This window comes from Chiloscyllium punctatum, chromosome 47 (assembly GCF_047496795.1).
Source record: "Chiloscyllium punctatum isolate Juve2018m chromosome 47, sChiPun1.3, whole genome shotgun sequence".
In the NCBI taxonomy this organism is placed as follows: Eukaryota; Metazoa; Chordata; class Chondrichthyes; order Orectolobiformes; family Hemiscylliidae; genus Chiloscyllium; species Chiloscyllium punctatum.
This window is the reverse complement of record NC_092785.1, coordinates 4286467-4358555: the sequence shown is the minus strand read 5'-3', so window position 1 is coordinate 4358555 and position 72089 is coordinate 4286467. Positions and strand designations below refer to the sequence as shown.

The 72089-nt window shown below is 44.9% G+C and overlaps 1 protein-coding gene across 1 annotated transcript; it reads left to right on the top strand.

The window, feature by feature from the left end:
- The first annotated feature begins 33096 nt into the window (after nt 1–33096).
- Nucleotides 33097–69015, top strand: LOC140468507 (ciliary neurotrophic factor-like). The gene is made up of 2 exons (XM_072564585.1): nt 33097–34056; nt 67854–69015. The coding sequence occupies exons 1-2, from the start codon at nt 33919–33921 to the stop codon at nt 68331–68333; spliced, it is 618 nt and encodes a 205-aa protein (XP_072420686.1). The 5' UTR covers nt 33097–33918; the 3' UTR covers nt 68334–69015.
- Nucleotides 69016–72089: the final 3074 nt, after the last annotated feature.

The following is a 72089-nucleotide window of genomic DNA, read 5'->3' as shown; positions in this document are numbered from 1 at the left end:
GTGTGTGAATGTTAGTGTGTGTATGTGGGTCTGTGTGTGAGTGTGTGTGTGTCTGGGTGAGAGTGTGTGTGAGTATGTCTGTGAGTGAATGTGTGTGTGAGTGTGTGTGCGTGTGTGAGTGTGTGTGAGGTTGTGTGTGAGTGTGTGTGTGTGTGTGTGAGTGTGTGTGAGGTTGTGTGTGAGTGTGTGTGTGTGAGTGTGTGTGAGGTTGTGTGTGAGTGTGTGTGTGTGTATGTGGGTCTGTGTGTGAGTGTGTGTGTGTCTGGGTGAGAGTGTGTGTGAGTATGTCTGTGAGTGAATGTGTGTGTGAGTGTGTGTGCGTGTGTGTCTGTGTGGGTGAGTGTGTGTGAGTGTGTGCGTGTGTGTGTCTGTGTGTGAGGGTGTGTCTGTGTATGTGAGTATGTGAGTGTGCGTGAGTATGTGTGTAAGTATGTGTGTGTCTGTGTGTCTGAGGGTGTGTGTCGGTGTGTGTGTCTATGTGAGTGCATGAGTGAGTGTGTGTGTGTATGAGAGTGTGAGTGTGTGTGAGGTTGTGTGTGTGAATGTGAGTGTGTGTGTGTCTGTGTGTGTGTGCCTGTGTGTGTTAGTGTGTGTGCATGTGTGTGTATGTATGTTTGTGTGTGTTAGTGAGTGTGTGTGACTGTGTGTGAGTGAGTGTGTGTGCCTGCATGTGTGTGTGTCTGCGTGTGTGTGTCTGAGTGTGATTGAGTGTGTAAGTGCATGTGTGTATGAGGGTGTGAGTGTGTGCGTGTCTGTGTGCCTGTGTGAGTGAGTGAGTGTGTGTCTGAGTGTGATTGTGTGTGTGTGTGTGTGTGTGAGTGCGTGTGTGTGTGAGTGTGTGTGTTAGTGTGTGTGAATAAGTGTGTGTGAGAATGTGTGAGTGTGTGTTAGTGTGAGTGTGTGTGTGTAAGTGTGTGTGTGTGTCTGTGTGTGTTAGTGTGTGTGACTGTGTGACTGTGTGTGTATCTGTGTTCATGTGTGTGTGTGAATGTGTTAGTGTGTGTGTGTTTGTGTGTATTTGTGTGTGAGTGTGAGTGTATGTGAGTGGGTGTGTGTGAGAGTGAGTGAATGTGTCTCGGTGTGTGTGAGGGCGTGTGTGAGTGTCTGTGTGTGTTAGTGTGTGTGAGTGTGTGTGTGAGTGAGTGTGTTTGTGTGAGGGTGTGTGTGTGAGCAAGTGAATGTGTGTATGTGTGTGTGAGGGTGTGTATGAGTTTGTGAGGGTGTGTGTGAGTGTGTGTCTATGTGTGTGAGTGAGTGTGTGTGTTAGTGTCTGTGAGTGTGTGTGTGTGCCTGTGTGTGTTAGTGTGTGTGCATGTGTGTGTATGTATGTTTGTGTGTGAGTGTGTGTGACTGTGAGTGAGTGTGTGTGTCTGCATGTGTGTGTGCCTGCGTGTGTGTGTCTGAGTGTGATTGAGTGTGTGTGTGAGTGCATGTGTGTGTGAGGGTGTGAGTGTGTGTGTGCCTGTGTGAGTGAGTGTGTGTCTGAGTGTGATTGAGTGTGTGTGTGAGTGAGTGTGTGTGTGAATGTGTATGTGTCTGTGTGTGTTAGTGTGTGTGACTGTGTGTGTATCTGTGTTCATGTGTGTGTGTGAATGTGTTAGTGTGTGTGTGTTTGTGTGTATTTGTGTGTATGTGAGTGAGTGTGTGAGTGAGTGAGTGAATGTGTGTCGGTGTGTGTGATGGCGTGTGTGAGTGTGTGTGTATTAGTGTGTGTGAGTGTGTGTGTGAGTGAGTGTGTGTGTCTGTGTGTGTTAGGGTGTGTGAGTGTGTGCATGTTAGTGTGTGTGTGAGTGAGTGTGTGCGTGTGTGTATGTGTGTGTTTGTGTGAGTGTCTGTGTGTGTGTGAGTGTGTGTATGTGTCTATGTGTGTGTGAGTGTGTGTGTGTGAGGGTGTGTGTGAGATATCATAGAATCCCAGAGGGATATCATAGAATCACTGAGGCAAATCATAGAATCCCTGAGGAATATCATGCAATCCCTGAGAGATACCACAGAATCCCTGAGACATATCATGCAATCCTTGAATGATATCATAGAATCCCTGAGAGTTATCATAAAATCCCTGAGTGATATCACATGATACCTGACACATATCATACATTCCCTGTGAGACACAATAAAATCTCTGAGGAATATCATACAATCCCTGATAGATATCATAGAATCCCTGAGTCATATAATAGAATTCCTGAGTGATATCATAGATTCCCTGAGAGATATCATAGAATTCCTGGGAGATATCATACAATCCCTGAGAGATATTATAGAATCCCTGAGAGATATCATACAATCCCTGAGAGATATGATAGAATCCCTGAGAGATATCATACAATCCCTGAGAGATATCATAGAATCCCTGAGAGATATCATAGATTCCCTGAGAAATATCACAGAATCCCTGTGAGATATCATACAATCCCTGAGAGATATCATACAATCCCTGAGAGATATCATACAATCCCTGAGAGATATCATAGAATCCCTGAGAGATATCATACAATCCTTGAGTGATATAATAGAATCCCTGAGAGACATCATAGATTCCCTGAGAGATATCATACTATCTCTGAGAGACATCGTACAATCCCTGTCAGATATCATACAATCCCTGAGAGATATCTAGATGCCCTGAGAGATATAATGCAATCCCTGAGAGATTTCATGCAATCCCTGCAAGATATCATAAAATCCCTGAGTGAAATCACATGATCCCTGAGAGATATCATACATTCCCCGAGAGACACAATAAAATCCCTGAGGAATATCACAGAATCCCTGAGAGATAACATACAATCCCTGAGAGATATCATGCAATATCTTAGAGACGTCATACAATCCATTAGATATATATAGTATCCCTGAGGGACATAATACAATCCCAGAGAGATATCACAGAAGCCCTGAGGGATATCATGCAATTTCTGAGAGATATCATACTATCCTTGAGAGGTATCATATAATGCCCGAGAGATAACATACAATCACTGAGCGATATCATAGATTCCTTGAGAGATATCACAGAATCCTGGAGAGATATCATACAATTCCGGAGAGAAAGCAAACAATCCCTTACGGATATCATAGATTCATGGAGAGATATCACACATTCCCTGGGAGATATGATACAATCCCTGAGAGATATCATACAATTCCTGAGATGTATCATACAATCCCTGAGAGATATCACACAATTCCTGAGAGAAATCCCAGAATCCTGGAGAGATATCATAGAATCCGGAAGAGGTAGCATACAATCCCTGAGGGATATCATAGATTCCGTGAGAGATACCATACAATCCTGAGAGGTAGCATACCATCCCTGAGAGATATCGTAGATTCATGGAGAGATATCACACAATCCCTGAGAGATATCAAAGAATGCCTGAGAGACATCATAGATTTCCTGAGAGATATCACAGAATCCCTGAGAGTATTTATAGAATCCCTGAGAGATATCATACAATCCCTGAGAGATATCATACGATCTCTGAGAGACATCATACAATCCCTGTTAGATATCTTACAATCCCTGAGAGATATCATAGATTCCCTGAGAGGTAGAAAGCAACCCCTGAGAGATTTCATACAAACCCTGAGAGATATCATACAATCCCTTAGATATAATTACAGAATCCCTGAGAGATATCATACCTTTCCTGAGACATATCATAGAATCCCTGAGAGATATCATAGAATCCCTGAGAGATATCATACAATCACTGAGAGATATCACAGATTCCCGGAGAGATATCACATGATCCCTGAGGGATATCATACATTCCCTGAGACATATCATAACATCCCTGAGAGATATCATACAATCCCTTAGAGAAATCATAGATTCCCTGAGAGATATCACAGAATCCCTGAGAGATATCATACAATTCCTGAGAGATATCATAGAATTCCTGAGAGATATCATACAATCGCTGAGACATATCATAGAATCCCTGAAAGATATCACAGAATCCCTGAGAGGTGTCATACAATCCCTGAGAGATATCATACAACCCCTGAGAGTTATCATAGAATCCCTGAGGGATATCATAGTATCACTGAGAGATATCATACAACTCCTGAGAGATATCATAGAATTCCTGAGAGATATCATACAATCCCTGAGACATATCATAGAATCCCTGAGAGATATCATACAATCCCTGAGAGATAACACAGAATCCCTGAGAGATATCACAGAATCCCTGAGAGATATCAAAGAATCCCTGAGAGTTATCATAGATTCCCTGAGAGATACCACAGAATCCCTGAAACATATCATAGATTCCCTGAGAGATATCATACAATCCGTGAGAGATATCATAGAATCCCAGAGAGATATCATACAATCCCTGAGAGATTTAATACAATCCCTGAGAGATATCATACAATCCCTAAGAGATATCATACGATCCCTGAGAGATGTCATAGAATCCCTGAGAGATATCATAGAATACCTGAAAAATATCATACAATCCCTGAGAGAGATCATAGATTCCCTGAGAGATATCATAGAATCCCTGAGAGATATCATACAATCCCAGCGAGATATCATACAATCCCTGAGAGATTTAATACAATCCCTGAGAGATATCATACAATCCCTAAGAGATATCATACGATCCCTGAGAGATGTCATAGAATCCCTGAGAGATATCATAGAATACCTGAAAAATATCATACAATCCCTGAGAGAGATCATAGATTCCCTGAGAGATATCATAGAATCCCTGAGAGATATCATACAATCCCAGCGAGATATCATACAATCCCTGAGAGATTTAATACAATCCCTGAGAGATATCATACAATCCCTAAGAGATATCATACGATCCCTGAGAGATGTCATAGAATCCCTGAGAGATATCATATAATCCCTGAGAGATATCATAGAATACCTGAGAGATATCATACAATTCCTGAGAGAGATCATAGATTCCCTGAGAGATATCATAGAATCCCTGAGAGATATCATACAATCCTAGTGAGATATCATACAATCCCTGAGAGATTTCATACAATCCCTGAGAGATATCATACAATCCCTGAGAGATGTCATACAATCCCTGAGAGATATCATAGATTCCCTTAGAGATATCATAGAATCCCTGAGAGATATCATACAATCCCTGAGAGATATCATGGAATCCATGAGAGATATCATATAATCCCTGAGAGATATCATACAATCCCTGAGAGATATCATAGAATCCCTGAGAGATATCACAGAATCCCTGAGACATATCATACAATCCTTGAGAGATATCATACAATCCCTGAGAGATGTCATACAATCCCTGAGAGATATCATACAATCCCTGAGAGATATCACAGAATCCCTGAGGCACATCATGGAATCCCCGAGTGATATCATACAAACCATGAGTGATATCGTAGATTCCCTGAGAGATATCATAGAATCCCTGGGAGGTATCATACAATCCCTGGGAGATATCATACAATCCTTGAGTGATATCATAGAATCCCTGAGAGATATCATAGAATCCATGATAGATATCATACAATCCCTGAGAGATATCATACAATCCCAAAGGGATATCCTACAACCCCTGAGAGATATCATAGAATCCCTGAGAGATATCATACAATCCCTGAGAGATATCATAGAATGCGTGAGAGATATCACACAATCCCTGAAAGATATCATAGAATCCCAAAGGGATGTCATGCACCCCCTGGGAGATATCACAGCATACCTGAGAGATATCATACAATCCCTGAGAAATATCATAGAATTCCTGAGAGATATCATAGAATTCCTGAGAGATATTGCAGAATCCCGGAGAGTATTCATAGAATTCCTGGGAGATATCATAGAATCCCTAAGAGATATCACACAAGCCCTGAGAGATATCATACTATCTCTGAGAGACATCATACAATCCCTGTCAGATATCATGCAATCCCTGAGAGTTTATCATAGATCCCCTGAGAGATAGCACACAATCCCTGAGAGATTTCATACAATTCCTGAGAGATATCACAGATTCCCTGAGAGATATCACATGATCCCTGAGGGATATCATACATTCCCTGAGACATATCATAACATCCCTGAGAGATATCATACAATCCCTTAGAGAAATCATAGATTCCCTGAGAGATATCACAGAATCCCTGAGAGATATCATACAATTCCTGAGAGATATCATAGAATTCCTGAGAGATATCATACAATCCCTGAGACATATCATAGAATCCCTGAAAGATATCACAGAATCCCTGAGAGGTATCATACAATCCCTGAGAGATATCATACAATCCCTGAGAGTTATCATAGAATCCCTGAGGGATATCATAGTATCACTGAGAGATATCATACAATTCCTGAGAGATATCATAGAATTCTTGAGAGATATCATACAATCCCTGAGAGATATCATAGAATCCCTGAGAGATATCATACAATTCCTGAGAGATATCATAGAATCCCAGAGAGTATTCAAACAATCCCTGAGAGATTTAATACAATCCCTGAGAGACTTAATACAATCCCTGAGAGATATCATACAATCCCAGTGAGATATCATACAATCCCTGAGAGATTTAATACAATCCCTGAGAGATATCATAAAATCCCTAAGAGATATCAAACGATCCCTGAGAGATGTCATAGAATCCCTGAGAGATATCATATAATCCCTGAGAGATATCATAGAATACCTGAAAAATATCATACAATCCCTGAGAGATGTCATACAATCCCTGAGAGATATTATAGATTCCCTGAGAGATATCATAGAATCCCTGAGAGATATCATACAATCCTAGTGGGATATCATACAATCCCTGAGAGATTTCATACAATCCCTGAGAGATATCATACAATCCCTGAGAGATGTCATAGAATACCTGAGAGATATCATAGATTCCCTTAGAGATATCATAGAATCCCTGAGAGATATCGTACAATCCCTGAGAGATATCATGGAATCCATGAGACATATCATATAATCCCTGAGAGATATCATACAATTCAAAAGGGATATCATATAATCCCTGAGAGATATCATACAATCCCTGAGAGATATCATAGAATCCCTGAGAGATATCACAGAATCCCTGAGAGATATCATACAATCCTTGAGAGATATCATACAATCCCTGAGAGATATCATACAATCCCTGAGAGATATCACAGAATCCCTGAGGCACATCATGGAATCCCTGAGTGATATCATACAAACCCTGAGTGATATCGTAGATTCCCTGAGAGATATCATAGAATCCCTGGGAGGTATCATACAATCCCTGGGAGATATCATACAATCCCTGAGTGATATCATAGAATCCCTGAGCGATATCATAGAATCCATGATAGATATCAATACAATCCCAAAGGGATATCATACAACCCCTGAGAGATATCATAGAATCCCTGAGAGATATCATACAATCCCTGAGAGATATCATAGAATCCGTGAGAGATATCATAGAATCCCTGAGAGATATCATAGATTCCCTGAGAGATATCATAAAATGCGTGAGAGATATCACACAACCCCTGAAAGATATCATAGAATCCCAAAGGGATGTCATGCAACCCCTGGGAGATATCACAGAATACCTGAGAGATATCATACAATCCCTGAGAGATATCATAGAATTCCTGAGAGATATTGCAGAATCCCGGAGAGTATTCATAGAATTCCTGGGAGATATCATAGAATCCCTAAGAGATATCACACAAGCCCTGAGAGATATCATACTATCTCTGAGAGACATCATACAATCCCTGTCAGATATCATGCAATCCCTGAGAGTTTATCATAGATCCCCTGAGAGATAGCACACAATCCCTGAGAGATTTCATACAATTCCTGAGAGATATCATACAATCCCAGAGAGATTTCATAGAATCCGTGAGAGATATCATACAATCCCTGAAAGATATTACAGAATCCCAAAGGGATCTCATACAACCCCTGGGATATATTATAGAACCCCTGAGAGATACAATAGAATCCCTGAGAGATATCATAGAATCCCTGAGACATATCATAGAATCCCTGAGAGATATCATAGAATCCCTGAGAGATATCATACAATCCCTGAGAGATAACACAGAATCCCTGAGAGATATCACAGAATCCCTAAGAGATATCAAAGAATCCCTGAGTGTTATCATAGATTCCCTGAGAGATACCACAGAATCCCTGAGACATATCATAGATTCCCTGAGAGATATCATACAATCCGTGAGAGATATCATAGAATCCCAGAGAGATATCATACAATTCCTGAGAGATACCATACAATCCCTGAGAGATTTAATACAATCCCTGAGAGATATCATAGAATCCCTGAGAGATATCATACAATCCCAGCGAGATACCATACAATCCCTGAGAGATTTAATACAATCCCTGAGAGATATCATACAATCCCTAAGAGATATCATACAATCCCTGAGAGATGTCATAGAATCCCTGAGAGATATCATATAATCCCTGAGAGATATCATAGAATACCTGAGAGATATCATACAATCCCTGAGAGATGTCATACAATCCCTGAGAGAGATCATAGATTCCCTGAGAGATATCATAGAATCCCTGAGAGATATCATACAATCCTAGTGAGATATCATACAATCCCTGAGAGATTTCATACAATCCCTGAGAGATATCATACTATCCCAACGAGATATCATACAATCCCAGAGAGATATCATACAATCCCTGAGAGATGTCATACAATCCCTGAGAGAGATCATAGATTCCCTGAGAGATATCATAGAATCCCTGAGAGATATCATACAATCCCTGAGAGATATCATACTATCCCAACGAGATATCATACAATCCCTGAGAGATATCATACAATCCCTGAGAGATGTCATAGAATCCCTGAGAGATATCATAGATTCCCTTAGAGATATCATAGAATCCCTGAGAGATATCATACAATCCCTGAGAGATATCATGGAATCCATGAGAGATATCATATAATCTCTGAGAGATATCATACAATCCAAAAGGGATATCATACAATCCCTGAGAGATATCATACAATCCCTGAGAGATATCATAGAATCCCTGAGAGATATCACAGAATCCCTGAGAGATATCATACAATCCTTGAGAGATATCATACAATCCCTGAGAGATATCACAGAATCCTTGAGAGGTATCATACAATCCTTGAGAGATATCATAGAATCCCAAAGGGATATCATACAATCCCTGAGCGATATCATAGAATCCCTGAGAGATATCACAGAATCCCTGAGAGATATCATACAATCCTTGAGAGATATCATAGAATCCCTGAGAGATATCATACAATCTGTGGGAGATACCATACAATCCTTGAGTGATATAATAGAATCCCTGAGAGATATCATAGAATCCATGATAGATATCATACAATCCCTGAGAGATATCATACAATCCCAAAGGGATATCATACAACCCCTGAGAGATATCATAGAATCCGTGAGAGATATCATAGAATCCCTGAGAGATATCATATAATCCCAGCGAGATATCATACAATCCCTGAGAGATATCATGGAATGCGTGAGAGATATCACACAATCCCTGAAAGATATCATAGAATCCCAAAGGGATGTCATGCAACCCCTGGGAGATATCACAGAATACCAGAGAGATATCATACAATCCCTGAGAGATATCATAGAATCCCTGAGAGATATCATGGAATTCCTGAGAGATATCATACAATCCCTGAGAAATATCATAGAATCCCTGAGAGATATCATAGAATTCCTGAGAGATATTACAGAATCCCGCAGAGTATTCATAGAATTCCTGGGAGATATCATAGAATCCCTAAGAGATATCACACAAGCCCTGAGAGATATCATACTATCTCTGAGAGACATCATACAATCCCTGTCAGATATCATGCAATCCCTGAGAGTTTATCATAGATTCCCTGAGAGATAGCACACAATCCCTGAGAGATTTCATACAATTCCTGAGAGATATCACAGATTCCCTGAGGCACATCATGGAATCCCTGAGTGATATCATACAAACCCTGAGTGATATCGTAGATTCCCTGAGAGATATCATAGAATCCCTGGGAGGTATCATACAATCCCTGGGAGATATCATACAATCCTTGAGTGATATCATAGAATCCATGATAGATATCATACAATCCCTGAGAGATATTGTACAATCCCAAAGGGATATCATACAATCCCAAAGGGATATCATACAACCCCTGAGAGATATCATAGAATCCCTGAGAGATATCATAGAATCCCTGACAGATATCATACAATCCCTGAGAGATATCATAAAATGCGTGAGAGATATCACACAACCCCTGAAAGATATCATAGAATCCCAAAGGGATGTCATGCAACCCCTGGGAGATATCACAGAATACCTGAGAGATATCATACAATCACTGAGAAATATCATAGAATCCCTGAGAGATATCATAGAATTCCTGAGAGATATTACAGAATCCCGGAGAGTATTCATAGAATTCCTGGGAGATATCATAGAATCCCTAAGAGATATCACACAAGCCCTGAGAGATATCATACTATCTCTGAGAGACATCATACAATCCCTGTCAGATATCATGCAATCCCTGAGAGTTTATCATAGATCCCCTGAGAGATAGCACACAATCCCTGAGAGATTTCATACAATCCCTGGGAGATATCATACAATCCCAGAGAGATTTCAGAGAATCCGTGAGAGATATCATACAATCCCTGAAAGATATCACAGAATCCCAAAGGGATCTCATACAACCCCTGGGAGATATCATAGAACCCCTGAGAGATACAATAGAATCCCTGAGAGATATCATAGAATCCCAGAGGGATATCATACAATCCCTGAGAGATATAATAGAATTCCTGAGAGATATCACAGAATACCTGAGATTATTCATAGAATTCCTGAGAGATATCATACAATCCCTGAGAGATATCATAGATTCCTGAGAGATGTCACAGAATCCCTGAGCGTATTCATAGAATTCTTGAGAGATATCATACATTCCCTGAGAGATGCAATAAAGTCCCTGAGGAATATCATACAATCCCTGAGAGATATCATAGAATCCCTGAACGATATCATACAATCCCTGAGAGATTACATACAATCCCTGAGTGGTATCATACAATCCCTGAGAGATGTCATACAATAACTTAGAGACATCATACAATCCATTAGATATATATGGTATCCCTGAGGGACATAATACAATCCCAGAGAGATATCACAGAAGCCCTGAGGGATATCATGCAATTTCTGAGAGATATCATACTATCCTTGAGAGGTATCATATAATGCCCGAGAGATAACATACAATCCTGCGAGATATCATACAATCCCTGAGAGATATCATACAAACCCTGAGAGATATCACAGAATCCCTGAGAGATATCACAGAATCCCTGAGAGATATCATACAAACCCTGAGAGATATCACAGAATCCCTGAGAGATATCATAGATTCTCTGAGAGATATCATGCAATCCCTGAGAGATATCAAAGAATCCCTGAGAGATATCACAGAATCTCTGAGAGCTTTCATAGAATCCCTGAGAGATATCACAGAATCCCTGAGAGTTATCACAGAAACCCTGACAGATATCATAGATTCCCTGAGAGTTATCACAGAGTCCCTGAGAGGTATCATAGATTTCCTGAGAGATACCACAGAATCCCTGAGAGATATTATAGATTCTCTGAGAGATATCCTGCAATCCCTGAGAGATATCATAGAATTCCTGAGAGATATCACATAATCCCTGAGAGATATCATAGAATCCCTGAGAGATATCATAGATTCCCTGAGAGTTATCACAGAATCCCTGAGAGATATTACAGAATCCCTGAGAGATATCAAAGAATCCCTGAGAGATATCACAGAATCTCTGAGAGATATCATAGAATCCCTGAGAGATATCACAGAATCCCTGAGAGTTATCACAAAATCCCTGAGAGATATCATAGATTCCCTGAGAGTTATCACAAAATCCCTGAGAGATATCAAAGAATCCCTGAGAGATATCAAAGAATCCCTGAGAGATATCATAGATCCCCTGAGAGATATCACAGAATCCCTGAGAGACATTACAGATTCCCTGAGAGTTATAAGGGAATCCCTTAGAGATATCACAAAATCCCTGAGAGATATCATAGATTCCCTGAGAGATATCATGCATGGTAAGTTGCTCCATAGTGCCCTGGGATGTGCAGGTTAGGGTGGGATTGGCCATGGGAAATTGTCCCATAGTGCCCAGGGATGTGCAGGTTAGGGTGGGATTGGCCATGGGAAATTGTCCCATAGTGCCCTGGGATGTGCAGGTTAGGGTGGATTGGCCATGGGAAATTGTCCCATAGTGCCCAGGGATGTGCAGGTTAGGGTGGATTGGCCATGGGAAATTGTCCCATAGTGCCCTGGGATGTGCAGGTTAGGTTGGGATTGGCCATGGGAAATTGTCCCATAGTGCCCTGGGATGTGCAGGTTAGGGTGGATTGGCCATGGGAAATTGTCCCATAGTGCCCTGGGATGTGCAGGTTAGGGTGGGATTGGCCATGGGAAATTGTCCCATAGTGCCCTGGGATGTGCAGGATAAGGTGGATTGGCCATGGGAAATTGTCCCATAGTGCCCTGGGATGTGCAGGTTAAGGTGGATTGGCCATGGGAAATTGTCCCATAGTGCCCAGGGATGTGCAGGTGAGGGTGGATTGGCCATGGGAACATGTCCCATAGTGCCCTGGGATGTGCAGGTTAAGGTGGATTGGCCATGGGAAATTGTCCCATAGTGCCCAGGGATGTGCAGGTGAGGGTGGATTGGCCATGGGAACTTGTCCCATAGTGCCCTGGGATGTGCAGGTTAAGGTGGATTGGCCATGGGAACTTGTCCCATAGTGCCCTGGGATGTGCAGGTTAAGGTGGATTGGCCATGGGAACTTGTCCCATAGTGCCCTGGGATGTGCAGGTTAAGGTGGATTGGCCATGGGAAATTGTCCCATAGTGCCCAGGGATGTGCAGGTTAAGGTGGATTGGCCATGGGAAATTGTCCCATAGTGCCCAGGGATGTGCAGGTGAGGGTGGATTGGCCATGGGAACTTGTCCCATAGTGCCCTGGGATGTGCAGGTTAAGGTGGATTGGCCATGGGAAATTGTCCCATAGTGTCCAGGAATGTGCAGGTGAGGGTGGATTGGCCATGGGAAATTGTCCCATAGTGCCCTGGGATGTGCAGGTTAAGGTGGATTGGCCATGGGAAATTGTCCCATAGTGCCCAGGGATGTGCAGGTGAGGGTGGATTGGCCATGGGAACTTGTCCCATAGTGCCCTGGGATGTGCAGGTTAAGGTGGATTGGCCATGGGAAATTGTCCCATAGTGTCCAGGAATGTGCAGGTGAGGGTGGATTGCCCATGGGAACTTGTCCCATAGTGCCCAAGGATGTGCAGGTTAAGGTGGATTGGCCATGAGAACTTGTCCCATAGTGCCCTGGGATGTGCAGGTTAAGGTGGATTGGCCATGGGAACTTGTCCCATAGTGCCCTGGGATGTGCAGGTTAAGGTGGATTGGCCATGGGAAATTGTCCCATAGTGCCCAGGGATGTGCAGGTGAGGGTGGATTGGCCATGGGAAATTGTCCCATAGCGCCCAGGGATGTGCAGATTAGGGTGGATTGGCCATGGGAAATTGTCCCATAGTGCCTAGGGATGTGCAGGTTAGGGTGGGATTGGCCATGGGAAATTGTCCCATAGTGCCCTGGGATGTGCAGGTTAGGGTGGGATTGGCCATGGGAAATTGTCCCACAGTGCCCAGGGATGTGCAGGTTAGGGTGGATTGGCCATGGGGAAATTGTCCCATAGTGCCCAGGGATGTGTAGGTTAGGGTGGATTGGCCATGGGAAATTGTCCCATAGTGCCTAGGGATGTGCAGGTCAGGGTGGATTGGTCATGGGAAATTGTCCCATAGTGCCCAGGGATGTGCAGGTTAGGGTGGATTGGTCATGGGAAATTGTCCCATAGTGTCCAGGGATGTGCAGGTTAGGGTGGATTGGTCATGGGCAATTGTCCCATAGTGCCCAGGGATGTGCAGGTTAGGGTGGATTGGTCATGGGAAATTGTCCCATAGTGCCCAGGGATGTGCAGGTTAGGGTGGATTGGTCATGGGAAATTGTCCCATAGTGCCTAACAAGTCCACATCGACCCGCCGAAGCGCAACCCACCCATTCCCCTACATTTACCCCTTTACCTAACACTACGGGCAATTTCCCATGGCCAATTCACCTGACCTGCACATCTTTGGACTGTGGGAGGAAACCGGTGCACCCGGAGGAATCCCACACAGACACGGGGAGAATGTGCAAACTCCACACAGTCAGTCGCCTGAGGCGGGAATTGAACCTGGGTCTCTGGCGCTGTGAGGCAGCAGTGCTAACCACTGTGCCACCATGCCGCCCACATGGTGCATGTGAACCTGATGTGCAGATTAGGGTGGATTGGCCATGGGAACTTGTCCCATAGTGTCCCAGGGATGTGCAGGTTAGGGTGGATTGGCCATGGGAAATTGTCCCATGGTGCCCAGGGACGTGCAGGTTAGGATGGATTGACCATGGGAAATTGTCCCATAGTGCTCAGGGATGTGCAGGTTAGGGTGGATTGGTCATGGGCAATTGTCCCATAGTGCCTAGGGATGTGCAGGTTAAGGTGGATTGGCCATGGGAAATTGTCCCATAGTGTCCAGGGATGTGCAGGTTAGGGTGGGATTGGCCATGGGAAATTGTCCCATAGTGCCCAGGGATGTGCAGGTTAGGGTGGATTGGTCATGGGCAATTGTCCCATAGTGCCCAGGGATGTGCAGGTTAGGGTGGATTGACCATGGGAAATTGTCCCATAGTGCCCAGGGATGGGCAGGTTAGGGTGGATTGACCATGGGCAATTGTCCCATAGTGCCCAGGGATGTGCAGGTTAGGGTGGATTGACCATGGGAAATTGTCCCATAGTGCCCAGGGATGGGCAGGTTAGGGTGGATTGACCATGGGCAATTGTCCCATAGTGCCTAGGGATGTGCAGGTTAGGGTGGATTGGTCATGGGAAATTGTCCCATAGTGCCCAGGGATGTGCAGGTTAGGGTGGATTGGTCATGGGCAATTGTCCCATAGTGCTCAGGGATGTGCAGGTTAGGGTGGATTGACCATGGGAAATTGTCCCATAGTGCCCAGGGATGGGCAGGTTAGGGTGGATTGACCATGGGCAATTGTCCCATAGTGCCCAGGGATGTGCAGGTTAGGGTGGATTGACCATGGGGAATTGTCCCATAGTGCCCAGGGATGTGTAGGTTCGGGTGGATTGGTCATGGGAAATTGTCCCATCGTATCCAGGGACGTGTAGGTTCGGGACACTCTGTACTGGGACTCTGAGACTGAGACACTCTGTACTGACCCTCTGTCTCTGGGATCCTCTGTACTGAACCTCTGACACTGGGACACAGAGTGTCCCAGAGTCAGAGGGTCAGTACAGAGTGACCCAGTGTCAGAGGGTTAGTACAGAGTGTCCCAGAGACAGAGGGTCAGTACGGAGTGTCCCAGTGTCAGAGGGTCAGTACAGTGTGAGCCAGTGTCAGAGGTTTAGTACAGAGTGTCCCAGTGACAGAGGGTCAGTGCAGAGTGACCCAGTGACAGAGGGTCAGTACAGAGTGTCCCAGTGACAGAGGGTCAGTGCAGAGTGACCCAGTGTCAGAGGGTCAGTACAGAGTGTCCCAGTGACAGAGGGTCAGTGCAGAGTGACCCAGTGACAGAGGGTCAGTACAGAGTGTCCCAGTGTCAGAGGGTCAGTGCAGAGTGACCCAGTGTCAGAGGGTCAGTACAGAGTGTCTCAGTGACAGAGGGTCAGTGCAGAGTGTCCCAGTGTCAGAGGGTCAGTACAGAGTGTCCCAGTGACAGAGGGTCAGTACAGAGTGTCCCAGAGTCAGAGGGTCAGTACAGAGTGTCCCAGTTTCAGAGGGTCAGTACAGAGTGCCCCAGTGTCAGAGGGTCAGTACAGAGTGACCCAGAGACAGAGGGTCAGTACAGAGTGTCCCAGAGTCAGAGGGTCAGTACAGAGTGTCCCAGTGTCAGAGGGTCAGTACAGAGTGACCCAGTGTCAGAGGGTCAGTACAGAGTGACCCAGTGACAGAGGGTCAGTACAGAGTGACCCAGTGTCAGAGGGTCAGTACAGAGTGACCCAGTGACAGAGGGTCAGTACAGAGTGACCCAGTGTCAGAGGGTCAGTACAGAGTGACCCAGTGACAGAGGGTCAGTACAGAGTGACCCAGAGTCAGAGGGTCAGTACAGAGTGTCCAAGTGTCAGAGGGTCAGTACAGAGTGACCCAGAGTCAGAGGGTCAGTACAGAGTGACCCAGAGTCAGAGGGTCAGTACAGAGTGTCCCAGAGTCAGAGGGTCAGTACAGAGTGTCCCACAGACAGAGGGTCAGTACAGAGTGTCCCAGAGTCAGAGGGTCAGTACAGAGTGACCCAGAGTCAGAGGGTCAGTACAGAGTGTCCCAGAGTCAGAGGGTCAGTACAGAGTGTCCCACAGACAGAGGGTCAGTACAGAGTGTCCCAGAGTCAGAGGGTCAGTACAGAGTGACCCAGAGTCAGAGGGTCAGTACAGAGTGTCCCAGAGTCAGAGGGTCAGTACAGAGTGAGCCAGTGTCAGAGTGTCAGTACACAGTGTCCCAGAGACAGAGGGTCAATACAGAGTGCCCCAGTGTCAGAGGGTCAGTACAGAGTGACCCAGTGTCAGAGGGTCAGCACAGAGTGTCCCAGTGTCAGAGGGTCAGTACAGAGTGTCCCAGTGTCAGAGGGTCAGTACAGAGTGCCCCAGTGTCAGAGGGTCAGTACAGAGTGACCCAGTGACAGAGGGTCAGTACAGAGTGACCCAGTGACAGAGGGTCAGTACAGAGTGACCCAGTGACAGAGGGTCAGTACAGAGTGACCCAGTGTCAGAGGGTCAGTACAGAGTGTCCCAGTGTCAGAGGGTCAGTACAGAGTGTCCCAGAGTCAGAGGGTCAATACAGAGTGACCCAGTGTCAGAGGGTCAGTACAGAGTGTCCCAGTGTCAGAGGGTCAGTACAGAGTGTCCCAGTGTCAGAGGGTCAGTACACAGTGCCCCAGTGACAGAGGGTCAGTACAGAGTGTCCCAGTGTCAGAGGGTCAGTACAGTGTGTCCCAGTGACAGAGGGTCAGTACAGAGTGTCCCAGTGTCAGAGGGTCAGTACAGTGTGTCCCAGTGACAGAGGGTCAGTACAGAGTGTCCCACAGACAGAGGGTCAGTACAGAGTGTCCCAGTGTCAGAGGGTCAGTACAGAGTGTCCCAGTGACAGAGGGTCAGTACAGAGTGTCCCAGTGTCAGTGGGCCAGTACAGAGTGACCCAGTGTCAGAGGGTCAGTGCAGAGTGTCCCAGAGACAGAGGGTCAGTACAGAGTGTCCCAGTGTCAGAGGGTCAGTACAGTGTGTCCCAGTGACAGAGGGTCCGTACAGAGTGTCCCACAGACAGAGGGTCAGTACAGAGTGTCCCAGTGTCAGAGGGTCAGTACAGAGTGTCCCAGTGTCAGAGGGTCAGTACAGAGTGTCCCAGAGACAGAGGGTCAGTACAGAGTGTCCCAGTGTCAGAGGGTCAGTACAGTGTGTCCCAGTGACAGAGGGTCAGTACAGAGTGTCCCACAGACAGAGGGTCAGTACAGAGTGTCCCAGTGTCAGAGGGTCAGTACAGAATGTCAGAGGGTCAGTACAGAGTGACCCAGTGACAGAGGGTCAGTACAGAGTGTCCCAGTATCAGAGGGTCAGTACAGAGTGACCCAGTGACAGAGGGTCAGTACAGAGTGTCCCAGTGTCAGAGGGTCAATACAGTGTGTCCCAGTGATAGAGGGTCAGTACAGAGTGACCCAGTGACAGAGGGTCAGTACAGAGTGTCCCAGTATCAGAAGGTCAGTACAGAGTGTCCCAGAGTCAGAGGGTCAGTACAGAGTGTCCCAGTGTCAGAGGGTCAGTACAGAGTGTCCCAATGACAGAGAGTCTGTACAGAGTGTCCCAATGACAGAGGGTCAGTACAGATTGTCCCAGTGTCAGAGGGTCAGTACAGAGTGTCCCAGTGTCAGAGGGTCTGTGCAGAGTGTCCCAGAGACAGAGGTTCTGTACAGTGTCCCAGAGACAGAGGTTCTGTACAGTGTCCCAGTGTCAGAGGGTCAGTACAGAGTGTCCCAGAGACAGAGGGTCAGTACAGAGTCTCCCAGAGACAGAGGGTCAGTACAGAGTGTCCCAATGACAGAGGGTCAGTACAGAGTGTCCCAGAGACAGAGGTTCTGTACAGTGTCCCAGAGACAGAGGGTCAGTGCAGAGTGTCCCAGAGACAGAGGGTCTGTGCAGAGTGTCCCAGAGACAGAGGGTGTTTGCAGAGTGCTGAAGTGTCAGACAGGCACAGGATCAGTTGGGATCGCTCCAATATCAGGGACTTTTTCCTTTTGTGGATTGCGAGACCCTCGTAATTTGTTTACATTTATGTCACAGACGTTTGACGTGACCTGTATCAGACAAGTGTGGATGTTCCTGCACCACCTTGTCTCAGCCATCACCCCCTTTGCATCCTACCCCATCACTGCCTCCTTCTCTTCCGGTGGGGTTTTTGTATCTTCCCTTCGAACACGTCAACGGTATTTATCTCCACCACAGCCTGGAAATTCAAGTTTCACTTTCTGACGCTCTCTGAAGGCAGAAACATTTCGTCAAATCCCCTCGGATTTCCGTTCCCAACTTTTGCAATAATGCTCCAGTTCAGCCCTGCAGTGGGGAATATCACCATGACGATACCGTCTGGCCTGCGTCATTGCCTTGAATAATTCATACGGTTTTGTGTCAATGTCAACTTGCTTACCAGCTTCAACAACAGAACCCATCTGAAGAAACATCACACGAGAGGCGAGGATTCTGCTCTGTTTCTCTCCCCCAGTCAGCAGCAAGGTTTGCTATCAACACAGATTAGTCTCATAACAATTGTACACAGTGACTCCCAGTGGGATACAGAGACAGGAACTGTACACAGTGACTCGCAGTGGGATACAGAGACCGGAACTGTACACAGTGACTCCCAGTGTGATACAGAGACCGGAACTGTACACAGTGACTCCCAGTGTGATACAGAGACCGGAACTGTACACAGTGTCTCCCAGTGTGATACAGAGACTGGAACTGTAAGCAGTGACTTCCAGTGTGATACAGAGACCGGAACTGTACACAGTGATTCCCAGTGCGAAACAGAGACTGGAACTGTATGCAGTGACTCCCAGTGTGATACAGAGACTGGAACTGTACACAGTGTCTCCCAGTGTGATACAGAGACCGGAACTGTACACAGTGACTCCCAGTGTGATACAGAGACAGGGACTGTACACAGTGACTCCCAGTGTGATACAGAGACCGGAACTGTACACAGTGTCTCCCAGTGTGATACAGAGACCGGAACTGTACACAGTGACTCCCAGTGTGATACAGAGACTGGAACTGTACACAGTGTCTCCCAGTGTTATACAGAGACTGGAACTGTAAGCAGAGACTTCCAGTGTGATACAGAGACCGGAACTGTACACAGTGATTCCCAGTGCGATACAGAGACTGGAACTGTATGCAGTGACTCCCAGTGTGATACAGAGACTGGAACTGTACACAGTGATTCCCAGTGTGATACAGAGACCGGAACTGTACGCAGTGACTCCCAGTGTGATACAGAGACCGGAACTGTACACAGTGAGTCCCAGTGTGATACCGAGACCGGAACTGTACGCAGTGACTCCCAGTGCGATACAGAGACCGAAACTGTACACAGTGACTCCCAGTGTGATACAGAGACCGGAACTGTACGCAGTGTCTCCCAGTACGATACAGAGACCGGAACTGTACACAGTAGTCTCCCAGTGTGATACAGAGACCGGAACTGTACACAGTGACTCCCAGTGTGATACAGAGACTGGAACTGTACACAGTGTCTCCCAGTGTTATACAGAGACTGGAACTGTAAGCAGAGACTTCCAGTGTGATACAGAGACCGGAACTGTACACAGTGATTCCCAGTGCGATACAGAGACTGGAACTGTATGCAGTGACTCCCAGTGTGATACAGAGACTGGAACTGTACACAGTGATTCCCAGTGTGATACAGAGACCGGAACTGTACGCAGTGACTCCCAGTGTGATACAGAGACCGGAACTGTACGCAGTGTCTCCCAGTACGATACAGAGACTGGAACTGGACACAGTGAGTCCCAGTGTGATACAGAGACCGGGACTGTACACAGTGAGTCCCAGTGCGATACAGAGACCGGAACTGTACACAGTGACTCCCAGTGTGATACAGAGACCGGAACTGTACACAGTGACTCCCAGTGTGATACAGAGACTGGAACTGTACGCAGTGACTCCCAGTGTGATACAGAGACCGGAACTGTACACAATGACTCCCAGTGCGATACAGAGAGTGGAACTGTACACAGTGACTCCCAGTGTGATACAGAGACCGGAACTGTACACAGTGACTCCCAGTGTGATACAGAGACCGGAACTGTACACAGTGACTCCCAGTGTGATACAGAGACTGGAACTGTACGCAGTGACTCCCAGTGTGATACAGAGACCGGAACTGTACACAATGACTCCCAGTGCGATACAGAGAGTGGAACTGTACACAGTGATTCCCAGTGTGATACAGAGACTGGAACTGTACACAGTGACTCCCAGTGTGATACAGAGACCGGAACTGTACACAGTGACTCCCAGTGTGATACAGAGACTGGAACTGTACACAGTGACTCCCAGTGTGATACAGAGACTGGAACTGTACGCAGTGACTCCCAGTGTGATACAGAGGCCGGAACTGTACACAGTGACTCCCAGTGTGATACAGAGACCGGAACTGTACACAGTGACTCCCAGTGTGATACAGAGACAGGAACTGTACACAGTGACTCCCAGTGTGATACAGAGACCGGAACTGTACACAGTGACTCCCAGTGTGATACAGAGACTGGAACTGTACGCAGTGACTCCCAGTGTGATACAGAGACTGGAACTGTACACAGTGATTCCCAGTGTGATACAGAGACAGGAACTGTACGCAGTGACTCCCAGTGTGATACAGAGACCGGAACTTTACACAGTGACTCCCAGTGTGACAGAGAGACCGGAACTGGACACAGTGACTCCCAATGTGATACAGAGACCGGAACTGTACACAGTGACTCCCAGTGCGATACAGAGACCGGAACTTTACACAGTGACTCCCAGTGTGACACAGAGACCGGAACTGTACACAGTGACTCCCAGTGCGATACAGAGACCGGAACTGTACACAGTGACTCCCAGTGTGATACAGAGACCGGAACTGTACACAGTGAGTCCCAGTGTGATACAGAGGCCGGAACTGTACACAGTGACTCCCAGTGTGATACAGAGACAGGAACTGTACACAGTGACTCCCAGTGCGATACAGAGACCGGAACTGTACACAGTGACTCCCAGTGCGATACAGAGACCGGAACTGTACACAGTGACTCCCAGTGTGATACAGAGACCGGAACTGCACACAGTGACTCCCAGTGCGATACAGAGACCGGAACTGTACACTGTGACTCCCAGTGTGATACAGAGACAGGAACTGTACACAGTGACTTCCAGTGCGATACAGAGACCGGAACTGTACACAGTGTCTCCCAGTGGGATACAGAGACTGGAACTGTACAGAGTGACTCCCAGTGTGATACAGAGACTGGAACTGTACACAGTGACTCCCAGTGTGATACAGAGACTGGAACTGTACACAGTGACTCCCAGTGTGATACAGAGACCGGAACTGTACACAGTGACTCCCAGTGTGATACAGAGACTGGAACTGTACACAGTGACTCTCAGTGTGATACAGAGACTGGAACTGTACACAGTGAGTCCCAGTGTGATACAGAGACCGGAACTGTACACAGTGACTCCCAGTGTGATACAGAGACCGGAACTGTACACAGTGACTCCCAGTGTGATACAGAGACTGGAACTGTACAGAGTGACTCCCAGTGTGATACAGAGACCGGAACTGTACACAGTGTCTCCCAGTGCGATACAGAGACCGGAACTGTACACAGTGTCTCCCAGTGTGATACAGAGACCGGAACTGTACACAGTGACTCCCAGTGTGATACAGAGACCGGAACTGTACACAGTGACTCCCAGTGTGATACAGAGACCGGAACTGTACACAGTGTCTCCCAGTGTGATACAGAGACCGGAACTGTACACTGTGACTCCCAGTGTGATACAGACACTGGAACTGTACACAGTGAGTCCCAGTGTGATACAGAGACAGGGACTGTACACAGTGAGTCCCAGTGTGATAGAGTGACCAGAACTGTACACAGTGACGCCCAGTGTGATACAGAGACCGGAACTGTACACAGTGACTCCCAGTGTGATACAGAGACTGGAACTGTACGCAGTGACTCCCAGTGTGATACAGAGACTGGAACTGTACGCAGTGACTCCCAGTGTGATACAGAGACTGGAACTGTACACAGTGATTCCCAGTGTGATACAGAGACAGGAACTGTACGCAGTGACTCCCAGTGTGATACAGAGACTGGAACTGTACACAGTGATTCCCAGTGTGATACAGAGACAGGAACTGTACACAGTGACTCCCAGTGTGATACAGAGACTGGAACTGTACGCAGTGACTCCCAGTGTGATACAGAGACTGGAACTGTACACAGTGATTCCCAGTGTGATACAGAGACAGGAACTGTACACAGTGACTCCCAGTGTGATACAGAGACCAGAACTGGACACAGTGACTCCCAATGTGATACAGAGACCGGAACTGTACACAGTGACTCCCAGTGCGATACAGAGACCGGAACTTTACACAGTGACTCCCAGTGTGACAGAGAGACCGGAACTGGACACAGTGACTCCCAATGTGATACAGAGACCGGAACTGTACACAGTGACTCCCAGTGCGATACAGAGACCGGAACTTTACACAGTGACTCCCAGTGTGACACAGAGACCGGAACTGTACACAGTGACTCCCAGTGCGATACAGAGACCGGAACTGTACACAGTGACTCCCAGTGTGATACAGAGACCGGAACTGTACACAGTGAGTCCCAGTGTGATACAGAGGCCGGAACTGTACACAGTGACTCCCAGTGTGATACAGAGACAGGAACTGTACACAGTGACTCCCAGTGCGATACAGAGACCGGAACTGTACACAGTGACTCCCAGTGCGATACAGAGACCGGAACTGTACACAGTGACTCCCAGTGTGATACAGAGACCGGAACTGCACACAGTGACTCCCAGTGCGATACAGAGCCCGGAACTGTACACTGTGACTCCCAGTGTGATACAGAGACCGGAACTGTACACAGTGACTCCCAGTGTGATACAGAGACCGGAACTGCACACAGTGACTCCCAGTGCGATACAGAGCCCGGAACTGTACACTGTGACTCCCAGTGTGATACAGAGACAGGAACTGTACACAGTGACTTCCAGTGTGATACAGAGACCGGAACTGTACACAGTGACTCCCAGTGTGATACAGAGACTGGAACTGTACAGAGTGACTCCCAGTGTGATACAGAGACCGGAACTGTACACAGTGACTCCCAGTGTGATACAGAGACTGGAACTGTACACAGTGACTCCCAGTGTGATACAGAGACTGGAACTGTACACAGTGACTCCCAGTGTGATACAGAGACTGGAACTGTACACAGTGACTCTCAGTGTGATACAGAGACTGGAACTGTACACAGTGAGTCCCAGTGTGATACAGAGACCGGAACTGTACACAGTGACTCCCAGTGTGATACAGAGACCGGAACTGTACACAGTGACTCCCAGTGTGATACAGAGACTGGAACTGTACAGAGTGACTCCGAGTGTGATACAGAGACCGGAACTGTACACAGTGTCTCCCAGTGCGATACAGAGACCGGAACTGTACACAGTGTCTCCCAGTGTGATACAGAGACCGGAACTGTACACAGTGACTCCCAGTGTGATACAGAGACCGGAACTGTACACAGTGACTCCCAGTGTGATACAGAGACCGGAACTGTACACAGTGTCTCCCAGTGTGATACAGAGACCGGAACTGTACACTGTGACTCCCAGTGTGATACAGACACTGGAACTGTACACAGTGAGTCCCAGTGTGATACAGAGACAGGGACTGTACACAGTGAGTCCCAGTGTGATAGAGTGACCAGAACTGTACACAGTGACGCCCAGTGTGATACAGAGACCGGAACTGTACACAGTGACTCCCAGTGTGATACAGAGTCCGGAACTGTACACAGTGACTCCCAGTGTGATACAGAGACCGGAACTGTACGCAGTGACTCCCAGTGCGATACAGAGACTGGAACTGTATGCAGTGACTCCCAGTGTGATACAGAGTCCGGACCTGTACACAGTGACTCCCAGTGTGATACAGAGACCGGAACTGTACACAGTGACTCCCAGTGTGATACAGAGTCCGGAACTGTACACAGTGACTCCCAGTGTGATACAGAGACTGGAACTGTACGCAGTGTCTCCCAGTACGATACAGAGACTGGAACTGGACACAATGAGTCCCAGTGCGATACAGAGACCGGAACTGTACACAGTGACTCCCAGTGTGATACAGAGACAGGAACTGTACACAGTGACTCCCAGTGTGATACAGAGACCGGAACTGTACACAGTGACTCCCAGTGTGATACAGAGACCGGAACTGTACACAGTGACTCCCAGCGTGACACAGAGACCGGAACTGTACACAGTGACTCCCAGTGTGATACGGAGACCGGAACTGTACACAGTGACTCCCAGTGTGATACAGAGACCGGGACTGTACACAGTGAGTCCCAGTGCGATACAGAGACCGGAACTGTACACAGTGACTCCCAGTGTGATACAGAGACAGGAACTGTACACAGTGACTACCAGTGTGATACAGAGACCGGAACTGTACACAGTGACACCCAGTGTGATACAGAGACTGGAACTGTACACAGTGACTCCCAGTGTGATACAGAGACCGGAACTGTACACAGTGACTCCCAGTGTGATACAGAGACTGGAACTGTACGCAGTGACTCCCAGTGTGATACAGAGACCGGAACTGTACACAATGACTCCCAGTGTGAAACAGAGACTGGAACTGTACACAGTGACTCCCAGTGTGATACCGAGACCGGAACTGTACACAGTGACTCCCAGTGTGATACAGAGACTGAAACTGTACGCAGTGATTCCCAGTGTGATACAGAGACAGGAACTGTACACAGTGAGTCCCAGTGTGATACAGAGACTGGAACTGTACACAGTGACTCCCAGTGTGATACAGAGACAGGAACTGTACGCAGTGACTCCCAGTGTGATACAGAGACTGGAACTGTACACAGTGATTCCCAGTGTGATACAGAGACAGGAACTGTACACAGTGACTCCCAGTGTGATACCGAGACTGGAACTGTACGCAGTGACTCCCAGTGTGATACAGAGACTGGAACTGTACACAGTGATTCCCAGTGTGATACAGAGACAGGAACTGTACACAGTGACTCCCAGTGTGATACAGAGACCGGAACTGGACACAGTGACTCCCAATGTGATACAGAGACCGGAACTGTACACAGTGACTCCCAGTGTGATACAGAGACCGGAACTTTACACAGCGACTCCCAGTGTGACAGAGAGACCGGAACTGTACACAGTGACTCCCAGTGCGATACAGAGACCGGAACTGTACACAGTGACTCCCAGTGTGATACAGAGACCGGAACTGTACACAGTGACTCCCAGTGTGATACAGAGACCGGAACTGTACACAGTGTCTCCCAGTGCGATACAGAGACCGGATCTGTACACAGTGTCTCCCAGTGTGATACAGAGACTGGAACTGTACGCAGTGACTCCCAGTGTGATACAGAGACCGGAACTGTACACAGTGACTCCCAGTGTGATACAGAGACCGGAACTGTACACAGTGTCTCCCAGTGTGATACAGAGACCGGAACTGTACGCAGTGACTCCCAGTGTGATACAGAGACAGGAACTGTACGCAGTGACTCCCAGTGTGATACAGAGACAGGAACTGTACACAGTGAGTCCCAGTGAGATACAGAGACAGGAACTGTACACAGTGACTCCCAGTGTGATACAGAGACAGGAACTGTACACAGTGACTCCCAGTGTGATAGAGAGACAGGAACTGTACACAGTGACTCCCAGTGTGATACAGAGACCGGAACTGTACACAGTGTCTCCCAGTGTGATACAGAGACCGGAACTGTACACAGTGACTCCCAGTGTGATACAGAGACTGGAACTGTACACAGTGTCTCCCAGTGTTATACAGAGACTGGAACTGTACGCAGTGACTCCCAGTGTGATACAGAGACCGGAACTGTACACAGTGACTCCCAGTGCGATACAGAGACTGGAACTGTATGCAGTGACTCCCAGTGTGATACAGAGACTGGAACTGTACGCAGTGACTCCCAGTGCGATACAGAGACTGGAACTGTATGCAGTGACTCCCAGTGTGATACAGAGACAGGAACTGTACACAGTGACTCCCAGTGTGATACAGAGACCGGAACTGTACACAGTGACTCCCAGTGCGATACAGAGACCGGAACTGTACACAGTGACTCCCAGTGTGATACAGAGACCGGAACTGTACACAGTGACTCCCAGTGTGATGCAGAGACCGGGACTGTACACAGTGACTCCCAGTGTGATACAGAGACCGGAACTGTACACAGTGACTCCCAGTGTGATACAGAGACCGGAACTGTACGCAGTGACTCCCAGTGTGATACAGAGACCGGAACTGTACACAATGACTCCCAGTGCGATACAGAGAGTGGAACTGTACACAGTGACTCCCAGTGTGATACAGAGACAGGAACTGTACACGGTGACTCCCAGTGTGATACAGAGACCGGAACTGTACACAGTGACTTCCAGTGTGATACACAGACCGGAACTGTACACAGTGACTCCCAGTGTGATACAGAGACAGGAACTGTACATGGTAACTCCCAGTGTGATACAGAGACTGGAACTGTACGCAGTGACTCCCAGTGTGATACAGAGACTGGAACTGTACACAGTGATTCCCAGTGTGATACAGAGACCGGAACTGTACACAGTGACTCCCAGTGTGATACAGAGACCAGAACTGTACACAGTGACTCCCAGTGTGATACAGAGACTGGAACTGTACACAGTGACTCCCAGTGCGATACAGAGACCGGAAGTTTACACAGTGACTCCCAGTGTGACAGAGAGACCGGAACTGTACACAGTGACTCCCAGTGCGATACAGAGACCGGAACTGTACACAGTGACTCCCAGTGTGATACAGAGACCGGAACTGTACACAGTGACTCCCAGTGTGATACAGAGACCGGAACTGTACACAGTGTCTCCCAGTGCGATACAGAGACCGGAACTGTACACAGTGTCTCCCAGTGTGATACAGAGACTGGAACTGTACACAGTGACTCCCAGTGTGATACAGAGACCGGAACTGTACACAGTGACTCCCAGTGTGATACAGAGACCGGAACTGTACACAGTGTCTCCCAGTGAGATACAGAGACCGGAACTGTACACAGTGACTCCCAGTGTGATACAGAGACAGGAACTGTACGCAGTGACTCCCAGTGTGATACAGAGACAGGAACTGTACACAGTGACTCCCAGTGAGATACAGAGACAGGAACTGTACACAGTGACTCCCAGTGTGATACAGAGACAGGAACTGTACACAGTGACTCCCAGTGTGATAGAGAGACAGGAACTGTACACAGTGACTCCCAGTGTGATACAGAGACCGGAACTGTACACAGTGTCTCCCAGTGTGATACAGAGACTGGAACTGTACACAGTGACTCCCAGTGTGATACAGAGACCGGAACTGTACACAGTGACTCCCAGTGTGATACAGAGACCGGGACTGTACACAGTGACTCCCAGTGTGATACAGAGACCGGAACTGTACACAGTGTCTCCCAGTGTGATACAGAGACCGGAACTGTACACAGTGACTCCCAGTGTGATACAGAGACTGGAACTGTACACAGTGTCTCCCAGTGTTATACAGAGACTGGAACCGTACGCAGTGACTCCCAGTGTGATACAGAGACTGGAACTGTACACAGTGACTCCCAGTGCGATACAGAGACTGGAACTGTATGCAGTGACTCCCAGTGTGATACAGAGACTGGAACTGTACGCAGTGACTCCCAGTGCGATACAGAGACTGGAACTGTATGCAGTGACTCCCAGTGCGATACAGAGACTGGAACTGTATGCAGTGACTCCCAGTGTGATACAGAGACAGGAACTGTACACAGTGACTCCCAGTGTGATACAGAGACCGGAACTGGACACAGTGACTCCCAATGTGATACAGAGACCGGAACTGTACACAGTGACTCCCAGTGTGATACAGAGACCGGAACTTTACACAGCGACTCCCAGTGTGACAGAGAGACCGGAACTGTACACAGTGACTCCCAGTGCGATACAGAGACCGGAACTGTACACAGTGACTCCCAGTGTGATACAGAGACCGGAACTGTACACAGTGACTCCCAGTGTGATACAGAGACCGGAACTGTACACAGTGTCTCCCAGTGCGATACAGAGACCGGAACTGTACACAGTGACTCCCAGTGCGATACAGAGACTGGAACTGTATGCAGTGACTCCCAGTGTGATACAGAGACAGGAACTGTACACAGTGACTCCCAGTGTGATACAGAGACCGGAACTGGACACAGTGACTCCCAATGTGATACAGAGACCGGAACTGTACACAGTGACTCCCAGTGTGATACAGAGACCGGAACTTTACACAGCGACTCCCAGTGTGACAGAGAGACCGGAACTGTACACAGTGACTCCCAGTGCGATACAGAGACCGGAACTGTACACAGTGACTCCCAGTGTGATACAGAGACCGGAACTGTACACAGTGACTCCCAGTGTGATACAGAGACCGGAACTGTACACAGTGTCTCCCAGTGTGATACAGAGACCGGAACTGTACACAGTGACTCCCAGTGTGATACAGAGACCGGAACTGTACACAGTGACTCCCAGTGTGATACAGAGACCGGAACTGTACACAGTGACTCCCAGTGCGATACAGAGACCGGAACTGTACACAGTGACTCCCAGTGTGATACAGAGACCGGAACTGTACACAGTGACTCCCAGTGTGATACAGAGACCGGAACTGTACACAGTGTCTCCCAGTGCGATACAGAGACCGGATCTGTACACATGGTCTCCCAGTGTGATACAGAGACCGGAACTGTACACAGTGACTCCCAGTGTGATACAGAGACCGGAACTGTACACAGTGACTCCCAGTGTGATACAGAGACCGGAACTGTACACAGTGTCTCCCAGTGTGATACAGAGACCGGAACTGTACGCAGTGACTCCCAGTGTGATACAGAGACAGGAACTGTACGCAGTGACTCCCAGTGTGATACAGAGACAGGAACTGTACACAGTGAGTCCCAGTGAGATACAGAGACAGGAACTGTACACAGTGACTCCCAGTGTGATACAGAGACAGGAACTGTACACAGTGACTCCCAGTGTGATAGAGAGACAGGAACTGTACACAGTGACTCCCAGTGTGATACAGAGACCGGAACTGTACACAGTGTCTCCCAGTGTGATACAGAGACCGGAACTGTACACAGTGACTCCCAGTGTGATACAGAGACTGGAACTGTACACAGTGTCTCCCAGTGTTATACAGAGACTGGAACTGTACGCAGTGACTCCCAGTGTGATACAGAGACCGGAACTGTACACAGTGACTCCCAGTGCGATACAGAGACTGGAACTGTATGCAGTGACTCCCAGTGTGATACAGAGACAGGAACTGTACACAGTGACTCCCAGTGTGATACAGAGACCGGAACTGGACACAGTGACTCCCAATGTGACACAGAGACCGGAACTGTACACAGTGACTCCCAGTGCGATACAGAGACTGGAACTGTATGCAGTGACTCCCAGTGTGATACAGAGACTGGAACTGTACGCAGTGACTCCCAGTGCGATACAGAGACTGGAACTGTATGCAGTGACTCCCAGTGTGATACAGAGACAGGAACTGTACACAGTGACTCCCAGTGTGATACAGAGACCGGAACTGTACACAGTGACTCCCAGTGCGATACAGAGACCGGAACTGTACACAGTGACTCCCAGTGTGATACAGAGACCGGAACTGTACACAGTGACTCCCAGTGTGATGCAGAGACCGGGACTGTACACAGTGACTCCCAGTGTGATACAGAGACCCGGAACTGTACACAGTGACTCCCAGTGTGATACAGAGACCGGAACTGTACGCAGTGACTCCCAGTGTGATACAGAGACCGGAACTGTACACAATGACTCCCAGTGCGATACAGAGAGTGGAACTGTACACAGTGACTCCCAGTGTGATACAGAGACAGGAACTGTACACGGTGACTCCCAGTGTGATACAGAGACCGGAACTGTACACAGTGACTTCCAGTGTGATACAGAGACCGGAACTGTACACAGTGACTCCCAGTGTGATACAGAGACAGGAACTGTACACGGTAACTCCCAGTGTGATACAGAGACTGGAACTGTACGCAGTGACTCCCAGTGTGATACAGAGACTGGAACTGTACACAGTGATTCCCAGTGTGATACAGAGACAGGAACTGTACACAGTGACTCCCAGTGTGATACAGAGACCGGAACTGTACACAGTGAGTCCCAGTGTGATACAGAGACCGGAACTGTACACAGTGACTCCCAGTGTGATACAGAGACTGGAACTGTACACAGTGACTCCCAGTGCGATACAGAGACCGGAACTGTACACAGTGACTCCCAGTGCGATACAGAGACCGGAACTGTACACAGTGACTCCCAGTGCGATACAGAGACCGGAACTGTACACAGTGACTCCCAGTGTGATACAGAGACCGGAACTGTACACAGTGTCTCCCAGTGCGATACAGAGACCGGAACTGTACACAGTGTCTCCCAGTGTGATACAGAGACCGGAACTGTACACAGTGACTCCCAGTGTGATACAGAGACCGGAACTGTACACAGTGACTCCCAGTGTGATACAGAGACCAGAACTGTACACAGTGACTCCCAGTGTGATACAGAGACAGGAACTGTACACAGTGATTCCCAGTGTGATACAGAGACAGGAACTGTACACAGTGACTCCCAGTGTGATACAGAGACCGGAACTGTACACAGTGACTCCCAGTGTGATACAGAGACTGGAACTGTACGCAGTGACTCCCAGTGTGATACAGAGGCCGGAACTGTACACAGTGACTCCCAGTGTGATACAGAGACCGGAACTGTACGCAGTGACTCCCAGTGTGATACAGAGACAGGAACTGTACACAGTGACTCCCAGTGTGATACAGAGACTGGAACTGTACGCAGTGACTCCCAGTGTGATACAGAGACTGGAACTGTACGCAGTGACTCCCAGTGTGATACAGAGACTGGAACTGTACACAGTCACTCCCAGTGTGACACAGAGACCGGAACTGTACACAGTGACTCCCAGTGTGATACAGAGACCGGAACTGTACACAGTGACTCCCCGTGTGATACAGAGACCGGAACTGTACACAGTGATTCCCAGTGTGATACAGAGACAGGAACTGTACACAGTGACTCCCAGGGTGATACAGAGACCGGAACTGGACACAGTGACTCCCAGTGAGATACAGAGACAGGAACTGTACACAGTGACTCCCAGTGTGATACAGAGACCAGAACTGTACGCAGTGACTCCCAGTGCGATACAGAGACCGGAACTCTACACAGTGAGTCCCAGTGTGATACAGAGACCGGAACTGTACACAGTGAGTCCCAGTGTGGTATTGTGTTGCATATAGGTTAGGGTGGATTGGCCACAGGAAATTGTCCCATCGTGCCCAGGGATGTGTAGGTTAGGGTGGATTGGCCATGGGAAATTGTCCCATAGTGTCCCAGGGATGTGCAGGTTAGGGTGGATTGGCCATGGGAAATTGTTCCTTGGTGCCCAGGGATGTGTAGGTTACGGTGGATTGGCCATGGGAAATTGTCCCATAGTGTCCCAGGGATGTGCAGGTTAGGGTGGGATTGGCCATGGGAAATTGTCCCATAGTGTCCCAGGGATGTGCAGGTTAGGGTGGATTGGCCATGGGAAATTGTCCCATAGTGCCCAGGGATGTGCAGGTTTGGGTGGATTGGCCATAGGAAATTGTCCCATAGTGCCCAGGGATGTGTAGGTTAGGGTGGGATTGGCCATGGGAAATTGTCCCATAGTGTCCAGGGTTGTGCAGGTTCGGGTGGGATTGGCCATGGGAAATTGTCCCATAGTGTCCCGGGATGTGCAGGTTCGGGTGGGATTGGCCATGGGAAATTGTCCCATAGTGCCCAGGGATGTGCAGGTTCGGGTGGGATTGGCCATGGGAAATTGTCCCATAGTGTCCCAGGGATGTGCAGGTTAGGGTGGATTGGCCATGGGAAATTGTCCCATAGTGTCCCAGGGATGTGCAGGTTAGGGTGGGATTGGCCATGGGGAATTGTCCCATAGTGCCCAGGGATGTGCAGGTTAGGGTGGGATTGGCCATGGGGAAATTGTTCGCGTCAGGGTTTGGGTCCGGGGTGGATGCTCTTCGGAGGAGTTATTGTGGATTCGATGGGCCGAATGGTCTGTGCCATGCTGTGGGGGAATGCTGTGATGGTCTGCGTTGGTTCACTTGGGACTGAACACTGAGTGGAGACTTCTATCACCCCGTGTTGTGAGATGGAAGTTTGGCAACAGTATCGATCGGAACCTGCAGCTTTTGGGGGTTAAAAACAATTTGGATCTTTCTCTGGGTTGAATGGGGATCCAATCCAGCTTCAGGGCTCCGTGCTCCGGGACTTGCAGATGGCTGGATGATATCATCGGTGGGGGGTGGGAATTAATGGAATTCAAAGCATCAGCGCAAGAATGTGTTCTGTGGCTGGTGAAAAGTGAAAGGGCTGCTTCCCACTTTCATTCACTAAGTTTCTCGCATGCAAACTTTCCAAAAGCAATCACTTATTCAACCTCCCTGCACTTATAAACAGAGACAGGGCACACACACGCACACACACACACACACACACACACAGACAGCTCGGCAAGACAAACACATACACAATTACAACACACACAGAAATACATACAGAGATAGACACAGTTAGAAAACACACAGACACATAGGTATACAGAGAGACGCAGACATACACATACAGGCACTTAGGTCCCCACAGATACACACACACAGTTATAGCGTACAGAGAAACACACACACACACAAGACACACAGATACACACACTGTTACAGAACACAGAGAAACAGACACACAGTTACAGCATACAGAGAAACACACAAGGCACACAGATACCCACACACAATTACAGCATACAGAGAAACACACAAGACACACAGATACCCACACACAATTACAGCATACAGAGAAACACACAAGACACACAGCTATCCACACATAGTTACAGCATACAGAGAAACACACACACACAAGAAACGCACATTCCCACACACAGTTACAGCATACAGAGAAACACACACAAACAAGACACACAGATACACACACAGTTACAGCATACAGAGAAACACACACAAACAAGACACACAGATACACACACAGTTACAGCATACAAGAAAGAGACACACACATAGGTACACAGCCGCCCACCCACCCACACACACACACAAAGATTTCCAGCTCTCCCCACCCCAGGGGATATCAGCAAGACGTTTCTGAGAGAGGAGCATGGCAATGGCAATGGGAACTCGGCCGTTGCTGGGGACAGCCCGGGTTCGTAGGAACATGCTGAGCGAAGATTTAACGAAGTGCATTCAGCTGGCTAAGAACCTGCGGCCCAAGGCCGAATACACACTCAAGTTATACGTGAGTATTCACAACTTTATTCACCGAGCACACACACTCCATTTCTCAACAGCAGTGCCGGGAACAAGTTGATCAAATTTCATTCAGATTTGGGAATGTTATTTCAACCTCTGTGTAATATTGACAGTGAGTGTGGGAAAATACGGAAACCCCCTGTTTGATATTGACAGTGAGTGTGGGAATACACTTAAATTCCCCTGTGTAATATTGACAGTGAGTGTGGGAATATACTTAAACCCCCCTGTGTAATATTGACAGTGAGTGTGGGAAAATACTTAAACCCCCCTGTGTAATATTGACAGTGAGTGTGGGAATACACTTAAACTCCCCTGTGTAATATTGACAGTGAGTGTGGGAAGACACTTAAAATCCCCTGTGTAATATTGACAGTGAGTGTGTGAATACACTTCAACTCCCCTGTGAAATATTGACAGTGAGTGTGGGAATGTAGTTAACCTCCCCTGTGTAATATTGACAGTGAGTGTGGGAATACACTTAAACCCCCTTGTGTAATATTGACAGTGAGTGCGGAAATATCCTTAAACCCCTCTGTGTAATATTGACCGTGAGTTTGGGAATATTCTTAAACTCCCCTGTGTAATATTGACACTGAGTGTGGGTATACACTTAAAAACCCTGTGTAATATTGACAGTGAGTGTGGAAATATACTTAAACCCCCTGTGTAATATGGAAAGTGAGTGCGGAAATATCCTTAAACCCCCCTGTGTAATATTGACAGTGTGTGTGGGAATATACTTAAACTCCCTTGTGCAATATTGACAGTGAGTGCGGGAATATACTTAAACTCCCCTGAATAACATTAAGAGTTACTGTGGGAATATACTTAAACACCCGTGTGTAATATTGACAGTGAGTGTGGGAATATACTTAAACTCCCGTGTGTCATATTGACAGTGAGTGAGGGAATACACTTAAACCCCCTGTATAATATTGACAGTGAGTGTGCGAATATATTTAAACTCCCGTGTGTCATGTACACAGTGAGTGCGGGAAGATACTTAAATCACCCAGTGTAATATTGACAGTGAGTGTGGGAATACACTTCAACTCCCCTGTGTAATATTGACAGTGAGTGCGGGAATATACTTAAACTCCCGAGTGCAATATTGACAGCGATTGCGGGAATACACTTAAAACCCCCTGTGTAATATTGACTGTGAGTGCGGGAATACACTTAAAACCCCCTGTGTAATATTGACTGTGAGTGCGGGAATATACTTAAACTCCCCTGTGTAATATTGAGAGTGAGTGTGGGAAAATACTTAAACTCCCCTGTTTAATATTGAGAGTGAGTGTGGGAATATACTTAATCTCTCCGGTGGAATATTGAAAGTTAGTGTGGGAATACACTTAAACTCCCCTGTGCGATATTGACAGTGAGTGTTGGAATATACTTAAACTCCCCAGTGTAATATTGACAGTGAGTGTGGGAATATCCTTAAACTCTCCTGTGTAATATTGACAGTGAGTGTGGCAATATACTTAAACTCCCCTGTGTGATATTGACAGTGAGTGTGGGAAAATACTTAAACACCCCTGTGTAATATTGACAGTGAGTGTGGAAATACACTTCAACTCCCCGGTGTAATATTGACAGTGAGTGTGGGAAAATACTTAAACACCCCTGTGTAATATTGACAGTGAGTGTGGAAATACATTTCAACTCCCCTGTGTAATATTGACAGTGAGTGCGGGAATATACTTAAACTCCCTAGTGCAATATTGACAGTGAGTGCGGGATTATACTTAAACTCCCTTGTGCAATATTGACAGTGAGTGCGGGAATACACTTAAAACCCCCTGTGTAATATTGACTGTGAGTGCGGGAATATACTTAAACTCCCCTGTGTAATATTGAGAGTGAGTGTGGGAATATACTTAATCTCTCCGGTGGAATATTGAAAGTTAGTGTGGGAATACACTTAAACACCCCTGTATAATATTGACAGTGAGTGTGGGAATATACTTAAACTCCCCTGTGTAATATTGACAGTGAGTGCGGGAATATACTTAAACTCCCCTGTGTAATATTGACAGTGAGTGTGGAAATATACTTAAACCCCCTGTGTAATATGGACAGTGAGTGCGGAAATATCCTTAAACCCCTCTGTGTAATATTGACAGTGAGTGTGGGAATATACATAAACTCCCCTGCGTAATATTGACAGTGAGTACGGGAATATACTTAAACCCCCTTGAATAATATTAAGAGTTACTGTGGGAATATACTGAAACTCCCGTGTGTAATATTGACAGTGAGTGTGGGAATATACTTAAACCCCCCTGTATAATATTGACAGTGTGTGTGCGAATATATTTAAACTCCCGTGTGTCATGTACACAGTGAGTGCGGGAGGATACTTAAACCCCCCAGTGTAATATTGACAGTGAGTGTGGGAATACACTTAAACTCCCCTGTGTAATATTGAGAGTGATTGTGGGAATATACTTAAACTCACCTGTGTAATATTGACATTTCGTATGGGAATACACTTAAACTCCACTGTGTAATATTGAGAGTGAGTGTGGGAATATACTTAAACTCCCCTGTGCAATTTTGACAGTGATTGGGGGAATATACTTAAACTCCCCTGTGTAATATTGACAGTGAGTGTGGGAATATACTTAAACTCCCCTGTGTAATGTAGACAGAGAGTGTGGGAATACACGTAAACCCCCCTGTGTAATATAGACAGTGATGTGGGAATATACTTAAACCCCCCAATGTAATATTGACAGTGAGAGTGGGAATATACTTAAACTCCCTTGTGCAATATTGACAGTGAGTGTGCGAATATACTTAAACTCCCGTGTGTAATATTGAGAGTGAGTGTGCGAATATACTTAAACTCCCCTGTGTAATATTGACAGTGAATGTGGGATTATACATAAACTCCCTTGTGCAATATTGACAGTGAGTGCGGGAATATACTTAAACTCCCCTGTGTAATATTGACAGTGAGTGTGTGAATATAGTTAACCTCCACTGTGTAATATTGACAGTGAGTGTGGGAATACACTTAAACCCCCCTGTGGAATATTGACAGTAATTGTGGGAATATACTTAAACTCTCCTGTGTAATATTGACAGTGAGTGCGGGAATACACTTAAACCCTCCTGTGTAATATAGACAGTGAGTGTGGGAATATACTTAAACTCCCCAGTGTAATATAGACAATGAATGCGGGCATACACTTAACCCCCCTGTATAATATTGACAGTGAGTGTGGGAATAATCTTAAACTCCCCTGTGTAATATTGACAGTGAGTGTGGGAATTTACTTAAACTCCCCTGTGTAGTATTGACAGTGAGTGTGGGAATACACTTAAACTCCCCTGAATAATATTGACAGTGAGTGTGGGAATATGCATAAACTCCCCTGTGTAATATTGACAGTGAGTGCGGGAATATACGTAAACTCCCTTGTGCAATATTGACAGTGAGTGTGGGAATATACTTAAACTCCCCTGTGTCATATTGACAGTGAGTGTGTGAATACACTTCAACTCCCCTGTGTAATAGAGACAGTGAGTGTGGGAATATAGTTAACCTCCACTGTGTAATATTGACAGTGAGTGTGGGAATACAGTTAAACCCCCCTGTGTAATATTGACAGTGAGTGTGGTAATACACTTAAACTCCCCGGTGTAATATTGACAGTGAGTGTGGGAATATACTTAAACTCCCCTGTGTCATATTGACAGTGAGTGTGGGAATACACTTCAACTCCCCTGTGTAATAGAGACAGTGAGTGTGGGAATATAGTTAACCTCCCCTGTGTAATATTGACAGTGAGTGTGGTAATACACTTAAACTCCCCGGTGTAATATTGACAGAGAATGTGGGATTATACTTAAACTCCCTTGTGCAATATTGACGGTGAGTGTGGGAATATACTGAAACTCCCCTGTGTAATATTGACAGTGAGTGTGGGAATATACATAAACTCCCCTGCGTAATATAGACAGTGAGTGCGGAAATATCCTTAAACCCCTCTGTGTAATGTTGACAGTGAGTGTGGGAATATACATAAACTCCCCTGCGTAATATTGACAGTGAGTGTGGGAATATACATAAACTCCCCTGCGTAATATTGACAGTGAGTGTGGGAATATACATAAACTCCCCTGCGTAATATTGACACTGAGTGTGGGTATACACTTAAACCCCCTGTGTAATATTGACAGTGAATGTGGGAATATACTTAAACCCACTTGTGTAATATTGACAGTGAGTGTGGAAATATACTTAAACCCACTTGTGTAATATTGACAGTGAGTGCGGGAATATACTTAAACCCACTTGTGTAATATTGACAGTGAGTGCGGGAATATACTTAAACTCCCCTGAATAATATTAAGAGTTACTGTGGGAATATACTTAAACTCCCGTGTGTAATATTGACAGTGAGTGTGGGAATATACTTAATCTCCCCTGTGTAATATTGACAGGGAGTGTGGGAAGAAACTTAAACCCCCCTATGTAATATTGACAGTGAGTGCAGGAATATACTTAAACTCCCTTGTGCAATATTGACAGTGAGTGCGGGAATATACTTAAACTCCCCTGTGTAATATTGACAGTGAGTGTGGGAGTATACTTGAACACCCCTGTTTAATATTGAGAGTGAGTGAGGGAATATACTTAAACTCCCCTGTGTAATATTGACAGTGAGTGTGGGAATATACTAAAACTCCCCGGTGTAATATTGAGAGTGAGTGTGGGAATATACTAAAACTCCCCTGTGTAATATTGACAGTGAGTGTGGGAATATACTTAAACTCCCCGGTGTAATATTGAGAGTGAGTGTGTGAATATACTAAAACTCCCCTGTGTAATATTGACAGTGAGTGTGTGAATATACTAAAACTCCCCTGTGTAATATTGACAGTGAGTGTGGGAATATACTTAAACTACCCTGTGTAATATTGAGAGTGAGTGTGGGAATATACTTCAACTCCCCTGTGTAATATTGAGATTCAGTGTGGAAATAATCTTAAACTTCCCTGTGTAATATTGAGAGTGAGTGTGGGAATATACTTAAACTCTCCTGAATAATATTAAGGGTGAGTGTGGGAATATACTTAAACTCCCCTGAATAATATTGAGGGTGAGTGTGGGAATATACTTAAACTCCCCTGTGTAATGTAGACAGAGAGTGTGGGAATACACGTAAACCCACCTGTGTAATATTGACAGTGACGTGGGAATATACTTAAACTCCCCTGTGTAGTATTGACAGAGAGTGTGGGAATATACTTAAACTCCCCTGTGTCGTATTGACAGTGAGTGTGGGAATACACTTAAACCCCCTGTGTAATATTGACAGTGAGTGTGGGAATACACTTCACCTCCTCTGTGTAATATTGACAGTGAGTGTGGGAATATACTTCAATCCCCCTGTGTAATATTGACAGTGAGTGCGGAAATATACTTAAACCCCCCTGTGTAATGTTGTCAGTGAGTGTGTGAATAGACTTAAACTCCCCTGTGTATTATTGAGATTCAGTGTGGGAATATACTTAAACTCCCCTGTGTAATGTAGACAGAGAGTGTGGGAATATACTTAAACCCCTCTATGTAATATTGAGAGTGCCTGCGTGAATATACTTAAAATCCCTTGTGCAATATTGACAGTGAGTGCGGGAATATACTTAAACTCCTCTGTGTAATATTGACAGTGAGTGTGGGAATTTACTTAAACTCCCCTGTGTAATATTGAGAGTGAGTGTGGGAATATACTTAAACTCCCCTGCGTAATATTGACCCTGAATGTGGGAATATACTTAAACTCCCCAATGCAATATTGACAGTGAGTGCGGGAATATACTTAAACTCCCCTGTGTAAATTGAGAGTGAATGTGGGAATATACTTAAACCCCGCTGAATAATATTGACAGTGAGTGTGGGAATATACTTAAACTCACCTATGTAATATTGACAGTTAGTGTGGGAATACACATAAACTCCCCTGTGTAATATTGACAGTGAATGTGGGAGTATACTTCAACCCCCCTGTGTAATATTGACAGTGAGTGTGGGAAAATACTTAAACTCTCCTGTGTAATATTGACAAGAGTGTGTGAATACACTTCAACTCCCCTGTGTAATATTGACAGTGAGTGCGGGAATATACTTAAACCCCCCTGTATAATATTGACAGTGAGTGTGAGAATATACTAAAACTCCCCTGTGTAATATTGACAGTGAGTGTGTGAATATACTAAAACTCCCCTGTGTAATATTGACAGTGAGTGTGGGAATATACTTAAACTCCCCTGTGTAATATTGACCGTGAGTGTGGGAATATACTAAAACTCTCCTGAATAATATTGAGGGTGAGTGTGGGAAAATACTTAAACTCCCCTGTGTAATATTGACAGTGAGTGTGGGAATATACTTAAACTCCCCTGTGTAGTATTGACAGTGAGTGTGGAAATATACTTAAACCCCCCTGAGTAATATTGACAGTGAGTGTGGGAGTATACTTAAACTCCCCTGTGTAATACAGACAGTGATGTGGGAATATAATTAAACTCCCCTGTGTAGTATTGACGGTGAGTGTGGGAATACACTTAAACTCCCCTGTGTAATATTGACAGTGATTGCGGGAATACACTTAAACTCCCCTGTGCAATATTGACAGTGAGTGCGGGAATATACTTAAACTCCCCTGCGTAATATTGACAGTGAGTGTTGGAATATACTTAAACACCTCGGTGTAATATTGACAGTGAGTGTGGGAATACACTTACTCTCCCCGATGCAATACAGACGGTGAGTGCGGGAATATACTTAAACTCCCCTGTGTAATATTGACAGTGAGTGTGGGAAAATACTTAAACTCCCCGGTGTAATATTGACAGTGAGTGTGTGTATAGACCTAAACTCCCCTGTGTAATATTGAGAGTGAGTGTGGGAATATACTTAAAGTCCCCTGTTTAATATTGAGAGTGAGTGTGGGAATATACTTAAACTCCCCAGTGGAATATTGAGAGTTAGTGTGGGAATATACTTAAACTCCCCTGTGTAATATTGACAGTGAGTGTGGGAATAAACTTTAACTCCCCTGTGTAATATAGATAGGGAGGTTGGGAATACACTTAAACTGCCCTGTGTAATATTGACAGTGAGTGTGGGAATATACTTAAACTCCCCTGTGCAATAATGACAGTGAGTGTGGGAATATACTTAAACTCCCTTGCGTAATATTGACAGTGAGTGTGGGAATATACTTAAACTCCCCTGTGTAATATTGACCGTGAGTGTGGGAATATACTAAAACTCTCCTGAATAATATTGAGGGTGAGTGTGGGAAAATACTTAAACTCCCCTGTGTAATACAGACAGTGATGTGGGAATATAATTAAACTCCCCTGTGTAGTATTGACGGTGAGTGTGGGAATACACTTAAACTCCCCTGTGTAATATTGACAGTGTGTGCGGGAAAAAACTTAAACCCCGCTGTGTAATATTGACAGAGAGTGTTTGAATACACTTAAACTCCCCTGTGTAATATTGACAGTGTGTGTGGGAAAATACTTAAACCCCAAGTGTAATATTGACAGTGAGTGTGGGAATACACTTGACCTCCCCTGTGTAATATTGAGAGAGAGTGTGCGAATACACTTGACCTCCCCTGTGTAATATTGACAGTGTGTGTGGGAATATACTTAAACCCCCTGTGTAATATTGACAGTGATTGTGGGAATACACTTAAACTCCCCTGCATAATATTGACTGTGAGTGTGGGAATACACTTAAACTCCCTTGTGTAATATTGACAGTGAGTGTGGGAATATATTTAAACTCCCCTGTGTAATATTGACAGTGAGTGTGGGAGTATACTTCAACCCCCCTGTGTAATATTGACACTGAGTGTGAGAATATACTTAAACTCACTTGTGTAATATTGACAGTTAGTATGGGAATACACTTAAACTCACCTGTGTAATATTGACAGTGAGTGTGGGAGTATACTTCAACCCCCCTGTGTAATATTGACAGTGAGTGTGCGAATATACTTAAACTCCCCTGTGTAATATTGAGAGTGAGTGTTGGAATATGCTTAAACTCCCCTGTGTAATATTGAGAGTGAGTGTGGGAGTATACTTCAACCCCCCTGTGTAATATTGACAGTGAGTGTGCGAATATACTTAAACTCCCCTGTGTAATATTGACAGTGAGTGTGCGAATATACTTAAACCCCCCAGTGTAATATTGACAGTGAGTGTGGGAATTTACTTAAACCCCCCTATGTAATATTGACAGTGAGTGCGGGAATATACTTAAACTCCCCGGTGTAATATAGTCAGACAGTGTGGGAATACACGTAAACCCCCTGTGTAATATAGACCGTGATGTGGGAATATACTTAAACTCCCCTGTGTAGTATTGACAATGAGTGTGGGAATACACTTGACCTCCCCTGTGTAATATTGACAGATAGTGTGGGAATACACTTGACCTCCCCTGTGTAATATTGACAGACAGTGTGGGAATACACTTGACCTCCCCTGTGTAATATTGACAGACAGTGTGGGAATACACTTAAACTCCCCTGTGTAATATTGAGAGTGAGTGTGGGAATACACTTGAACTCCCCTGTGTAATATTGACAGTGAATGTGGGAATAGACTTAAACTCCACTGTGTAATATTGAGAGTGAGTGTGAGAATATAATTAAACTCCCCTGCATAATATTGACACTGAGTGTTGGTATACACTTAAACCCCCCTGTGTAATATTGACAGTGAGCGGGGGAATATACTTAAACCCCCAAATGTAATATTGAGAGTGAGTGCAGGAATATACTTAAACTCCCTTGTGCAATATTGACAGTGAGTGTTTGAATATACTTAAATTCCCCTGTGTAATATTGACCGTGAGTGTGGGAATATACTAAAATTCCACTGAATAATATTGAGAGTGAGTGAGGGAATATACTTAAACTCACCTGTGTAATATTGACAGTTAGTATGGGAATACACTTAAACTCCCCTGTGTAATATTGACAGTGAGTGTGGGAGTATACTTCAACCCCACTGTGTAATATTGACAGTGAGCGTGGGGATACACTTAAACCCCTCTGTGTAATATTGACAGTGAGTGTGGGAATATACTTAAACTCCCCTGTGTAATATTGACAGTGAGTGTGGGAATACACTTCAACCCCCCAGTGTAATATTGACAGTGATTGCGGGAATACACTTAAACTCCCCTGTGCAATATTGACAGTGAGTGCGGGAATATACTTAAACTCCCCTGCGTAATATTGACAGTGAGTGTTGGAATATACTTAAACACATCGGTGTAATATTGACAGTGAGTGTGGGAATACACTTACTCTCCCCGATGCAATACAGACGGTGAGTGCGGGAATATACTTAAACTCCCCTGTGTAATATTGACAGTGAGTGTGGGAAAATACTTAAACTCCCCGGTGTAATATTGACAGTGAGTGTGTGTAGACCTAAACTCCCCTGTGTAATATTGAGAGTGAGTGTGGGAATATACTTAAATTCCCCTGTGGAATATTGAGAGTTAGTGTGGGAATATACTTAAACTCCCCTGTGTAATATTGACAGTGAGTGTGGGAATAAACTTTAACTCCCTTGTGCAATAATGACAGTGAGTGTGGGAATATACTTAAACCCCCTGTGTAATATTGACAGTGATTGTGGGAATATACTTAAACTCCCCTGTATAATATTGACTGTGAGTGTGGGAATACACTTAAACTCCCCTGTGTAATATTGACAGTGAATGTGGGAATAGACTTAAACTCCACTGTGTAATATTGACAGTGAGTGTGCGAATATTCCTAAACTCCCCTGTGTAATATTGAGAGTGAGTGTGGGAATATACTTAAACTCCCCTGTGTAATATTGAGAGTGAGTGTGGGAATATACTTAAACTCCCCGGTGTAATATTGAGAGTGAGTGTGGGAATATACTGAAACTCCCCTGTGTAATATTGACAGTGAGTGTGGGTATACACTTAAACCCCCCTGTGTAATGTTGACAGTGAGTGTGGGAATATACTTAAACTCCCCTGTGTAATATTGACAGTGAGTGTGGGAATATACTTAAACCCCCCTATGTAATATTGACAGTGAGTGCGGGAATATACTTAAACGCGTTTGTGCAATATTGACAGTGAGTGCGGAAATATACTTAAACTCCCCTGTGTAATATTGACTGTGAGTCCGGGAATACACTTAAAGCCCCCTGTGTAATATTGAGAGTGAGTGTGGGAATATACTTAAACTCCCCGGTGGAATATTGAGAGTGAGTGTGGGAATATACTTAAACCCCCCTGTGTAATATTGACAGTGAGTGTGGGAATAAACTTTAACTCCCCTGTGTAATATAGATAGGGAGGTTGGGAATACACTTAAACTCCGCTGTGTAATATTGACGGTGAGTGTGGGAATATACTTCAGCGCCCCCAGTGTAATATTGACAGTGAGTGTGGGAATATACTTAAACTCCCCTGTGTAATATTGTCAGTGAGTGTGGGAATATACTTAAACTCCCCTGAATAATATTGAGAGTGAGTGTGGGAATACACTTAAACTCCCCCGTGTAATATTGACAGTGAGTGTGGGAATATACTTAAACTCCCCTGTGTAATATTGAGAGTGAGTGTGGGAATACACTTAAACTCCACTGTGCAATATTGACAGTGAGTGTGGGTATACACTTAAACTCCCCTGTGTAATATGGACAGTGAGTGCAGAAATATCCTTAAATCCCTCTGTGTAATATTGACAGTGAGTGTGGGAATATACATAAACTCCCCTGTGGAATATTGACAGTGAGTGCGGGAATATACTTAAACTCCCCTGAATAATATTAAGAGTTACTGTGGGAATATACTTAATCTACCCTGTGTAATATTGACAGTGAGTGTGGGAATACACTTAAACTCCCCTGTGTAATATAGATGTTGAGTGTGGGAATATACTTAAACTCCCCTGCGTAATATTGACACTGAGTGTGGGTATACACTTAAACCCCCTGTGTAATATTGACAGTGAATGTGGGAATATACTTAAACCCCCAAATGTAATATTGATAGTGAGTGCGGGAATATACTTAAACTCCCTTGTGCAATATTGACAGTGAGTGTTTGACTATACTTAAAAACCCCTGTGTAATATTGACCGTGAGTGTGGGAATATACTAAAATTCCACAGAATCATATTGAGAGTGAGTTTGGGAATATACTTAAACTCACCTGTGTAATATTGACAGTTAGTATGGGAATACACTTAAACTCCCCTGTGTAATATTGACACTGAGTGTGGGAATATACTTAAACTCCCCTGTGTAATATTGAGAGTGAGTGTGGGAATATACTTAAACTCCCCTGTGCAATATTGACAGTGAGTCTGGGAATATACTTAAACCCCCCTGTGTAATATTGACAGTGAGTGTGGGAATATACTTAAACTCCCCTGTGTAATATTGACAGTGAGTGTGGGAATATACTTAAACTCCCCTGTGTAATATTGACAGTGAGTGTGGGAATATACTTAAACACCCCTGTGCAATATGGACAGTGAGTGTGGGAATATACTTAAACTCCCTGGTGTAATATTGACAGTGAGTGTGTGATTAGACTTAAACTCCCCTGTGTAATATTGAGATTCAGTGTGGGAATATACTTAAACTTCCCTGTGTAATATTGAGAGTGAGTGTGGGAATATACTTAAACTCCCCTGTGTAATATTGAGAGTGAGTGTGGGAATATACTTAAACACCCCTGTGCAATATGGACAGTGAGTGTGGGAATATACTTAAACTCCCTGGTGTAATATTGACAGTGAGTGTGTGATTAGACTTAAACTCCCCTGTGTAATATTGAGATTCAGTGTGGGAATATACTTAAACTTCCCTGTGTAATATTGAGAGTGAGTGTTGGAATATGCTTAAACTCCCCTGTGTAATATTGAGAGTGAGTGTGGGAATATACTTAAATCCCCTGTGTAGTATTGACAGTGAGTGTGGGAATACACTTAAACTCCCCTGTGTAATATTGAGATTCAGTGTGGGAATATACTTAAACTTCCCTGTGTAATATTGAGAGTGAGTGTTGGAATATGCTTAAACTCCCCTGTGTAATATTGACAGTTAGTATGGGAATACACTTAAACTCCCCTGTGTAATATTGACACTGAGTGTGGGAATATACTTAAACTCCCCTGTGTAATATTGAGAGTGAGTGTGGGAATATACTTAAACACCCCTGTGCAATATGGACAGTGAGTGTGGGAATATACTTAAACTCCCTGGTGTAATATTGACAGTGAGTGTGTGATTAGACTTAAACTCCCCTGTGTAATATTGAGATTCAGTGTGGGAATATACTTAAACTTCCCTGTGTAATATTGAGAGTGAGTGTTGGAATATGCTTAAACTCCCCTGTGTAATATTGAGAGTGAGTGTGGGAATATACTTAAATCCCCTGTGTAGTATTGACAGTGAGTGTGGGAATACACTTAAACTCCCCTGTGTAATATGGACAGTGAGTGCAGAAATATCCTTAAATCCCTCTGTGTAATATTGACAGTGAGTGTGGGAATATACTTAAACTCCCCTGTGTAGTATTGACAGTGAGTGTGGGAATATACTTAAACTCCCCTGTGTAGTATTGACAGTGAGTGTGGGAATACACTTAAACTCCCCTGTGTAATATTGAGAGTGAGTGTGGGAACACACTTGACCTCCCCTGTGTAATATTGACAGTGAGTGTGGGAATAGACTTAAACTCCACTGTGTAATATTGGCAGTGAGTGTGGGAATATACTTAAACTCCCCTGTGTAATATTGAGAGTGAGTGTGGGAATATACTTAAACTCCCCGGTGTAATATTAAGAGTGAGTGTGGGAATATACTGAAACTCCACTGTGTAATATTGACAGTGAGTGTGGGTATACACTTAAACCCCCCTGTGTAATGTTGACAGTGAGTGTGGGAATATACTTAAACTCCCCTGTGTAATATTGACAGTGAGTGTGGGAATATACTTAAACCCCTCTATGTAATATTGACAGTGAGTGCGGGAATATACTTAAACGCGTTTGTGCAATATTGACTGTGAGTGCGGGAATACACTTAAAACCCCCTGTTTAATATTGAGAGTGAGTGTGGGAATATACTTAAACTCCCCGGTGGAATATTGAGAGTTAGTGTGGGAATAAACTTTAACTCCCCTGTGTAATATAGATAGGGAGGTTGGGAATACACTTAAACTCCCCTGTGTAATATTGACAGTGAGTGCGGGAATATACTTAAACTCCCCTGTGTAATATTGACAGTGAGTGTGGGAAAACACTTCAACCCCCCAGTGTAATATTGACAGTGATTGCGGGAATACACTTAAACTCCCCTGTGCAATATTGACAGTGAGTGCGGGAATATACTTAAACTCCCCTGCGTAATATTGACAGTGAGTGTTGGAATATACTTAAACACCTCGGTGTAATATTGACAGTGAGTGTGGGAATACACTTACTCTCCCCGATGCAATACAGACGGTGAGTGCGGGAATATACTTAAACTCCCCTGTGTAATATTGACAGTGAGTGTGGGAAAATACTTAAACTCCCCGGTGTAATATTGACAGTGAGTGTGTGTAGACCTAAACTCCCCTGTGTAATATTGAGAGTGAGTGTGGGAATATACTTAAATTCCCCTGTTTAATATTGAGAGTGAGTGTGGGAATATACTTAAACTCCCCAGTGGAATATTGAGAGTTAGTGTGGGAATAAACTTTAACTCCCCTGTGTAATATAGATAGGCAGGTTGGGAATACACTTAAACTGCCCTGTGTAATATTGACAGTGAGTGTGGGAATATACTTAAACTGCCCTGTGCAATAATGATAGTGAGTGTGGGAATATACTTAAACCCCCTGTGTAATATTGACAGTGATTGTGGGAATACACTTAAACTCCCCTGTATAATATTGACTGTGAGTGTGGGAATACACTTAAACTCCCCTGTATAATATTGACAGTGAGTGTGGGAATTTACTTAAACTCCCCTGTGTAATATTGACAGTGAGTGTGGGAATACACTTAAACTCCCTTGTGTAATATTCACAGTGAGTGTGGGAATATATTTAAACTCCCCTGTGTAATATTGACACTGAGTGTGAGAATATACTTAAACTCCCCTGTGCAATAATGACAGTGAGTGTGGGAATATACTTAAACTCCCTTGCGTAATATTGACAATGAGTGTGGGAATATACTTAAACTCCCCTGTGTAATATTGACCGTGAGTGTGGGAATATACTAAAACTCTCCTGAATAATATTGAGGGTGAGTGTGGGAAAATACTTAAACTCCCCTGTGTAATACAGACAGTGATGTGGGAATACACTTAAACTCCCCTGTGTAATATTGACAGTGTGTGCGGGAAAAAACTTAAACCCCCTGTGTAACATTGACAGTGATTGTGGGAATACACTTAAACTCCCCTGTATAATATTGACTGTGAGTGTGGGAATACACTTAAACTCCCCTGTATAATATTGACAGTGAGTGTGGGAATTTACTTAAACTCCCCTGTGTAATATTGACAGTGAGTGTGGGAATACACTTAAACTCCCTTGTGTAATATTGACAGTGAGTGTGGGAATATATTTAAACTCCCCTGTGTAATATTGACAGTGAGTGTGGGAGTATACTTCAACCCCCCTGTGTAATATTGACACTGAGTGTGAGAATATACTTAAACTCACTTGTGTAATATTGACAGTTAGTATGGGAATACACTTAAACTCACCTGTGTAATATTGACAGTGAGTGTGGGAATATACTTAAACTCCCCTGTGTAATATTGACAGTGAGTGTGGAAATATACTTCAACCCCCCTGAGTAATATTGACAGTGAGTGTGCGAATATACTTAAACTCCCCTGTGTAATATTGAGAGTGAGTGTTGGAATATGCTTAAACTCCCCTGTGTAATATTGAGAGTGAGTGTGGGAATATGCTTAAACTCCCCTGTGTAATAGTGACAGTGAGTGTGGGGATACACTTAAACTCCCCTGTTAATATTGACACTGAGTGTGAGTATACACTTAAACCCCCCAGTGTAATATTGACAGTGAATGTGGAAATTTACTTAAACCCCCCTATGTAATATTGACAGTGAGTGCGGGAATATACTTAAACTCCCCTGTGTAGTATTGACAATGAGTGTGGGAATACACTTGACCTCCCCTGTGTAATATTGACAGAGAGTGTGGGATTACACTTGACCTCCCCTGTGTAATATTGACAGACAGTGTGGGAATACACTTAAACTCCCCTGTGTAATATTGAGAGTGAGTGTGGGAATACAGTTGACCTCCCCTGTGTAATATTGACAGTGAATGTGGGAATAGACTTAAACTCCCTTGTGTAATATTGACAGTGAGTGTGCGAATATTCCTAAACTCCCCTGTGTAATATTGAGAGTGAGTGTGGGAATATACTTAAACTCCCCTGTGTAATATTGAGAGTGAGTGTGGGAATATACTTAAACTCCCCGGTGTAATATTGAGAGTGAGTGTGGGAATATACTGAAACTCCCCTGTGTAATATTGACAGTGAGTGTGGGTATACACTTAAACCCCCCTGTGTAATGTTGACAGTGAGTGTGGGAATATACTTAAACTCCCCTGTGTAATATTGACAGTGAGTGTGGGAATATACTAAAATTCCACAGAATCATATTGAGAGTGAATGTGGGAATATACTTAAACTCACCTGTGTAATATTGACAGTTAGTATGGGAATACACTTAAACTCCCCTGTTAATATTGACACTGAGTGTGGGTATGCACTTAAACCCCACTGTGTAATGTTGACAGTGAGTGTGGGAATATACTTGAACGACCCTGCGTAATAATGACAGTCAGTGTGGGAATATACTTAAACCCCCCGATGTAATATTGAGAGTGAGTGTGGGAATATACTTAAACTCGCCTGTGTAATATTGACAGTGAGTGTGGGAATATACTTAAAATCCCCTGTGTCATATTGAGACTGAGTGTCGGAATATACTTAAACTCCCCTGTGTAATATTGACAGTGAGTGTTGGAATATACTTAAACTCCCCTGTGTAATATTTACAGTGAGGGTAGGAATATACTTAATCTCACCTGTGTAATATTGACAGTTAGTGTGGGAATATACTTAAACTCCCCTGTGTAATAATGACAGTGAGTGTGGGAATACACTTAAACTCCCCTGTGTAATATTGACAGTGAGTGTGGGAATATACTTAAACACCCCTGAATAATATTGAGAGTGAGTGTGGGAATATACTTAAACTCCCCTGTGTCATATTGACAGAGAGTGTGGGAATTTACTTAAACTCCCCTGTGTCATATTGACAGAGAGTGTGGGAATATACTTAAATTCCCCTGAATACTATTAAGAGTTACTGTGGGAATATACTTAAACTCCCGTGTGTAATGTTGACAGTGAGTGTGGGAATATACTTAATCTCCCCTGTGTAATAGGGACAGTGAGTGCGGGAATACACTTAAACCCCCCTGTATAATATTGACAGTGAGTGTGCGAATATATTTAAACTCCCGTGTGTCATGTACACAGTGAGTGCGGGAAGATACTTAAATCACCCAGTGTAATATTGACAGTGAGCGTGGGAATACACTTAAACTCCCCTGTGTAATATTGAGAGTGAGTGTGAGAATATAATTAAACTCCCCTGCATAATATTGACACTGAGTGTGGGTATACACTTAAACCCCCTGTGTAATATTGACAGTGAGCGGGGGAATATACTTAAACCCCCAAATGTAATATTGAGAGTGAGTGCAGGAATATACTTAAACTCCCTTGTGCAATATTGACAGTGAGTGTTTGAATATACTTAAATTCCCCTGTGTAATATTGACCGTGAGTGTGGGAATATACTAAAATTCCACTGAATAATATTGAGAGTGAGTGTGGGAATATACTTAAACTCACCTGTGTAATATTGACAGTTAGTATTGGAATACACTTAAACTCCCCTGTGTAATATTGACAGTGAGTGTGGGAGTATACTTCAACCCCACTGTGTAATATTGACAGTGAGCGTGGGGATACACTTAAACCCCTCTGTGTAATATTGACAGTGAGTGTGGGAATATACTTAAACTCCCCTGTGTAATATTGAGAGTGAGTGTGGGAATATACTTAAACTCCCCTGTGTAATATTGACAGTGAGTGAGGGAATATACTTAAACCCCCCTATGCAATATTGACCGTGAGTGCGGGAATATACTTAAACTCCCCTGTGTAATATTGACAGTGAGTGTGGGAATACACTTCAACCCCCCAGTGTAATATTGACAGTGATTGCGGGAATACACTTAAACTCCCCTGTGCAATATTGACAGTGAGTGCGGGAATATACTTAAACTCCCCTGCGTAATATTGACAGTGAGTGTTGGAATATACTTAAACTCCTCGGTGTAATATTGACAGTGAGTGTGGGAATACACTTAATCTCCCCGATGCAATACAGACGGTGAGTGCGGGAATATACTTAAACTCCCCTGTGTAGTATTGACAGTGAGTGTGGGAAAATACTTAAACTCCCCGGTGTAATATTGACAGTGAGTGTGTGTATAGACCTAAACTCCCCTGTGTAATATTGAGAGTGAGTGTGGGAATAGACTTAAAGTCCCCTGTTTAATATTGAGAGTGAGTGTGGGAATATACTTAAACTCCCCAGTGGAATATTGAGAGTTAGTGTGGGAATATACTTAAACTCCCCTGTGTAATATTGACAGTGAGTGTGGGAATAAACTTTAACTCCCCTGTGTAATATAGATAGGGAGGTTGGGAATACACTTAAACTGGCCTGTGTAATATTGACAGTGAGTGTGGGAATATACTTAAACTCCCCTGTGCAATAATGACAGTGAGTGTGGGAATATACTTAAACTCCCTTGCGTAATATTGACAGTGAGTGTGGGAATACACTTAAACTCCCCTGTGTAATATTGACAGTGTGTGCGGGAAAAAACTTAAACCCCGCTGTGTAATATTGACAGTGAGTGTGGGAATACACTTGACCTCCCCTGTGTAATATTGAGAGAGAGTGTGCGAATACACTTGACCTCCCCTGTGTAATATTGACAGTGTGTGTGTGGGAATATACTTAAACCCCCTGTGTAATATTGACAGTGATTGTGGGAATACACTTAAACTCCCCTGCATAATATTGACTGTGAGTGTGGGAATACACTTAAACTCCCCTGTATAATATTGACAGTGAGTGTGGGAATTTACTTAAACTCCCCTGTGTAATATTGACAGTGAGTGTGGGAATACACTTAAACTCCCTTGTGTAATATTGACAGTGAGTGTGGGAATATATTTAAACTCCCCTGTGTAATATTGACAGTGAGTGTGGAAATATACTTAAACCCCCCTGAGTAATATTGACAGTGAGTGTGGGAGTATACTTCAACCCCCCTGTGTAATATTGACAGTGAGTGTGCGAATATACTTAAACTCCCCTGTGTAATATTGAGAGTGAGTGTTGGAATATGCTTAAACTCCCCTGTGTAATATTGAGAGTGAGTGTGGGAATATGCTTAAACTCCCCTGTGTAATATTGACAGTGAGTGTGGGGATACACTTAAACTCCCCTGTTAATATTGACACTGAGTGTGGGTATACACTTAAACCCCCCAGTGTAATATTGACAGTGAGTGTGGGAATTTACTTAAACCCCCCTATGTAATATTGACAGTGAGTGCGGGAATATACTTAAACTCCCCGGTGTAATATAGTCAGACAGTGTGGGAATACACGTAAACCCCCTGTGTAATATAGACCGTGATGTGGGAATATACTTAAACTCCCCTGTGTAGTATTGACAATGAGTGTGGGAATACACTTGACCTCCCCTGTGTAATATTGACAGAGAGTGTGGGAATACACTTGACCTCCCCTGTGTAATATTGACAGACAGTGTGGGAATACACTTAAACTCCCCTGTGTAATATTGAGAGTGAGTGTGGGAATACACTTGAACTCCCCTGTGTAATATTGACAGTGAATGTGGGAATAGACTTAAACTCCACTGTGTAATATTGACAGTGAGTGTGCGAATATTCCTAAACTCCCCTGTGTAATATTGAGAGTGAGTGTGGGAATATACTTAAACTCCCCTGTGTAATATTGAGAGTGAGTGTGGGAATATACTGAAACTCCCCTGTGTAATATTGACAGTGAGTGTGGGTATACACTTAAACCCCCCTGTGTAATGTTGACAGTGAGTGTGGGAATATACTTAAACTCCCCTGTGTAATATTGACAGTGAGTGTGGGAATATACTTAAACCCCCCTATGTAATATTGACAGTGAGTGCGGGAATATACTTAAACGCGTTTGTGCAATATTGACAGTGAGTGCGGAAATATACTTAAACTCCCCTGTGTAATATTGACTGTGAGTCCGGGAATACACTTAAAGCCCCCTGTGTAATATTGACAGTGAGTGTGGGAATATACTTAAACTCCCCGGTGGAATATTGAGAGTGAGTGTGGGAATATACTTAAACCCCCCTGTGTAATATTGACAGTGAGTGTGGGAATAAACTTTAACTCCCCTGTGTAATATAGATAGGGAGGTTGGGAATACACTTAAACTCTGCTGTGTAATATTGACGGTGAGTGTGGGAATATATTTCAACGCCCCCAGTGTAATATTGACAGTGAGTGTGGGAATATACTTAAACTCCCCTGTGTAATATTGTCAGTGAGTGTGGGAATATACTTAAACTCCCCTGAATAATATTGAGAGTGAGTGTGGGAATACACTTAAACTCCCCTGTGTAATATTGAGAGTGAGTGTGGGAATACACTTAAACTCCACTGTGCAATATTGACAGTGAGTGTGGGTATACACTTAAACTCCCCTGTGTAATATGGACAGTGAGTGCAGAAATATCCTTAAATCCCTCTGTGTAATATTGACAGTGAGTGTGGGAATATACATAAACTCCCCTGTGGAATATTGACAGTGAGTGCGGGAATATACTTAAACTCCCCTGAATAATATTAAGAGTTACTGTGGGAATATACTTAATCTACCCTGTGTAATATTGACAGTGAGTGTGGGAATACACTTAAACTCCCCTGTGTAATATTGATGTTGAGTGTGGGAATATACTTAAACTCCCCTGCGGAATATTGACACTGAGTGTGGGTATACACTTAAACCCCCTGTGTAATATTGACAGTGAATGTGGGAATATACTTAAACCCCCAAATGTAATATTGATAGTGAGTGCGGGAATATACTTAAACTCCCTTGTGCAATATTGACAGTGAGTGTTTGACGATACTTAAAAACCCCTGTATAATATTGACCGTGAGTGTGGGAATATACTAAAATTCCACAGAATCATATTGAGAGAGAGTGTGGGAATATACTTAAACTCCCCTGTGTAATATTGAGAGTGAGTGTGTGATTAGACTTAAACTCCCCTGTGTAATATTGAGATTCAGTGTGGGAATATACTTAAACTTCCCTGTGTAATATTGAGAGTGAGTGTTGGAATATGCTTAAACTTCCCTGTGTAATATTGAGAGTGAGTGTGGGAATATACTTAAATCCCCTGTGTAGTATTGACAGTGAGTGTGGGAATACACTTAAACTCCCCTGCGTAATATTGACAGTGAGTGTGGGAATACACTTGACCTCCCCTGTGTAATATTGACAGAGAGTGTGGGAATACACTTGACCTCCCCTGTGTAATATTGACAGTGAGTGTGGGAATACACTGAAACTCCCCTGTGTAATATTGAGAGTGAGTGTGGGAATACAGTTGACCTCCCCTGTGTAATATTGACAGTGAGTGTGGGAATAGACTTAAACTCCACTGTGTAATATTGACAGTGAGTGTGCGAATATACTTAAACTCCACTGTGTAATATTGAGATTCAGTGAGGGAATATACTTAAACCCCCCTATGTAATATTGACAGTGAGTGTGGGAATATACTTAAACCCCCCTGTGTAATATTGACAGTGAGTGTGGGAATATACTTAAACTCCCCTGTGTAATATTGACAGTGAGTGTGGGAATATACTTAAACTCCCCTGTGCAATATTGACAGTGAGTGTGAGAATATACTTAAACTCCCCTGTGTAATATTGACAGTGAGTGTGTGATTAGACTTAAACTCCCCTGTGTAATATTGAGATTCAGTGTGGGAATATACTTAAACTTCTCTGTGTAATATTGAGAGTGAGTGTTGGAATATGCTTAAACTCCCCTGTGTAATATTGACAGTGAGTGTGGGAATATACTTAAACTCCCCTGTGTAGTATTGACAGTGAGTGTGGGAATATACTTAAACTCCCCTGTGTAGTATTGACAGTGAGTGTGGGAATACACTTAAACTCCCCTGTGTAATATTGAGAGTGAGTGTGGGAACACACTTCACCTCCCCTGTGTAATATTGACAGTGAGTGTGGGAATAGACTTAAACTCCACTGTGTAATATTGGCAGTGAGTGTGGGAATATACTTAAACTCCCCTGTGTAATATTGAGAGTGAGTGTGGGAATATACTTAAACTCCCCGGTGTAATATTGAGAGTGAGTGTGGGAATATACTGAAACTCCACTGTGTAATATTGACAGTGAGTGTGGGTATACACTTAAACCCCCCTGTGTAATGTTGACAGTGAGTGTGGGAATATACTTAAACTCCCCTGTGTAATATTGACAGTGAGTGTGGGAATATACTTAAACCCCTCTATGTAATATTGACAGTGAGTGCGGGAATATACTTAAACGCGTTTGTGCAATATTGACTGTGAGTGCGGGAATACACTTAAAACCCCCTGTTTAATATTGAGAGTGAGTGTGGGAATATACTTAAACTCCCCGGTGGAATATTGAGAGTTAGTGTGGGAATATACTTAAACTCCCCTGTGTAATATTGACAGTGAGTGTGGGAATAAACTTAAACTCCCCTGTGTAATATTGACAGTGAGTGTGGGAATAAACTTTAACTCCCCTGTGTAATATAGATAGGGAGGTTGGGAATACACTTAAACTCCCCTGTGTAATATTGACAGTGAGTGTGGGAATATACTTCAACGCCCCCAGTGTAATATTGACAGTGAGTGTGGGAATATACTTGAACTACCCTGCGTAATATTGACACTGAGTGTGGTTATACATTTAAACACCCTGTGTCATATTGACAGTGACTGTGGGAATATACTTAAACCCTCCTATGTAATATTGACAGTGAGTGTGGGAATATACTTAAACTCCCTTGTGCAATATTGACAGTGAGTGTTGGAATATACTTCAACCCCCCAGTGTAATATAGACAGTGAGTGCGGAAATATACTTAAACTCCCCTGTGCAATATTGACAGTGAGTGCGGGAATATAGTTAAACTCCCCTGTGTAATATTGACAGTGAGTGTGGGAATACACTTCAACCCCCCCAGTGTAACATTGACAGTGATTGCGGGAATATACTTAAACTCCCCTGTGCAATATTGACAGCGAGTGCGGGAATATACTTAAACTCCCCTGCGTAATATTGACAGTGAGTGTGCGAATACACTTGACCTCCCCTGTGTAATATTGACAGAGAGTGTGGGAATACACTTGACCTCCCCTGTGTAATATTGACAGTGAGTGTGGGAATAGACTTAAACTCCACTGTGTAATATTGAGAGTGAGTGTGGGAATATACTTAAACTCCCCTGTGTAATATTGACAGTGAGTGTGGGAATACAGTTGACCTCCCCTGTGTAATATTGACAGTGAGTGTGGGAATAGACTTAAACTCCACTGTGTAATATTGACAGTGAGTGTGCGAATATACTTAAACTCCCCTATGTAATATTGACAGTGAGTGCGGGAATATACTTAAACTCCCTTGTGCAATATTGACAGTGAGTGCGGGAATATACTTAAACTCCCCTGTGTAAGATTGACTGTGAGTGCGGGAATATACTTAAACTCCCCTGTGTAATATTGACTGTGAGTGCGGGAATATACTTAAACTCCCCTGTGTAATATTGAGAGTGAGTGTGGGAATATACTTAAACTCCCCTGTGTGATATTGACAGTGAGTCTGGGAATCTACTTAAACTCCCCTGCGTAATATAAGATTAGATTACTTAAAGTGTGGAAACAGGCCCTTCTTCCCAACAAATCCACACCGCCCCGCCGAAGCGCAACCCACCCATACCCCTACCTTTACCCCTTACCTAACACTACGGGCAATTTAGCATGGCCAATTCACCAGACCTGCACATCTTTGGACTGTGGGATGAAACCGGAGCACCCGGAGGAAACCCTCGCAGACACGGGGAGAATGTGCAAACTCCACACAGCTAGTCGCCTGAGGCGGGAATTGAACCCGGATCTCTGGCGCTGTGAGGCAGCAGTGCTAACCACTGTGCCACCGTGCCACCCTACCCTGTGCCTCACCTATTGACGGTGAGTCTGGGAGTATACTTAAACTCCCCTGTGTAATGTTGATAGTGAGTGTGGGAATACACTTAATCTCCCCGATGCAATACAGACAGTGAGTGTGGGAATATACTTAAACTCCCCTGTGTAATATTGACAGAGAGTGTGGGAATACACTTAAACCCCCCTGCGTAATATTGACAGTGAGTGTGGGAATATATTAAACTCCCCTGTGTAATAGTGACAGAGAGTGTGGGAATTTACTAAAAACTCCCCTGAGTAATAGTGACAGTGAGTGTGGGAATAGAGTTAAACTCCCCTGTGTAGTATTGACAGTGAGTGTGGGAATATACTTAAAATCCCCCTGTGTAATATTGACAGTGAGTGTGGGAATACACTTAAAATCCCCCTGTGTAATATTGACAGTGAGTGTGGGAATACACTTAAACTCCCCTGTGTAATAATGACAGTGAGTGTGGGAATTTACTAAAGACTCCCCTGAGTAATAGTGACATTGAGTGTGGGAATAGAGTTAAACCCTCTGTGTAATATTGACAGTGAGTGTGGGAATATACTTAAACTCCCCTGTGTAATATTGACAGTGAGTGTGGGAATATACTTAAACTCCACTGTGTAATATTGACAGTGAGTGTGGGAATATACTTAAACTCCCCGGTGTAATATTGATAGTGAGAGTGGGAATATACTTAAACTCCCCTGTGTAATATTGATAGTGAGAGTGGGAATATACTTAAACTCCCCTGTGTAATGTAGACAGAGAGTGTGGGAATATACTTAAACCCCCCTGTGCAATACTGACAGTGAGTGTGGGAATGGACTTAAACGCCGTGTGTAATATTGACAGTGAGTGTGGGAATATACTTAAACTCTCCTGTGTAATATTGACAGTGATTGTGGGAATATACTTAAACTCCCCTGTGTAATATTTACAGTGATTGTCGGAATACACTTAAACTCCCCTGTGTCATATTGACAGTGAGTTCGGGAATACACTTAAATTCCCCTGTCTATTATTGACAGTAAGTGTGGGAATATAGTTAAACTCCCCTCTGTAATGTAGACTGAGTGTTTGGGAATATACTTAAACTCCCCTGTGTATTATTGACAGTGAGTGTGGGGATATACTTAAACTCCCCTATGCAATACTGACAGTGAGTGTGGGAATAGACTGAAACGCCCTGTGTAATATTGACAGTAAGTGTGGGAATATGCTTAAACTCCCCTGTGTAATATTGACAGTGAGTGTGGGAATACACTTAAACTCCCCGGTGTAATATTGACAGTGAGTGCAGGAATATACTTAAACTCCCCTGTGTAATATTGACAGTGAGTGTGGGAATATACTTAAACTCCCCTGTGTAATAGTGACAGTGAGCGTGGGAATATACTTAAACTCCCCTGTGTAATAATGACAGTGAGTGTGGGAATATATTAAACTCCCCTGTGTAATATTGACAGTGAGTGTGGAAATATACTTAAACTCCCCTGTGTAATATTGACAGTGAGTGTGGGAATATATTTAAACTCCCCTGTGTAATGTAGACAGTGAATGTGGGAATAGACTTAAACTCCCCTGTGTAATATTGACAGTGAGTGTGGGAATATACTTAAACTCCCCTGTGCAATATTGACAGTGAGTGTGGGAATATACCTAAACTCCCCTGTGTAATTGTGACAGTGAGCGTGGGAATATACTTAAACTCCCGTGTGTAATATTGACAGTGAGTGTGGGAATAGACTTAAACTCCCTTGTGTAATATTGACAGTGAGTGCGGGAATACGCTTAAACTCCTCTGTGTAATATTGACAGTGAGAGTGGGAATATACTTAAACGCCCCTGTGTAATATTGACAGTGAGTGCGGGAATAGACTTAAACCCTCTGTGTAATATTGACAGTGAGTGTGGGAATACACTTAAACTCCCCTGTGTAATATTGACAGTGATTGTCGGAATACACTTAAACTCCCTTGTGTAATAATGACAGTGAGTGTGGGAATATACTTAAACTCCCCTGTTAATATAGACAGTGAGTGTGGGAATATACTTAAACTCCCCTGTGTAATATTGACAGTGAGTGTGGGAATATACTTAAACTCCCCTGTGTAATATTTACAGTGATTGTCGGAATACACTTAAACTCCCCTGTGTCATATTGACAGTGAGTGCGGGAATACACTTAATCTCCCCTGAGTAATATTGACAGTTAGTGTGGGAATAGACTTAAACGCCCTGTGTAATATTGACAGTGAGTGTGGGAATATACTTAAACTCCCCTATGTAATATAGACAGTGAGTGTGGGAATACACTTTAACTCCCCTACGCAATACTGACAGTGAGTGTGGGAATATACTTAAACTCCCCTGCGTAATATTGACAGTGAGTGTGGGAATATACTTAAACTCCCCTGTGTAATATTGACAGTGAGTGTGGGCATATACTTAAACTCCCCTGTGTAATATTCACAGTAAGTGTGGGAATATACTTAAACTCCCCTGTGTAATATTGACAGTGAGTGTGGGAATACACTTAATCTCCCCTGAGTAATATTGACAGTTAGTGTGGGAATAGACTTAAACCCCCCTGTGTAATATTGACAGTGAGTGTGGGAATACACTTAAACTCCCCTGTGTAATATTTACAGTGAGTGTCGGAATACACTTAAACTCCCCCTTGTAATATTGACAGTAAGTGCGGGAATACACTTAAATTGCCCTGTGTAATATTGACAGGAAGTGTTGGAATATAGTTAAACTCCACTGTGTAATGTAGACTGAGTGTTTGGGAATATACTTAAACTCCCCTTTGTAATATTAACAGTAAGTGTGGGGATATACTTAAACTCCCCTGTGTAATATCGACAGAGAGTGTGGGAATACACTTAAACTCCCCTGTGTAATATTGACAGTGAATGTGGGAATATACTTTAACTCCCCGGTGTAATGTAGTCAGAGAGTGTGGGAATACACGTAAACCACCTGTGTAATATAGACAGTGATGTGGGAATATACTTAAACTCCCCTGTGTAGTATTGACAGTGAGTGTGGTAATACACTTGACCTCCCCTGTGTAATATTGACAGAGAGTGTGGGAATACACTTGACCTCCCCTGTGTAATGTAGACAGAGAGTGTGGGAATACACTTAAACCCCCCTGTGTAGTATTGACAGTGAGTGTGGGAATATACTTAAAATCCCCCGTGTGTAATATTGACAGTGAGTGTGGGAATACACTTAAACTCCCCTGTGTAGTATTGACAGTGAGTGTGGGAATATACTTAAAATCCCCCGTGTGTAATATTGACAGTGAGTGTGGGTATACACTTAAACTCCCCTGTGTAATATTGACAGTGAGTGTTGGAATACACTTAAACTCCCCCTTGTAATATTGACAGTGAGTGTGGGAATACACTTAAATTCCCCTGTGTAATATTGACAGGAAGTGTTGGAATATAGTTAAACTCCACTGTGTAATATTGACAGTAAGTGTGGGGATATACTTAAACTCCCCTGTGTAATATCGACAGAGAGTGTGGGAATACACTTAAAACCCCCTGTGCAATACTGACAGTGAGTGTGGGAATGAACTTAAACGCCCTGTGTAATATTGACAGTGAGTGTGGGAACACACTTAATCTCCCCGGTGTAATATTGAGAGTGAGTGTGGGAATATCCTTAATCTCCCCTTTGTCTTATAGACAGTGAGTGTGGGAATACACTTTAACTCCCCTGTGCAATGCTGACAGTGAGTGTGGGAGTACACTTAAATTCCCCTGTGTAATATTGTCAGTAAGTGTGGGAATATACTTAAACTCCCCTGTGTAATATTGACAGTGAGTGTGGGCCTATACTTAAACTCCCCTGTGTAATATTGACAGTGAGTGCGGGAGTACACTTAAATTCCCCTGTGTAATATTGACAGTAAGTGTGGGAATATACTTAAACTCCCCTGTGTAATATTTACAGTGATTGTTGGAATACACTTAAACTCCCCTGAGTTATATTGACAGTGAGTGCGGGAATACACTTAAATTCCCCTGTCTATTATTGACAGGATGTGTGGGAATATAGTTAAACTCCACTGTGTAATATTGACAGTAAGTGTGAGGATATACTTAAACTCCCCTGTGTAATATCGACAGAGTGTGTGGGAATACACTTAAACCCCCCTGTGCAATACTGACAGTGAGTGTGGGAATGGACTTAAACGCCCTGTGTCATATTGACAGTGAGTGTGGGAATATACTTAAACTCCCCTGTGTAATATAGACAGTGAGTGTGGGAATACACTTAATCTCCCCGATGCAATACAGTCAGTGAGTGTGGGAATATACTTAAACTCCCCTGTGTAATGTAGACAAAGAGTGTGGGAATACACTTAAACTCCCCTGTGTAATATTGACAGTGAATGTGGGAATATACGTAAACTCCCCTGAGTAATATTGACAGTTAGTGTGGGAATAGACTTAAACTCCCCTGTGTAATATTGACAGTGAATGTGGGAATATACTTTAACTCCCCTGAGTAATATTGACAGTTAGTGTGGGAATAGACTTAAACTCCCCTGTGTAATATTTACAGTGAGTGTCGGAATACACTTAAATTCCCCTGTGTAATATTGACAGGAAGTGTTGGAATATAGTTAAACTCCACTGTGTAATGTAGACTGAGTGTTTGGGAATACACTTAAACTCCCCTTTGTAATATTAACAGTAAGTGTGGGGATATACTTAAACTCCCCTGTGTAATATCGACAGAGAGTGTGGGAATACACTTGACCTCCCCTGTGTAATATTGACAGAGAGTGTGGGAATACACTTGACCTCCCCTGTGTAATGTAGACAGAGAGTGTGGGAATACACTTAAACCCCCCTGTGTAGTATTGACAGTGAGTGTGGGAATATACTTAAAATCCCCTGTGTAGTTTTGACAGTGAGTGTGGGAATATACTTAAAATCCCCCGTGTGTAATATTGACAGTGAGTGTGGGTATACACTTAAACTCCCCTGTGTAATATTGACAGTGAGTGCGGGAATACACTTAAATTCCCCTGTGTAATATTGACAGGAAGTGTTGGAATATAGTTAAACTCCACTGTGTAATATTGACAGTAAGTGTGGGGATATACTTAAACTCCCCTGTGTAATATCGACAGAGAGTGTGGGAATACACTTAAACCCCCCTGTGCAATACTGACAGTGAGTGTGGGAATGAACTTAAACGCCCTGCGTAATATTGACAGTGAGTGTGGGAATATACTTAAACTCCCCTGTGTAATATTGACAGTGAGTGTGGGCCTATACTTAAACTCCCCTGTGTAATATTGACAGTGAGTGCGGGAGTACACTTAAATTCCCCTGTGTAATATTGACAGTAAGTGTGGGAATATACTTAAACGCCCCTGTGTAATATTTACAGTGATTGTCGGAATACACTTAAACTCCCCTGAGTCATATTGACAGTGAGTGCGGGAATACACTTAAATTCCCCTGTCTATTATTGACAGGAAGTGTGGGAATATAGTTATACTCCACTGTGTAATGTAGACTGAGTGTTTGGGAATATACTTAAACTCCCCTGTGTAATATAGACAGTGAGTGTGGGAATACACTTTAACTCCCCTATGCAATACTGACAGTGAGTGTGGGAATACACTTAATCTCCCCGATGCAATACAGTCAGTGAGTGTGGGAATATACTTAAACTCCCCTGTGTAATGTAGACAAAGAGTGTGGGAATACACTTAATCTACCCTGAGTAATATTGACAGTTAGTGTGGGAATATACTTAAACTCCCCTGTGTAATATTGACAGTGAGTGTGGGAATACACTTTAACTCCCCTATGCAATACTGACAGTGAGTGTGGGAATACACTTAATCTCACCGATGCAATACAGTCAGTGAGTGTGGGAATACACTTAAACTCCCCTGTGTAGTATTGACAGTGAGTGTGAGAATATACTTAAAATCCCCCGTGTGTAATATTGACAGTGAGTGTGGGTATAGACTTAAACCCCCCTGTGTAATATTGACAGTGAGTGTTGGAATATATTAAACTCCCCTGTGTAATATTTACAGTGATTGTCGGAATACACTTAAAGTCCCCCTTGTAATATTGACAGTGAGTGCGGGAATACACTTAAATTCCCCTGTGTAATATTGACAGGAAGTGTTGGAATATAGTTAAACTCCACTGTGTAATATTGACAGTAAGTGTGGGGATATACTTAAACTCCCCTGTGTAATATCGACAGAGAGTGTGGGAATACACTTAAACCCCCCTGTGCAATACTGACAGTGAGTGTGGGAATGAACTTAAACGCCCTGTGTAATATTGACAGTGATTGTGGGAATATACTTAAACTCCCCTGTGTAATATTGAGAGTGAGTGTGGGAATACAATTAATCTCCCCTTTGTCTTATAGACAGTGAGTGTGGGAATATACTTAAACTCCCCTGCGTAATATTGACAGTGAGTGTGGGCCTATACTTAAAACTCCCCTGTGTAATATTGACAGTGAGTGCGGGAGTACACTTAAATTCCCCTGTGTAATATTGACAGTAAGTGTGGGAATATACTTAAACGCCCCTGTGTAATATTTACAGTGATTGTCGGAATACACTTAAACTCCCCTGAGTCATATTGACAGTGAGTGCGGGAATACACTTAAATTCCCCTGTCTATTATTGACAGGAAGTGTGGGAATATAGTTAAACTCCCCTGTGTAATATCGACAGAGAGTGTGGGAATACACTTAAACTCCCCTGTGCAATACTGACAGTGAGTGTGGGAATGGACTTAAACGCCCTGTGTAATATTGACAGTGAGTGTGGGAATATACTTAAACTCCCCTGTGTAATATTTACAGTGTGTGTGGGAATACACTTAATCTCCCCTGTGTAATATTGACAGTGAGTGTGGGAATACACTTAATCTCCCCTATGCAATACAGACAGTGAGTGTGGGAATATACTTAAATTCCCCTGTGTAATATTGACAGTGAGTGTGGGAATATACTTAAACTCCCCGGTGTAATATTGAGAGTGAGTGTGGGAATATCCTTAATCTCCCCTTTGTAATATTGACAGTGAGTGTGGGCATACACTTAATCTCCCCTATGCAATACAGACAGTGAGTGTGGGAATATACTTAAACTCCCCTGTGTAATGTAGACAGAGTGTGTGGGAATACACTTAAACTCCCCTGTGCAATGTAGACAGAGAGTGTGGGAATACACTTAATCTACCCTGAGTAATATTGACAGTTACTGTGGGAATAGACTTAAACCCCCCTGCGTAATATTGACAGTGAGTGCGGGAATATATTAAACTCCCCTGTGTAATATTGACAGTGATTGTGGGAATATACTTAAACTCCCCTGTGTAATAGTGACAGTGAGTGTTGGAATATACTTAAACTCCCTTGTGTCATATTGACAGTGAGTGTCGGAAAAGTCTTTAACTCCCCTGTGTAATATTGACAGTCAATGTGGGAATAGACTTAAACCCCCCTGTGTAATATTGACAGTGAGTGTGGGAATATACTTAAACTCCCCTGTGTAATATTGACAGTGATTGTGGGAATATACTTAAACTCCCCTGTGTAATATTGACAGTGAGTGTGGGAATATACTTAAACTCCCCTGTGTAATATTGACAGTGAGTGCGGGAATATACTTAAACTCCCCTGTGTAATATTGACAGTGAGTGTGGGAATATACCTAAACTCCTCTGTGTAATAATGACAGTGAGTGTGGGAATACACTTAAACTCCCCTGTGTAATATTGACAGTGATTGTGGGAATATACCTAAACTCCCCTGTGTAATATTGACAGTGAGTGTGGGAATATACATAACACTCTGTGTCATATTTACGTGAGGAATAAGAGATTGGTCAAAGAAAGAGTCGGGCTGATCAGGGATAGCAGAGGGAATTTGTGTGTGGAGTCTGAGGACGTAGGGGAGGCCCTAAATGAGTTTTTTGCTTCTGTCTTTATGAAAGAAACGAACTTTGTAGTGAATGAAACCTTTGAAGAGCAGGTGTGCATGCTGGAATAGATAGAGATAGAGGAAGCTGATGTGCTGAAAATTTTGTCCAACATTAAGATTGACAAGTCGCCAGGCCCGGACCAGATTTGTCCTCGGCTGCTTTGGGAAATGAGAAATGCAATTGCTTCACCAATTGTGAAGATCTTTTCATCCTCGCTCTCCACTGGAGTAGTACCTGAGGACTGGAGAGAGGCAAATGTAATTCCTCTCTTCAAGAAAGGAAATAGGGAAATCCCCGGCAATTACAGACCAATAAGTCTCACGTCTGTCGTCTGCAAGGTGTTAGAAAGGATTCTGAGGGATAGGATTTATGACCATCTGGAAGAGCATTGCTTGATTAAATGCAGTCAACACGTCTTTGTGAGGGGCAGGTCATGCCTCACAAACCTTATCGAGTTCTTTGAGGATGTGACTAGAAAAGTTGATGAGGGTCGAGCTGTGGATGTGGTGTATATGGACTTCAGCAAGGCATTTGATTAGGTTCCCCATGGTAGGCTCATTCAGAAGGTCAGGAGGAATGGGATACAGGGGAACTTAGCTGTCTGGATACAGAATTGGCTGGTCAACAGAAGACAGCGGGTGGTAGTAGAAGGAAAATATTCTGCCTGGAAGTCTGTGGTGAGTGGTGTTCCACAGGGCTCTGTCCTTGGGCCTCTACTGTTTGTAATTTTTATTAGTGACTTGGATGAGGGGATTGAAGGATGGGTCAGCAAGTTTGCAGATGACACAAAGGTTGGAGGTGTCATTGACAGAATAGAGGGCTGTTGTAGGCTGCAGCGGGACATTGACAGGATGCAGAGATGGGCTGAGAGGTGGCAGATGGAGTTCAACCCGGATAAATGCAAGGTGATGCATTTTGGAAGGTCGAATTTGAAAGTTGAGTACAGGATTAAGGATAGGATTCTTGGCAGTGTGGAGGATTGAGTTTAAGAGTCATGAGATACACGTATCTCCCTCTGGGTGAAAACGTTGCCCCTTAGGTCTCTTTTATATCTTTCCCCTCTCACCCTAAACCTATGACCTCTAGTTGTGGTCTCCCCGACCCCAGGGAAAAGACTTTGCCTATTTATCCTATCCATGTCCCTCATAATTTTGTAAACCTCTATAAGGTCACCCCTCAGCCTCCGACGCTCCAGGGAAAACAGCCCCAGCCTGTTCAGCCTCTCCCTGTAGCTCAAACCGTCCAACCCTGGCAACATCCTTGTCAATTTTTCCCTGAATCCTTTCAAGTTTCACAACATCTTTCCGATAGGAAGGAGACCAGAATTGCACACAATATTCCAACAGTGGCCTAACCAATGTCCTGTACAGCCACAACATGACCCCCCAACTCCTGTACTCAATACTCTGACCAATAAAGGAAAGCATACCAAACGCTGCCTTCACTCTCCTATCGACCTGCGACTCCACTTTCAAGGAGCTATGAACCTGCACTCCAAGGTCTCTTTGTTCAGCAACACTCCCTCGGACCTTACCATTAAGTGGATAAGTCCTGCTAAGATTTGCTTTCCCAAAATGCAGCCCCTCACATTTATCTGAATTAAACTCCATCTGCCACTTCTCAGCCCATTGGCCCATCTGGTCCAGATCCTGTTGTAATCTGAGGGAACCCCCTTTCGCTGTCCACTACACCCTCCATGGATGGAGTGTTTCAGTGACAGAGAGAGAGAGAGAGAGAGGCTGGATAAACTTGGCCCGGTTTCTTTAGCGCAGCAATGTTTGACGGGGTGGGTGGGGGGGGTGGGAATCCTGGTCGAAGTGTGTATGATTACGGACAGCGGGAGGGTGGGGAATGGGAATAAACAATTGCTCTTGGCAGAGGAGTGGATAACCAGGGGGCTTCGATTTCAGGTCAAGGGCGGGAGGGAATTCGAAGGGAATGAAGGAGAACGTTTCCCACCCAGAGATGGGAAACTGCCGAGTGGTGAGGGAGAGGTAGCACAAAGACGAACACTTGAAATGCCAGAGAGACAAGAGTAGGTAGGTGCTTGATGTAAAAGCGATGGGCTGAACGGCCTCTTTCGGTGCTGTAGCTCTCTCCAACTTTGCCCAAACTACAGCATAAAGGGAGGAACAGTAAGGAAAATTTGGTCAACTGTTCCGAAACTCTATTTTGGTCAAGACGGGGAGCCACATTTGAGGGATTGGAAAGGTCCTAGCTCCTGCCCATCCTGTATTTGTTTTGTTTTGCATTCTCTGATGACCTTCTCCTCCCTCCTGTCGTTCTGCAGGACCAGTGCCAGGGGCTGACGGAGAAAGTGACTGGTAACCTGAGCCTATCTGAGACGGACGGTATCCCCCTGGCGGGCACCAGTCGCTGGAGCGAGCTCTCCGACCAGGAGCGTCTCAACCAGAACTTCCATGCCTACAAGATCTTCAGCACTTACCTGCGGCTGTACCTGAACAACGTTCCGGACTGTGGGCAGTACCCGCGCCTGCCGGACTCCATCATGGAGCTCTACACGCAGACGGAGAGCTTTGTGGTGCTGATCAGTCAGCTGACGATGGCCATGGGTCTGCCCGTGCCCTCAGTCAGGGTGCCCAACGTTGACACCCCCAAGGACTGGGATCGGAAGGTCTGGGGCCATCATCTCTTGGTGGAACTCAGTAACTGGTCGCTGCGTTCTGTGCGTGACTTTAGCAAACTGAAGACCAACCTCTCGTCCAACCGAGCGCGCCGGAACCAGCTGAGGGGGGCGCAGCTGAGGTAAGACGCCTCGCTGCCAAGGCCATGCCCCCCCCCCCACCAACCCATCCACCCACACCGCCAACCCCACCCACCCACACCGCCAATCCCACCCACACCGCCAATCCCACCCAACCCAATCCAACCCAACCCGATCCCATCCAACCCAACCTAAACCAACCCAATCCAACCCAACCCAATCCAACCCAACCCAACCCAACCCAATCCAACCCAACCCAATCCAATTCCACCCAATCCTACCCAATCCAACCCAACCCAAACCAATCCCATGCAACCCAACCTAAACCAACCCAACCTAAACCAACCCAACCCAACCCAATCCAACTCCACCCAACCCAATCCAACTCAACCCAACCCAACCCAATCCAACACAACCCAACCCAACCCAATCCAATCCAACTCAACCCAACCCAACCCAACCCAATCCAACCCATTCCAACTCAACCCAACCTCAACCTCATTCCTGATGATGAAGGGTTTTTGCCCGTAGCGTCAATTTCCCAGCTCCTCGGATGCTGCCTGACCTGTGCCTTTCCAGCACCACTCTGATCTAAACCCTAACCTCAACCAACCCAACCCAACCCAAATCCTAATGTCTATCAAAGAGAGGGGAATCCGCGGCTAGCAGCCGCCAGAAGATGGCCAACTGACCTCTGACCTTGGGAGGAGGAATGCTGGGGGGAGGAGGGGAGTGAGCCACTGGCCCACAGGGGGTGGGGATTGTTCTTGAAGGGAGTGGGTCACCCAGGTTTGAGAAAACCCAGAAACCCTTGAGCGCTGATCCCAATGTTTCACTGGGTGGGCGGTGCGTAAAAAGGGCTGTTTCTTTTTTGGTCGCGGTGCTCCCCCTCCACCTGAGGGAGCATGGCATCCGCCTCCAGCCTCACCTGCTGGTAGGAGAGCGGAACTGCATTCCAACTGCCCACGTTCACTTTGCAGTCCTGTTCTGTGTGCGGATGTCCCTGTGACGGGTTAGGGGCAGGGCTGCCCCAGCCGCTCAGTGTTCTGGAGGTTTCTTTGGCGTAACGCCACTGGCTCGCGTGCTTTCCCGGCTCCCGACCCTCTCTCAATGTGGTCAATGTGATCAAGCTCCCAGTGGGAGAGGGCTCCGCACCCCTTACACTTTTTGGGGAATGACGTTTCTCCTGAACTTCCCATTGGATTGATGAGGGACCTGATCCGGTTGATCCCCTGGTCCTTGGGATCCGTTGGGATCCTCCTGAAGCCCACTGGAGTGACCAGTGTGCTCCCTTCCATTGCAGGGGGTCATCAGGAAGCAACTGAGGAACAGACTGACCACAGTTACTGTCCTCTCCTCCTCTTCCTCGCCCACACCCTACCACCAACCCCCCAACCCTTCCTCCTCCGCCCCCCCCCCCCCCACACCCCCTTGGACCCACAAAGAAGGAGCTGTTGGGCAAGGACTCTGCGTTTGTAAATTGTGGCAAGGAGAGGGTAGCAGGGAGGTGTAGGCCCAAGATCAGAAAATGGAGTTTCACCGTCCAAATGATGCACTGAGCTGAATGGCCTCCTGCTGTTCCCCCTGTGGGACAGGCTGGGGAAGGGGCTGAATGGCCTCCTGCTGTTCCCCCTGTGGGACAGGTTGGGGAAGGGGCTGAATGGCCTCCTGCTGTTCCCCCTGTGGGACAGGTTGGGGAAGGGGCTGAATGGCCTCCTGCTGTTCCCCCGTGTGTGGGACAGGCTGGGGGAGGGGCTGAATGGCCTCCTGCTGTTCCCCCGTGTGTGGGACAGGCTGGGGAAGGGGCTGAATGGCCTCCTGCTGTCCCCCCGTGTGTGGGACAGGCTGGGGGAGGGGCTGAATGGCCTCCTGCTGTTCCCCCGTGTGTGGGACAGGCTGGGGAAGGGGCTGAATGGCCTCCTGCTGTTCCTGCATGCTTGCAAGTGAGTTGATTTATTGTGTGTCTGGAGTTAGACTCCAGCAGTTTTGGCTGAGACTAATTCCCATTGTGCTGCTAAACCCCAGAGTTCACCAAGGGTCACGGACACTGTCTGTCAGGCACACGTTCAGAAAGAACACAGTTCATCGAGGAACAAAGACCAGGGAAACAAATCGGGGCTGGTGGAGGGTGGGGGGCAGTGTAGAGGGAGCTTCACTCTGTATCTAACCCCGTGCTGTCCCTGTCCCTGGGAGTGTTTGATGGGGGGGCAGTGTAGAGGGAGCTTCACTCTGTATCTAACCCTGTGCTGTCCCTGTCCCTGGAGGTGTTTGATGGGGGGGCAGTGTAGAGGGAGCTTCACTCTGTATCTAACCCCGTGCTGTCCCTGTCCCTGGGAGTGTTTGATGGGGGGGCAGTGTAGAGGGAGCTTCACTCTGTATCTAACCCCGTGCTGTCCCTGTCCCTGGGAGTGTTTGATGGGGGGGACAGTGTAGAGGGAGCTTTACTCTGTATCTAACCCCGTGCTGTCCCTGTCCCTGGGAGTGTTTGATGGGGGGACAGTGTAGAGGGAGCTTTACTCTGTATCTAACCCCGTGCTGTCCCTGTCCCTGGGGTGTTGGCAACTCTGTGTATGAAGTTGGTGTGGGTAGGGTGTGGGGTGGGAGACCAGGGGCTGTGATGGATGGGTGTGTCTGGAGAGAACTCGCTTATCGCAAGATCATGTTTCCAAATATATCCTTGGAGACAGACAAGGGAGTGTGTGGGAAAGAGAGAGAGAACAATGTAGTCATTCCACAGTCATTCTGTAATCATCTCCTGAGGGTGAGTTAGGGAGATGTGATCCCACTCACACACACCGAGTGGGAGTGATCTGTAACACCAGGTCAAAGGAATCTATCAGCAGCTTCTGAAAAGAGACGTGGCGTCATCGATAAACAAGGAGGTACTGGGTGATACAAGTAAGGACAAGCTTCTCCTGATCAAGGCCAATCCCACCCTAACCTACACATCCCTGGACACTATGGGACAATTTCCCATGGCCAATCCCACCCTAACCTGCACATCCCTGGACACTATGGGACAGTTTAGCACAGGGTGAGACGCAAAGTAAAACTCACTCTACACTGTCCCCCCATCAAACACTCCCAGGACAGGGGCAGCATGTGGTTAGATACAGAGTAAAGCTCTCTCTACACTGTCCCCAGTCAAACACTCCCAGGACAGGGACAGCACAGGGTTAGATACAGAGTAAGCTCCCTCTACACTGTCCCCCCCATCAAACACTCCCAGGACAGGGACAGCATGGGGTTAGATACAGAGTAAAGCTCCCTCTACACTGTCCCCATCGAACACTCCCAGGGACAGGGACAGCACGGGGTTAGATACAGAGTAAAGCTCCCTCTACACTGTCCCCATCGAACACTCCCAGGGACAGGGACAGCACGGGGTTAGGTACAGGGTGAAGCTCCCTCTACCCTACCCCCATCCATTGCTAACTCTCAAACACGGTTGCTGCGTGTGCACCCCCATCCCAAGCCCCTCGCTCTCCAGCTGCTAGAGAGAGAGATTGGGGGGTTGGGGGGGGGAGGTAATCTGCCTCTGTCTCTCACGACCAGTACGAACACTGGCTGTGTGAGGTGTCCAGCTGAGAATGTGACCTGCTGTAGCCCCCCTGGTAGGCCTTTTCCTTTACCCCTGACGTGTGTCGGGCTCTCCCTAATCGCTATTGTAGATGAGATACACATAAGGCTGGACACTTCAGCCTCATCCCTACTGAGTGAATGTTCCTGTTGACATTAAACTAATTATTATTGTTAAAACGGAAGTGGAATTTCTTAATATATTCTAATAATTTGTAAAGA

Excerpts from the sequence above, each read along its gene's own strand:
- LOC140468507 (XM_072564585.1), top strand. The coding sequence starts at position 33,919 with ATGGCAATGGCAATGGGAACTCGGCCGTTGCTGGGGACAGCCCGGGTT. Across the intron at positions 34,057-67,853 it reads AATACACACTCAAGTTATAC|GACCAGTGCCAGGGGCTGAC; the intron begins GTGAGTATTCAC and ends GTCGTTCTGCAG.